This window comes from Lepus europaeus, chromosome 6 (genome assembly GCF_033115175.1).
Source record: "Lepus europaeus isolate LE1 chromosome 6, mLepTim1.pri, whole genome shotgun sequence".
Taxonomy (NCBI): Eukaryota; Metazoa; Chordata; class Mammalia; order Lagomorpha; family Leporidae; genus Lepus; species Lepus europaeus.
Genome location: NC_084832.1, coordinates 97,826,710 through 97,898,384, shown reverse-complemented (window position 1 = coordinate 97,898,384; position 71,675 = coordinate 97,826,710). Strand labels below are relative to the sequence as shown.

Here is a 71,675-nt window from a genome sequence, read left to right as displayed (position 1 = left end):
CCCCCACCTCACATTTCTTGCTGCTGTTTCTTATACTGTTTCATAAGCTCTTCTCCATCCATTCACTTCTTTTATAATATAACGGTGCCAGAGTCCCAACCCTATTCTCTCCGTCTCTTGTTAAATCCCCTTCCTGAGTAATATTACAGATTCCCATGGTATCACCTGCTTCCTACAAATAAATGACTTCCAAAGCTCAGACCTCTCTGTTGAAATGCAAACTAGCATGTTTCCCACTACACGTGTCCATTTGAGGTTCCCACAGTCACATAAAACCCAACAAGCCCAATCCCGGTACTCATCCTACACTGTCCACTTCTTTGAAAACCTTCATGATTGCTGGGCTTACCCAGAGTATTGGAATCATCCTTACTTATCTGGGGCCCTTATTTCTCATATCCTCTTTTACCATTCAGTGCAATCTCCTCTTATATAAGCTTTCTCCACTAACATAAGCTTTAGATCAGGCTCTGACGATTTCTCAATCGGATTAATGAATTAGCCTTCTAAGTCCTTTCTTTGCTTCCAGTTTTGTCTCATATAGCCATTTTCTACACCTCCATAAATCAGAGCATATTTCTATAAACCAAATTTAATTATGTGAATTTCTTGCTTAAAATTCTTCGGTGACTCTCTATACTGTGATACATTGCAAAAACATCCAGAATCGTCAGCCCTCCCTGTATCAACACTCCTTTGCAATATAACTTGACACCTTCTCCAAAGGGAAAATGCACTCTTCTTCTCTACCACTTGAATCCAAGCTGCCTTTGAGACCTCCTTTAACTATTAGAACGTGCAGAAGCAACTCTATACTATGTCCAAGCTGAGACTTCATGAGTTTTACTTCTGCTCTGTCTTGGAAGTCCACAAGTCACCATGTGAACAAACCCAAGTTAGCCTGATGAATGATAACAGAAATGTTGCCAAGTGACTCCTGTTGTCCCATCCATCATCGCCTGCTAGAGAGTCTGGCTTGCCTGCTGCTGGCACCCAACTACATTGGTTGGTAGAGCCAACCTCCCCACTGAGGACACTCTAAATTGCCAAGTCACAGAATCATTAGCTACATAAATAATTATGGTTTTAATTCACTGTTTTATGTTGGTTGATAATGCAGCAAAAGATAATTGATAAAGATGACCTTCAGAAGAAAAGATCTGAACTTTTGCTAATGGCACACAACACACTTCATGGACCTGAGCCTTGCTTATTTCTCCCAGCTACCACTTTATTTCTTAGTTCTCCAGTTAGCACCAATGGTCCAGTCATGCACTGACATTTCTCCAAATTTTTTCCATCCTCTCTCTTGCCTCTGTGTCATTCTTGGTACACACAGTTCTAGATGTCACTTTTCCCAGAAAGCTATGCTCAGCCTCCTGTGCGTACCTTTCACCTGCATGACCCTTACCATACAATGTCGTAACAATTGGTTATTTGTCTATACTCCCGATTTCTTGAGACCAGTGCCTGGGGCTCTATCTGGGCTATGTCTGGCACAGTATGTGGCGAACAGATGGTGGCCATTACTATTTGTGGGATGACCAAAGTAGTAAATGCAAAATCACCCCAAATATATACTTGATTTTAGATCTTTTTAAATTTTAAAAATTCTGAAAGCTGCAAATATGCAGGAACCCACCCATTGGCTAAACTGGCTTTAAGACCTCACACTATCTTAGGCAGGACAGAAATAAGAAAAATGTACATTTCTTGGAATGTTTCTTCCCTTATCTTTGTTGTATACCTGCTTATTCCAATATATAATCATCTGTATACTCAAAGAGGATTGCCCTTATAAATGCTACCAAGGGAACAGATTTGCGTTCACTTACACATTGTCTAGTATAGCGATAATGCGCCACGGATTCATTCTTAACACCAACATGCGTACACACAGGGACTCTCCAAATTCTATTGAAAATATAGATTTCATTCCTTTTTCGGAGTAACAAACTCCAAATAAAGAACAAAGATCTCTGTGGATGCCCATGAATTATGTCTCCCGAGAAAAAATTCTTTTTCAGAATTCTAGATAAAACCATTATTCAGTGCCAGTTTCTAATGAATACCTTCTCTTCACGAAGCTGTTATTACCTACTGATTCAGCTGGCATACTTACTAATAAAAGTGGTGAAGAATGTGATTGCCAACAGCAGGAACAGTATCAGCAATGAGATGAGGAGGAGCTTGGGAAAATCAAGCTTACTTTTGTGAGGGGTGGTCCTCTGTTTGGGAGCTGAAAGAGAAATAAATTAGTTTTGCAATTAACAGATTCTTTCCTTTTTTCCTTTTCCCCCTCCTCTTCCTCTTTTCCCTTTTCTTGGACGACACTCAGTTACCAAAAGGATGACATTTGAAATAATAATGAAATTTACATAGGAATAGGAAGGAAATAAAGTGTTCAATGTAGAGAAAGTTTAGAAGACACATAAAAGCACAAACTGTTGTCATTGAGATTAATGTTAATATTGTTGGTATATATCCTTTTATCAATGTTTATAGTATATTCACATACATGCACATTTTCCACACAATTGACACACCATAAGTACTGATATCTCACTTATTATTTTCTTGTACAGTATATCATGAACATTTTCATGCCATCATATTTTCTTCTGTAACATCCTTTATTGTGCTTCCATATTGTTTTTCATTATATATTTAAATAATCTTCCAGACTTTTTCCAGCTTTATTTTAAACAATGCTATAGCAGGTAAATCTTCATAACTACCCTTCAACACATCTTATCATTAGGATAAAATCAGTCTTTTTAGCTACCCATTTCATGGTTAGGAATCATTTTCTTAAAATTAAAATATGTTAGGGGCCGGTGCGGTGGGGCAGTGGGTTAATGCCCTGGCCTGAAGCCCCAGCATCCCATATGGGCGCCAGTTCTAGTCTCGGCTGCTCCTCTTCCAATTCAGCTCTCTCTATGGCCTGGGAAAGCAGTAGAAGACAGCCCAAGCCCTTAGGCCCCTGCACCCACATGGGAGACCCGGAGGAAGCTCCTGGCTCCTGGCTTCAGATCAGTGCAGCTGTTGCGGCCATCTGGGGAGTGAACCAGCGGATGGAAGACCTTTCTCTCTGTCTCCACCTCTCTCTGTAACTCTTTCAAATAAATAGACTAAATCTTTAAAAAAATTAAAATATATTGTCCTTGGCATTATATGATGTACATATATGATATTGATCCTTGGTATTATATGATTTTATTTTTAGGAAAATACACATACACATTGATGGGTATTTAAATGTGGCAGGATATATACTGAAATGCAAATAATGCTTTTCTCTAGGTGGTAAGATTAAGCATACTTTGAATTTTTATGTACCTCTGGTCAACTATTTCTATAGTGTAGAGAAATAAGCATAGTATAAGGCTTTATATAAAGTTTTTCAGAGGGAAAGTAATTTTCTAAATGTTCTCCACTCCCCCACAGAGGAGTTCTAGAGAACGTAAGCAACCCTGACTCCACGACCCCCATAGCTTCTTGCACTATCATCCATGCACTTTTTTCTCTTACATGCTATTGAGATATCACACACACCATACAAATTACCTTTCATCTACTCCCAAACTTACCTGAGCTGCCTCAAAGATACACCATACAATAGATTTTCTGATTTCAGAAAGCCTTCCCTGGAAATTTAAAGAACTTTTTGTAAAACTATCTTGCCTTTCTTTTGCAATCGTCTTTCTTTTGTTGCACTTCAGCCTCTGCTAACAAATTCACCCTCATCACTCTCCACCCAAAGTCTTCATCCTTAACTGATTGAGACATAGGTCCTGGAGCTGGCGTTGTCCCATAGTGGGTGGAGCCACCACCTGCACCTCCCCATAGGGCAGCCTCCACTCCTGTCCCAGATGCTCCCCTTCCAACCCAGCTCCCTGCTGGTGGCCTGGGAAAAGCAGTAGAAAATGGCCAGAAGTGCTTGGGCCCCTGCCACCCACAAGGGAGACCTGGATGGGGCTCCTGGCTCCTGGCTTCATCCTGGCCCAGCCCTGGCCATTGTGGCTATCTGGGGAGTAAAGAAGGAGATAGAATATATATATATATATATTATATATTATATATTATATATTTTATATTATAATATATTCATCTCTCTCTGCAACTTTGAGATGAATATCTATATCTCAATGAATATATATGAATATATATTAATACATATCTCAAGGAATATATATATCAATGAATATATATATTGAGATGAATATATATATATTCATCTCTCTATATTCATCTCTCTCTCTCTCTGCAATTTTGATTTCTGAATAAACAAATAAATAAAAAGGAAATAGATCTTATGGGGTAGGTGTTGTGTCACAGGAAGTTAAGCCACTGCTTGCAATGCTATCATCCTGTATTGAAGTGCCTGCTTCAAATCCCAGCTACTCCACTTTCAATCAAGCTTCCTGCTAACACATCCCTGGAGGCAGCAGGTGATGGTTCAAGTGTCTGGACCCCTGCCACCCATGTGGGAGGCCCAGATGGAATTCCTAGTTCCTGAATTTGTTCTGGCTCAGCCCCTGGTTGTTGTGGGTGTTTGGAGAGTGAACCAGCAGATGGAAGAGACCTCTCTCTTTCTCTCTCTCTCACTCCCTCCCTCCCTCCCTCTCTTCCTTTCAAGAAGATGAAAATAAATAAATACTTTTGGGGAGAAAAAAAAGGAAATAAATAGACACCCGTTAATTCATCAGTAGTCCCTTGCATCTGGGCTGGTGGTTTCAGAAACTGTCCCCAGTCTTCTGACTCCCAGCTCATTGAACCTCAGAAAACCCAGTAAAACTTCTCAGCACCAAAGCACTCTCTGTAGCTAAGGACTGTCACTGGTTTCTCACATCTCAGCAGAGCTGGGGCTACAGACAGCATTGTGGAGTTTTTTCTTGCTCACTGTATAACTACCTAGCCCCTTAATGCCTTTCTACACACAGCCCAATCTTCCAAGACTCCCATGTGCCACAGAGAGCAAGCAACTAACCTGCACCTGGTTTCTAAGCCTTCCCTTCATTCTTTGCCTCATAATTAACTCCAGACATTTAAAAAATGGTTTTTACCTGCAAGAGAGCCAGGGTGGATGCCTGAGGCCGTAGGTCCTTTGTTGAATCTCACTTCAGCATAAGTGATTTCTGAAGTCATATTGAGAAGAGATATTCTGCTTTCTTCAAAAAATATCTCAGGCCTTCCTTAAAATATCTTCTAAATGAGAACCAAAGTGTTGGTAAATGGTCGACTTCCTAGCACTCAGCTAGGTGAGAACAGAGGCACCATAGTAGCGAGTGACCCTGAGAAGTTGCAGGAGAACCAAACCCACAGTGTGGAGTCATTCAGTCCACACAGCCACTCAGCTCAATCCTCAGCACAATGTGAACTCACTAAGCACAGCTATGCAAATGCAATAGAGGTGGGAACTCAAAGGCCGAGAGAAAGAAATAGGAAGAAAAGGAAAAGAGGAACCCAGCATTTAGGGAAGTCTTTGCTGTACTTTGTGCTTTGAACTTGGCAGCAGAAGTGAAATCTGTGTGTGTCCACATACAAATATATTTGCTTATGGACCAACCCACCTAAGCAAAAACTTGATCCTAGCATGTTCACCCCATCATTTTTGGCTGATAGGACAATTTCTTGGTTCCACATCCTAAGAGGATTATTTTTGCAAAACTCACATTTTAGATTTATACTTTCAAAATCTCTCTTCCCTAACATAGCAGGGAAGGCAAAGTTTAAATTTTATGCCTTCGGAAGCTGCTCCTCTGTGCTCTTTGTTTTCTGCTGTGGGATCCTAAGTAACTCCATTGTGAGCCTCTGTCTGGTCATCTCCAGAACTCGAAAAATAACTCTTGATTAGCAATCGAGGGAAGAGCCCATTCTTTTTTTTTTTTTTTAATATTTCATTTATTTATTTGAGAGGCAGAGTCACAGACAGAGAAGGAGAGACAGAGAGAGAGCTTCCATCTGCTGGTTCACTCCCTCAAAAGGCCACAACAGCCAGACCTAGACCAATCCAAAGCCAGGAACCAGGAGCTTCTTCCAAGTCTCCTACAAGGGTACAGGGGCCCAAGCACTCTGGCCATCCTCTGCTGCTTTTCCAGGCCATAAGCAGAGAGCTGGGTCAGAAGCGGAGAGTAGCAAGGATACAAACCGGCACCCATATGGGAAGCCACCATTGCAGACAGAGTCTTAGCCCACCACACCCCGAGGTCATTCTTTATTCCTCACTTTTGTACCTCATCAATATTCAAACCACCTCAACAAAAGACAATATAGCTACATATGACTTTTTTTTTAAGATTTATTTTTTTTTTACTTGAGAGTCAGAGTTAGAGAGAGAGAGAGAGAGAGAGAGAGAGAGAGAGAGAGAGGTCTTCCATCTGATGGTTCACTTCCCAGTTGGCTGCAACAACCGGAGCTGTGCCAATCCGAAACCAGGAGCCAGGAGCGTCTTCTGGGTCTCCCACGTGGGTGCAGGGGTCCAAGGACTTGGGCCATCTTCCACTGCTATCCCAGGCTATAGCAGAGAGCTGGATCGGAAGTGGAGCAGCTGGGACTAGAACCAGTGCCCAACATATGATTTTTTAAAATGTATTTATTTTTATCTATTTGACACAGAGACAAAAAACAGAGAGAGGCTTTCCATTGGCTCATTCATATTTGGGGAGTGAACCTGTGGATAGAAGATTTTCTCTCTCTCTCTCTCTCTCTCTCTCTCTGCCTCTGCCTCTCTAACTCTGCCTTTCAAATAAACAAATCTTTAAAAAATTAGTTCATAGAACATGGAATTAAAAGATCAGTTTATTTTTAAAAAAAAAAAGAGCAAATAATGTTCCTATTTGAGTTATCAATAGTAAAAAAAAAAGATTGCCATAGTGATTAACACATTTGTGCCTACTGCGTTCTGGCTACCATATCCTGCTGTCATTATCTCAGTTAATATTCAAAAACATCCTGAAAAACATGCACTTCTATGAGGAAACAGCGTGTGATAAATTAACTAATTGACCAAGGTCATATATCTAATGACTTTAACTCAGGTCTACCTAATTCTAAATTTGTTTGTATTCCACAAGGTTAACTTCCAAAGAGTAGCTCCCCAAGCAGACATTGGATAATTGACTTTGAAGGATATTACTGAAATAGATGTTTTCTTCAAGTTTGCCATTAAATCTCTTTCAAGTCTGAATTTTGTGATTACTTGGAATCTATAAGAATAGTAAGTGTCTTTGTACAAAAAAAAAATATATATGGGGTTTATGTAGTGGCAGGTGATAAATGGAGAGATGAGATGAGGGTCTCCAGTCCCCCTGTTGCTGAATACTATTTTTACACATATTCCATGCAGCTAAATATAGGTTATATCAACCTATCCATAGTTTAGACACCCATCCTACGAAGGATACCTTCCGTTCCCACTATGAACAATCCAGACTGACCATCCAGATGAAGCACACCTTCAGACAAAAGCCAAGCTAAGTTTGCTGTAACTTTTATTTTGTAGATTGAAGTAACAATTGAATATTTTTCCCATAAATGTAAATACCAGAGGTTTGAGAATAACTAAATGAACTTTTAACTACCTTTAACTTTTCATTAGAGACAAGGTCCTGTGCACACAATGCCTTTATTTTAATACATCATGTTTCCAATCAAATAAAAATGTGATAAATATATTATTAATTTTCAGCACATTATGTCTAAGCTCCTGAACATGGTTAGTATGAGTCACATTAATTGCATTCTACATTTCTTATGCCACCTTTAAATAACTTTTGGTTATTCTTCAAAACTTATTCATCTGATTAGGTTAATAGTAAGTCACTAAGAGTGACATGAAGAGGCTTACAAGTCAATGCAGATGCCTCGGGGCTGGTGCTGTGGTGCCATAGGTTAATCCTCACCTGCAGCACCAGCATTCCTTATGAGCACTGGTTCTAGTCCCTGCTGCTCCTTTTCCAACTCAGCTCTCTGCTATGGCCTGGGAAAGCAGTAGAAGATGGCCTGGATACTTGGACCCCTGCACCCACATGGGAGACTGGGAAGAAGCTCCTGGCTCCTGGCTTCAGATCAGCGCAGCTCTGGCCATTGCAACTGTTTGGGGAGTGACCCAATGGAAGGAAGACTTCTTTCTCACTGTCTGTAACTTTACCTCTCAAACAAATAAATAAAAATATTTTAAAAAATAAAAAGTAAAGAACTGGGGCCAGCACTATGGCATAGTGGGTAAAGCCACTACCTGCAGTGCCAGCATCCCATATGGGCGCTGGTTCAAGTCCCGGCTGTTCCATTTCCCTTCCAGCTCTATGCTTTGGCCTGGGAAAGCAGTAGAAGATGGCCCAAGTCCTTGGGCCCCTGCGCCCATGCAGAAGACCCAGAAGATGCTCCTGGCTCCTGACTTTGGATTGGCATAGCTCCGGTTGTTGCAGCCAACTGGAGAGTGAACCAGAGGATGGAAGACCTCTTTCTCTCTCTTTCCCTCTCTCTCTCTCTCTGTGTGTGTGTGTGTATGTGTCTCTGCCTCTCCTCTCTCTGTGTAACTCTGACTTTCAAGTAAATAAATAAATCTAAACAAAGAAATAAAAGAACTAATTTCAATTCTTTTCAAGCTATTCAAAAAACAATTGAAAGGGAGGGAATCCTCCCAAACTCCTTCTTTGAAGCCTGTGTCACCTTAATTCCTAAACCTGAAAAAGATACAACAGAGAAAGAGAACTATAGACTAATATCCCTGATGAACATAGATACAAAAATCCTTGACAAAATAGTAGCTAATCAAATCCAGCAACATATCAGAAAGATCATTCACTGAGACCAAGCGGGATCTGCACCTGATATGCAGGGATGGTTCAACATTCACAAATTAATAAATGTAATACATCGCATTAACAAACTGAAGAACAAAAACCATATGGTTATCTCAATAATGCAGAGAAAGCATTTATAAAATAAAACATCCTTTCATGATGAAAACCTTAAGCAAATTGGGTTTGCTCAACATAATCAAGGCCATTTATGACAAACACACAACCAGCATCCTATTGAATGGAGAAAATCTGGAAGCAATTCCCCTAAGATTTAGAACCAGACAAGGATGCTCACCCTCACCATTGCTATTTAATATAATCCTGGAAGTTTTAGCAAAAGACACTAGACAAGAAAAAGAAATTGAAGGGATACAAATTGGAAAGGAAGAAGTCAAACTATCCCTATTTGCAAATGACATGATTCCATACATAGAGGATCCAAAAGACTCCACTGAGAGATTATTGGAATTCATGAAAGAGTTTGGTAAATTGGCAGGATATAGAATCAACATGGAAAAATCAATAGCCATTGTATATACAGACAATACCATGGCTGAGAAAAAAACTTAAAAAGACTTATTTTATTTAATTTAAAGATAGAGTTACAGAGAGAGGTAGAGACAGGAAGAGAGGTCTTCCATCTGCTGGTTCACTCTGCAGATGGCTGCAATGGCCAGAGCTGCACTGATCTGAAGCCAGGAGCCAGGAGCTTCTTCCAGGTCTCCCACGTGGATGCAGGGCCCCAAGGACTTGAGCCAGCTTCTAATGCTTTCCCAGGCCATAGCAAAGATCTGGATTGGAAGAGGGGCAGCCAAGACTAGAACTGGTGCCCATATGGGATGCTGGCATTTCAGGCCAGGGCTTTAACCCGCTGTGCCACAGCACCAGCCCTGAAAGAACGTTTATGATCAATTCCATTCACAATAGCTCCAAAAAGAATTATATGTCTTGAAATAAATTTAACCAAGGATGTCAAAAATCTTTACAATGACAATTAAAAACACTAAAGAAAGAATAAAAGACATTTAAAAATAGAAAAATCTTCCATGTTCATGGGTTGGAAGAATAAATGTCATCAAAATGTCCATACTACTGAAAGTAATTTACAGATTCAATGAGATCTCAATTAAAATACCAAGGACATTCTTCTCAGATCTGGAAAAAATGATGTTAAAATTCATATGGAAAACACAAAAGACCCCAAATAGCTAAAGCAATCTTATAAACAAAAACAAAACCGGGGGCATCACAATACCTGATTTCAAGACATACTATGGGGCAGCTGTAATCAAAACAGCCTGGTACTGATAAAAAAAAAAAACAGATGGATAGACCAATAGAACATATAGAAACTCCAGAAATCAATCAACACATCTACAACCAACTAATCTTTGATGAAGGAGCTAAAATGAATCCCTGGGACAAGGACAGTCTCTTCAACAAATTCTGCTGGGAAAACTTTATCTCCTCATGCAGAAGTGTGAAACTAGACCCCTACATTACACCTTACACAAAATTCACTCAAAATGGATCAAAGACCTAAATCTATGACCCGATCACAGCAAATTACTAGAGAACATTGGGGAAACTCTGCAAGACATTGGCATTAGCAAAGGTTTCTTGTAAAAGACCCCAGAAGCACAATTAATCAAAGCCAAAATTGACAAATGGGATTACATCAAGCTGAGAAGCTTCTGCACTGCAAAAGAAACATTCAGCAAAGTGAAGAGGCAACTGACCAAATGGGAGGAAATATTTGTAAACTATACAACTGATAAAGAACTAGTATCCAGAATCTGTAAAGAGCTTAAGAAACTCAACAACAACAAAACAAAGAATCCAGTTAAGAAATGGACAAAGGATTTGAACAGGCATTTTTCAAGAGAGGAAATTCAGATGACGAACAGAGACATGAAAAAATGCTCAGATCACTAGTCATTACAGAAATGCAAATCAAAAGCACAATGAGGTTTCAACTCATTCCAGTTAGAATGATTATTATACAGAAATCAATAAACAACAAATCCTGGTGAGGATGTGGGGGAAAATGTAGCCTAATCCATTGTTTGTGGGAATGTAAACTGGTGCAGCCACTGTAGATGACAGTATGGAGATACCTCAGAAATCTGAATACAAACCTATCATATGATACAGCCATCCCACTCCTGGGAACTTACCCAAACCAAAAGAAATCAGCATATGAATGTGTTATCTCTACCCCTATGTTCATTGCAGCATAATAACTAAGATATAAATCAACCCACATGTCCATCAACTGTTGACTAAATAAAGAAATTGTGGTAGATATACACTATGGAATACTATTTAGCTGTAAAAAAATGAAATCTAGTCTTTTGCAACAAAAGGCATGCAACTAGAAACCATTATACTTAGTGAAATGAGCCAGTCACAAAAGTAGTTACCATATGTTTTCCCTGGTCTGCGCTAATAGAGTACCTAAAATATAATGTATTGGAGAGAAATGAACACTTGAAGATTCCATGATTGTTTACATTGTCTCTTTTGTTGAGGAACAGTGTTTTTTGATTCATACTATTTGTTGAACTCTTACTTAGTATAGAGTTAACTTTATAATCATTAAGTAAACTGAAAGTAGATCTTTGTAAAAATTAAGAGTGGGAATAGGAGTAGGAAGAAAAAGGAAGGTTGGAGTGTGGGCGAGAGGGAAGGTAGGGTAGGAAATATCACTATGTTCCTAAATCTGCATATATGAAATACATGAAACTTGTAGAACTTAAATATATAATAGTAATAGAGAAAATAACCTTAAAAATAAATAAATAAATAAATAAGATTTTCTATGTGTATAAACACTAAAACAAAAAAGGTTAACAAAATATTAATTGAAGAGAAAAATAGTGTTTATAATCTATATCACCAAAAGTATTCAGTTGAGAAAAATAAGTATTTAAGTGTTTAAATAAAACGATTGCCATCCTCTTGGGAGACCCATGTGGAGTTCCAGGCTCCTGGCTTCAACCTGACCCAATCCTGGCCACTACAGCCTTCCGGGGAGTGAACCAGCAGACAGGTCTCTGTCTCTTTATCACTCCCTTTCGCTCTGTAACTCTGCCTTATAATAAATAAAAATAAATCTTGAAAAAGAACAGTAAATAGTATGAGAGACCTAATCTGAGTGATGGAAGTAGTCTTTAACAGATAGCTATGCAACTTGGGACTGAACTGGTAAAGAGAGAATCTCTCTCTCTCTTTCTTTCTCTCTCTCTCTCTCTCTCTCTCTCTCTCTCCCTCCCTCCTTCTCTCTCTCTCTCTCTGAAACTTTGTCTTTCGAATAAACTAAGTCTTAAAAAAAGAAATATCACACTGTATCATAAATATGTAAAATTACAGTTAATTTAAGATTTTTAAAGAATAAAGACTTAACTAAAGGGAAAAACATCTCATTTTCATGAATTAGATTTAATATTGCTAAAATGGCAATACTCCCCAAAGCTATGGATTCAATGTAATCATATTCAAATTGCAATGGCCAAGACAGCACTGTGGAACAAGTGGTTAAGCCACTGACTGTGCTAACCAACATTCCGTTAAGAGCTCTGGTTCGAGTCCTGGCTGCTCCACTTCCAATTCATCTCCCTGCTAATGTGCCTGGGAAAGCATTGCAAAATTGCCCAAGTTCTTGGGCCCCTGCCACCTATGTAGGAGACCTGAAGTTGTAGGCTCCTGGCTTCCACCTGGCCCAGACTTTACTATTGTGGCCATTTGGGAAGTGAACCAGCAGATGGAAGATCTCTCTCTCTCCTTCTCTCTGTCTCTGTCTCTCTCTCCTCTCTCTCTCTCTTTTTCTCTGTAACTCTTTCAAACAAATAAATCATTTTAAAAATAAAAAAATAAAACTTCAATGGACTTTTTAATAGAAATTGAAAAGCCAATACTTAAACACAAATGGAATTACAAAGGCCCAAATAGCCAAAAGAATTTTGAAAATAAAAGCAAAGTTCAAGAACTTAATGCCAATTTTAAAACTTATTACAGGGGCCGGCGCTGTGGCACAGCAGGTTACACCCTGGCCTGAAGCGCTGGCATCCCATATACATACTGGTTCTAGTCCTGGCTGCTCCTTTTCCAATCCAGCTCTCTGCTATGGCCTAGGAAAGCAGTAGAAGATGGCCCAAGACCTTGGGCCCCTGCACCCTCGTGGGAGACCTGGAAGAAGCTTCTGTCTCCTGGCTTCAGATTGACGTAGCTCCGGCCATTGTGGCCAATTGGGAAGTGAACTATCGAATGGAAGACCTCTCTCTCTGTCTCTACCTCTCTCTGTAACTCTGTCTTTCAAATAAATAAAATAAATCTTCAAAAAAATAAAACTTATTACAAAGCTACAGTAATCCAAACTCTGATTAGCATAAGGATAGACATCGGTCAATGGAATAAAATTTATAATTCAGAGTATAACAAAATACATATAGCTATTTGATTTTTTAAAATGTTTACTTATTAATTTTCTGCTACTTGGACTATACAGCCTGAGAGAGATATCTTCCATCTGCTAGTTCATTCCCAAATGCCTTCAACAGACAGGCTTGGACTGGACCAAACTCAGGAGCCTGGGACTCCACTCAGATTTCCCGTGCAGGGTCTGATGCTGTGGCATAGTGGGTAAAGCTGCCACCTACAGTGCCAACATCCCATGTGGGCGCCGGTTTGAGTCCCAGCTGCTCCATTTCCAATCCAGCTCTCTGCTATGGCCTGGAAAAACAGTGGAAGTTTGTCCAAGTTTTTGGGCCCCTGCACCTGCGTGGGAGACCTGGAGGAAGCCCCAGGCTCCTGCTTAGGATCAGCCCAGCTCCGGCATTGCAGCCAATTGGGGAGTGAACCAGCAGGTGGAAGACCTCTCTGCCTGTCCTTCTCTCTGTGTAACTCTGATTTTCAAATAAATAAATAAAATCTTAAAAAACTATATTTCCCATGTTGGGGGCAGGGGCCCCCACTTAAGCCATCATCTGCCATTTTCCAGGCTGCATTGGTAGAATGCTGGAATGGAAGCAGAGTAGCTGGAACTTGAGCCAGCACTCTGGTAAGGGATGCAGGTGTCCTCAGGAGCAGCCTAACCTGCTGCACCATAGCCTGCACCCCTGACTGTTTAATTGTTGACAAGAATGCCAAGACTATTGGAAGCGGAAAGAATGGCATCTTCAACAAATGTTGCTGGGGTAACAGGATGACTGCATGCTTCACACGACATAAAAAGGGAATCAATGACATAAATTTAAGAGTTAAAACCATAAGACTATTAAGAGGAGACATAGGAGCAAGTCTTCACAAGCTTGGATTTGGCAATGAATGCTCAGAAATGGCATGCATTAGCAACAAGAGAAAAATAGGTGAATTGGACCTAATCAAATTAAGTTTTAATGCACCAAAAAGAAGTCTCAAGAAAATGAGAAGATAATACACAGATCATATTTACAAATCATATATCTAGCAAAGACTTGGCACACACAACATAAACATAGAATTACCATACGACCCGGTAATGTCACTCATAGATATATCCAAGGGAAATGAAAGCATAAAGTCCTCACAGAAACCTGTACAAAAATGTTTACAGCAGCGTTATTCATAATAACCAACAGTAGAAACACTTGCATCAATGAATGAATGGATAAGCCAACTGTGGTGTGTATATATATATATATATATATATATATATAGTGTATATGTGTATGTATACACAATACAGTCACCAATACATGCTAAAACATGGATGTACCTCAAAACTTCATGCCAAGAAAAAGAATCCAGATACAAAAAGTCACATATCATATGATTTCCTTTATAGGAAGTATCTGCACTGAGCAAATCCATAGGGAAATTAGTGATTGCCAGGGGTGGGGGTGGGAGTATGGGGAAGGATTACTTAATGGTTACAGAATGTTGTTCTGGTACAATGACAAAGTTTTGAAACTAAAGAGAAGTAATAGTTGCACAACATTGTGAATGTAGTAAATGCTACTTACTCTGCATTTTAAAGGTTAATTTTATGTTATGTGAATTTTATCTTAAAAAGTATAACTATGCTTAATAAAAATGTGTTCAAATACATTGTTAAGTAAAGAAATAAAATTGTAGGCAATGTTTATGGCTACATACAAATACATACTTGTACATATGGTCTAATTTGTATAGAAGAAAAATTACATTTATAAATATCCTTGTACATGCATAAAAACTGTGGTAAGATACACATCAGTTTGAGATGCGACTGCTTTGAACAGCCCTCGTCTTGACTGCTGAAGAACAGTTTTTTTTTCCTTTTTTTATACTATTTGTTAAACTTTTTACCTAATATTGAGTTAATCTTATTTGTATAAAGTGCATTGAAAATAGATTTTAGTAAAAAATGAGAATGGGAATAGGAGAGGGAGGAAGAAGAAAGGTGGGAGTGTAGGTGGGAGGGCAGGTACAGTGGGAAGAATCACTATGTTCCTAAAGTTGTAATTATGAAACGCTTGAAGTTTGTATCCCTTAAGTAAAAGGTTTCTGGGGGCGACATATTGTCAACTGGAAGTAAAATAAATTTAGAATTTAAATTTAAAAATGAAAATATTAAAAAATATATACACATTGGCGGCCGGCGCTGTGGCACAGGGGTTAAATCCCTGGCCTGAAGCATCAGCGTCCCATATGGCTGCTGGTTCTAGTCCCAGCTACTCCTCTTCTGATCCAGCTCTCTCTATGACCTGGGAAAGCAGTAGAAGGTGGCCCAAGTCCTTGAGCCCCTGCACCCACGTGGGAGACCCGGAAGAAGCTCCTGGCTCCTGGCTTCAGATCGGTGCAGCTCCAGCTGTTGCGGCCATCTGCGGAGTAAACCAGCAGATGGAAGACCTCTCTCTCTGTCTCTACCTCTCTCTGTAACTGTCTTTCAAATAAATAAAATAAATCTTTAAATATATATATATATTTACACACATGAAACTGAGAATATGGCTATCTCCAGGCTTATTGAAATATGAATAGAATAAACAGAGCATTTTAATTTTTATATTAAATTTCTTACTGCTTAATAGTTTGCAAGTATTTCATTGTAATAGAAAAATATAGCAAGTCAAATTTTCTTTTATTAGAAACCAATCATAAATGGGAATATTTTAATCAAATTATAGTTGTTTGTAGACAAAAACAGGTTTATTCTTCCAAGATAACTTAATGTTAGAAAGATTTGAGGACAGACATTTGACACAGCAGTTAGGGTGCTGCTTGAGGGAACTGCGTCCCGCATCAGAGGGCCTGCCTTGAGCCCTGGCTCTTTGAGCTCTGATCGAGCTTCCTGCGAATGCATGCTCGGGAGGCGGCAGAGGATGGCTCCAGCACTTGGATCCTGCTACACCGGTGGGAAGTCGCGGTGGAATCTGTGGCTCCTGGCTTTGGCCTCGTCCATGCCCAGCTGTTGCAGACATTTGAAGAGTCAATCAGTGGATAGATCTCTCTCTCTCTCCCTCTCTCTCTCTCTCTCTCTCTCTTCCCCTACCTCCCACCCCACCATCCTGCTTTCCAAATAAATAAAAATAGATAAATTTTTAAAAATTTAAACAAAAGGTTTGCATAAATAAGTTTATGAACAAGAAGGGGTAAATCCATGAAATTTTTTAAGTGGAGCTAGGTGGAGAGACGCCAGCACCAGCAGTTAATTTGACTGCTATCATTAACAGCTTTATTTAAGAGACACAAAAGAAAGGGGAAAAGAGGAAAGTGCGCTGCGCATCATTTTGCAGTTAGCTGTTATGGCTATTATTTTTATAACGTTAAAAACAATCTTGCAAAATAGGTATTATTCCTCATTTTGCAGTGGAGGAAACCAAAAATAGAGAAAATTCACCTGACATGTATTTCTAGCTCTAGATGTAATGTTCTTTTTCCTTGTGTAAATCTAGAGGCGTATTCACTTCCCTCCAGATGGACAGTCACAAGTTGCCAACTTCCCATGACCTGAATGAGTCAGGACTTGGTTGCCAAAAACTTTGGAAAAATAACAACTGACAAGCATGTCTCAAGAGAATGTGCAAAAACAGAAATAAAATGCATCTTATTTTCACCAGAAGTGAAGCTAAGACCTCCTTTGTGTGATCAAAGCTAATTAATTCAACTGGAATAATATTTTATTCATAGTAAAGGCTGGAGAAAATGACCTTTTGGGTCCAGCATGGTTACACAGCCAGTAAAGTTGCCACCTGCAGCACCAGCATCCCATATGGGCACCTGTTCGTGTCCCAGCGGCTCCACTTCCAACCCAGCTCCCTACTAATGGTGTGGGAAAAGCAGCAGAGGACGGCATGGGAGATCTTGCAGAAGCTTCTGGCTCCTCGATTTGACCTGGCCAAGCCCTGGCTGTTGTGGCTGTCTGGGGAGTGAGCCAGTGCATGGAAGATCTCTCTTTCTCTGAGTCTCTCCTTCTCTCTGTAACTCTGACTTTGAAATAAATAAATAGCAGAGCCCAAGTTGGGGTCACTGCTGCTCTTCTTTCAGTCCAGCTCCCTGCTAATCTGCCTGGGAAGCAATAGAAAACAGAGACTGCCTGGGCCCCTGCCACTCCTGTGAGGGATCCAGATGGGAGTTCTGGTTCCTGGCTTCTGCCTGAACCATGTCTGTGTGTTGCAGCCATGTGGGGAGTGAACCCACTGACGGAAGCTCTCTCTCTTTCCCTTTCTCTCCCTCTCTCTAATTCTGCCTTTCAAATAAATAAATATTTTTAAAGGAAAGAAATAAAAAGAATAAAATTCAAAGGTAATCTGCTAATACATTTAGAAAATCAGTAAGATTTTGGAAATAGAAAACTCTGTGAGTTGGACTGGTTCCGCGGTGCAGCTGTTTAGGCTGCTGCCAGCGATCCCATATCAGAGCGCTGGATCAAGTCCCAGCTGCTCTACTTCCTATCCAGCACCCTCCTAATGTGCTTGGGAGGGCAGAGGAAGATGGTCCAAGTACTTGGGCCCCTGCCGCCAATGTGGGAGAGCCAGATGAGCTCCTGGCTCCTGACTTTGGCCTGACTAGGCTCCGATCATCACAGCCATTTGGGAAGTGAATCAGCAGATGGAAGATCTGTTTGTCTCCTTCTCTCCTTCTCTCTGTCACTCTGCCTTTCAAAAAAAATTAATCTTTAAAAAAAGAACCCTGTAGATAAAATAGTGTTGTTGCTACAAAAATTTTAGTTGTGAAAGTAAGAAAATGGGGGGCTGGCACTGTGGCTCAGTGGGTTAACACCCTGGCCTGCAGTGCTGGCATCCCATATGGGCGCCGATTCGAGACTTGGCTGCTCTACTTCCAATCCAGCTCTCTGCTATGGCCTGGGAAAGCAGTAGAAGATATGGCCTAAGTCTTTGGGCCCCTGTACCCACATGGGAGACCTGGAAGAAGCTCCTGGCTCCTGGCTTCGGATCAGCCCAGCTCTGGCCATTGTGGCCAATTGGGGAGTAAACCATTGGATGGAAGACGTCTCTCTCTCTCTCTCTCTCTCTCTGCCTCTCCTCTCTCTGTGTAACTCTGCCTTTCAAATAAATAAATAAATCTTTTAAAAAAAATAAAAAGTAAGAATATGTAATCATAGTCTATCATTTCTTTGACCAATTCTCATATATATGTAATCATATAAACATTTATATAAATATTATTTAAATAGATTTGTTTAAATAAAAATAGTACTAAAATAATAATGTTAGGTGAGAAGCAGGAAAGTGGGGATTGTGAAAGAGAACCAAATGTTTATCCTCCATAAAAACGCCAATAATGTCTAAAGTTAATGAGAAAAAAAGATAAACATCATTTTAAAATAATGCAAGAAGATAAATACAAGAAAACTAAAAAATGCTTGCCTTTGGGTACTAAGGGATGTGACAAGAGAGGGAACAGAAATTGCTATTTTCCATTATAAGTCTTCCAGTATTATCTGATTTTTTTAATTGCTTAAATTACTTTGGTGAACTTTTAAAAGCAACAGTTTAAGAAAATAATGAGGCCGGCGCCATGGCTTAACAGGCTAATCCTCCGCCTTGCGGCACCGGCACACTGGGTTCTAGTCCCGGTTGGGGCGCCGGATTCTATCCCGGTTGCTCCTCTTCCAGGCCAGCTCTCTGCTATGGCCCGGGAAGGCAGTGGAGGATGGCCCAAGTCTTTGGGCCCTGCACCCGCATGGGAGACCAGGAGAAGCACCTGGCTCCTGGCTTCGGATCAGCGCGGTGCACCGGCCGCAACAGCCATTTGGGGGGTGAACCAACAGCAAAAAGGAAGACCTTTCTCTCTGTCTCTCTCTCTCTCACTATCCACTCTGTCTGTCAAAAAAAAAAAAAAAAGAAAAAAAAAAAGAAAATAATGAGCAAAACAGATTTACAGACTTTGTATAGTCAAAAAAAAAAAGTGATGGTGAGGGACAGGATGGTGGATGCTGGGCTTTAGCCCCTTCATGGGCAAAACTGACTACACCTTCAAAAGAATAGATAATCATCTCTTTGTCTTAGAGTAAGAAAAATAATTGGGGGGCCGGCGCTGTGGCATAGCGGGTAAAGCCGCCACTGCAGTGCCGGCATCCCATATGGACGCCGGTTTGAGTCCCGGCTGCTCCACTTCTGATCCAGCTCTCTGCTGTGCCTGGGAAAGCAGTAGAAGATAGTCTAAGTCCTTGGGCCTCTGCATCCATGTGGGAGACCTGGAAGAAGCTCCTAGCTCCTGACTATGGATCAGCACAGCTCTGGCCATTGTGGCCATCTGGGGAGTGAACCAGCAAATGGAAGACCTTTCATTCTCTCTGTCTCTCTGCCTCTCCTTCTCCCTCTGTGTAACACTCTGCCTTTCAAATAAATAAAATAAATCTTTAAAAAGAAAAAGAATTGAAAGCATCTCAAGTCATTCTCTAAGGTTAAAATAATTCTAATAATCAAATCAGACAACCAAAAATCAAAATCAACATGTAAAATATCAAATAAAATACATAGCATAGTAAGAGAAATACGTCACAGCATGCCAAATTATCATCTTTCTGGCATCGAAGTCTTCTCGTATCTGAAAAATGATCCAACTTCACGAAACAAAGCTCTTCAATGGCTGGCACTGTGCAGTGCACTCAGCCATTGTTTGGGACACCTGCATCCCACATCAGAGGGCAGGATCAAGTCTCAGCCGCTCCACTTCCTTTTTTTTTTTATTTTAAGATTTATTTATTTATTTGAAAGGCAGAGTTAGAGACAGGCAGAGTCAGAGAGAGAGAGAAAGTCTTCCATCCTCTGGTTCACTCCCTAGATGGCTGCAATGGCCGGAGCTGGGCTGATCTGAAGCCAAGAGCCAGGAGCTTCTTCTAGGTCTTCCACACAGGTAGAGGGGCCCAAGGACTTAGGCCATCTTCTACTGCTTTCCCAGGCCACAGCAGAGAGCTGGATCGGAAGTGGAGCAGCTGGGACTCAAACCTGCGTCCATATGGGATGCTGGCACTGCAGATGGCAGCTTTACCTGCTATGCCACAGCACCAGCACCAGCCACTCCACTTCTACTCCAGCTGCTTGCTAATGCACCTGGGAAGGAAGCAGATGATGGCCAAGTACTTGAATCCCTGCCGCCTATGTAGGAGACCTGGGTGGAGTTGGAGTTCCTGGCTTCTGTCTTCAGCCTGGCCTGACCCAAACTGCTACAGCCACTAGGAAGTGAACCAGCAGATGAAAAACCTCTCTCCTTCTGTAGCTGTCTCTGTCTTTATCTGCCTTTTAAATAAAGTGAAGATAAATACTTTAGTGACTGTTGATTTTTTTTAAGGATATACTTAATAGGCTGGCACTGCGGCTCACTTGGCTAATCCTCTGCCTGCGGCGCCGGCACCCCAGGTTCTAGTCCCGGTTGGGGCGCCGGATTCTGTCCCGGTTGCCCCTCTTCCAGTCCAGCTCTCTGCTGTGGCCCGGGAAGGCAGTGGAGGATGGCCCAAGTGCTTGGGCCCTGCACCCGCATGGGAGACCAGGAGGAAGCACCTGGCTCCTGGCTTCGGATCAGCACAGCGCACTGGCCGTAGCAGCCATCTGGGGGGGTGAACCAACGGCAAAGGAAGACCTTTCTCTCTGTGTCTCTCACTGTTTAACTCTGCCTGTCCAAAAAAACAAAAAAACAAAAAACAAAACAAAACAAAAAACTGATACCTGCTCTACCAAGTTTATTGAGTAGCTGTTCACAACAGTTGACATAGAATCAACCAAGGTCCTCATCACCAGATGAATGGATAAAGAAAAGGTGGTACAGATATACAATAGAACTCTATTGAGTCGTTCAAAAAGAATGAAATCCTGTCATCTGTAGCAAGCTAACTAGAATGTTAACAGGGCCCGGCCTGGCACTCTGGCATAGTGGGTAAAACCCCCTGTGGCTCCAGCATGCCATATGGGTACCAGCTCTCTCTAAATGTGCCTGAGGAAGAAGCAGAGGATGGCCCAAATGTTTGGGTCCTGCACCCACATGAGAGACCTCAAAGAAACTCTTGGCTTTTGGCTTCAGATCAGCCCAGCTCTGGCTGTTGCAGCCATCTGGAGAGTGAACCAGCAGATGGAAGACCTCTCTGTGTCTGTAACTCTGTCTCTCAAATAAATAAATCTTTAAAAACAAATTAAAACTTTTGAAATTAAAAGTTAAAAAAGGATAAACATAAGTATATATAAGAACTTCAAAACATTGTTAACCTTTAGAGCATAACTGAGTTACATATGTTATAATTTTTATTTTGCTAAAGAATGTATACATAGGCATAAACACACATACACAGATACTTGAAAAGGTGTCTCCAAGAATGAACACAGGGTCAGCACTGTGACATAATGGATAAACCGCTGCCTGCAGTGCCAGCATCCTGTATGGCCACTGGTTCTAGTCCCAACTGCTCCACTTCCAATCCAGCTCTCTGCTATGGCCTGGGAAAACAGTAGAAGATGGCCCAAATGCTCGGGCTCCTGCACCCAGGTGGGAGACTCGGAAGAAGTTACTGGTACCTGGTGTCGGATTGGCCCAGTTCTGGCCGTTGAGGCCGTTGAGGAGTAAACCAGCAGATAGAAGACTCTCTCTCTCTCTCCTTCTGCCTTTCTGTTAACTTTGCCTTTCAAATAAATAAATAAATCTTAAAAAAAAAAAAAAAGAAGAAGAAGAATGGGTACAAAACTTCTGACAAGGGCCAGCATGGTGGCGCAGCAGGTTAAGCCATTGCCTGAAATGCTGGCATTCCATACAGGTATGAGTTTAAGTTCTAGTTGCTACACTTCCTATCCAGCTCCCTGCTAATGCATCTGGGAAAGCCGCGGAAGATGGCCCAAGTCCTTGGGCCCATGCATACATGTGGGAGACCCGGAAGATGCTCCTGGCTCCTGGCTTCAGCCTGGCCCCAACACTGGCCATTGCAGTCATTTGGGTAGTGAACCAGCAGATGGAATCTCTCTCTTTCTCTCTCTGTGCCTCTGAGTTTCAATAAAATAAAATAAATCTTTAAAAGAAGAAAGAAAGTGGTCCAAGTACTTGGGCCCCGGCCATCCATGTGGAGGATCCTGCTTTTCAGATAAATGAATGAATCATAAAAAAAAAAACCTCCTGATAGTGGCTGACTTTGCAGAAAGGAGTGAGGAAGAAAAGAGCAAGCAAGGGGGCACTTTCACACTTTGCTCTACATATGGTTGTATCATGGGGATTGCCTATAATGTATTAATGTGTTGTTTTTGGACTTGTGAATTTAAAATTTTGAGCTTTCTTCCATACCTAACAACAAATTTTAGTTCACCACAATTTCCTTATATTGCTAAAAAGTTCTAGTGGATAAGTTAATTTATGATATGAATGTATTCTACAAGTGAAAAAATAAAATCCAAACATTATTCTCTTTTTTAAGATTTATTTATTCATTTATTTCAAAGAGTGAGAGAGAAAGAGAGAGAGAGAGATCTTTCACCTGCTGGTTCACTCCCCAGATGACCACAATGGCCAGGATTGAGCCAGGCCAACGCCAGGAGCTTCACCCTGGATGGCAGGGAAACAAACATTTGGACCACCTTCAGCTGCTTTTCCTAGAGCATTAGCAGGGAGCTGGATCAGAAGAGAAGCGACTGGGTGGGACAGGAACCGGTGCCCCTATGGGATTCTGGCATTGGAGGGGGCAACTTACCCATACACCACAACACCAACCCCTATACTATCTCTATATTATCTTTTTTTAATTTTTTTTTATTTTTAACAGGCAGAGTGGACAGTGAGAGAGAGAGACAGAGAGAAAGGTCTTCCTTTTTGCCGTTGGTTCACCCTCCAATGGCCGCTGCAGCTGGCGCACTGCGGCCAGCGCACTGTACTGATCCGAAGCCAGGATCCAGGTGCTTCTCCTGGTCTCCCATGCGGGTGCAGGGCCCAAGCACTTGGGCCATCCTCCACTGCCTTCCCGGGCCATAGCAGAGAGCTGGCCTGGAAGAGGAGCAACCGGGACAGAATCCGGTGCCCCGACCGGGACTAGAACCCAGTGTGCCGGCGCTGTAAGGTGGAGGATTAGCCTACTGAGCTGCAGCGCCGGCCCCTATATTATCTTAAATATAAAGTTTATCACAATTATCTGCCTGTATAAACTTGAACTACACTCACTTTTAGGTAATCCCAGTCTTTCTGTGTTTCCTTTTTCCCTTTCATTCTTTATTAAATCTTTATCATATGCTTAACACTGTATTAGGAGGTAGGGGCCGGGAGGAGGAAGGGACATGATTCCTACTTCAGAAATTTAAAGTTAGGGCCAGCATCATAGTGCAGCAGGTTAAGCCTCAGCCTGGGATGCCAGCATCCCATAGGAGCACAGGTTCAAGTCCCGGCTATTCCACTTTTGTCCAGCTCCCCGCTAATACAAGGGGAAAGCAACGGATGATGGCTCAAGTGCTGGGTCCCTGCCAACCACGTGAGAGTCCCAGATGGAGTTCCAGGCTTCTGGCCCTTGCAGCCACTGGGGGAGTGAACCAGTGGATAGAAGATCTCTCTCCCTCTCTCTCCATAAGTCTACCCTTTAAATAAATAAATACATAAATTGAAAGAAGAAAGAGAGAGAAGAGAGAGAAACTTAATGTCTAGGAGCAGGCTTTGTGTCGAGTGGTTAAAGCATCAGTTAGGATGCCCAGGCCCCATATCAGAGTACTTGGTTTAATAATGCAGACCCCAGCTCAAGCGGTTGTGTTCCCGCCACCCACACAGGAGATCTGGAATGAGTCCCTGGCTCCTGGCCTCAGACACAGCAGGGGGCTGTTACATGCCTTTGGGGAGTGAACTGTGGGTGAGATCTCTCCCACTCTCGTTCTCCGCATTTGAAATAAACATCATCTAAGAGATTATTTCGAGCACTGGGAAGACCGAATGGTTGAAATTATGACTGATCAAATAGTGGCAAACACAGGGGCTTTGCTTTTGTAACTGTGACAATCGTGACTCTGTGGAAAAGGCTGTCATTTAGGAGTCCCGTACTATGAATGGCCACAATTGTGGGGGCAGGAAAACCCTGTCGAAGCAAGAGATGGCCACTGCTTCACCCAGCCGGAGGCCAAGTGGTTCTAGAACTTTGGTGGTGGCCATGGGAGTGGTTCTTGTGGCCATGGAGACTTTGTGTATGTGGGAAACTTCAGCGGTCACTGTGGCTCTGTTGTTGTGCCTTTGATGGCAGTGGGGATGCTTACAAAGGGATTTGGCAATGACCACAGCCTGGTCTCCCACGCAGGTGCAAGGGCCCAGGGACTTGGGCCATCCTCCACTGCTTTCCATAGCAGAGAGCTGGATTGGAAGTGGAGCAGCCAGGACTCGATAATGACTTTGGCAGTTACAATAGTCAATCTTCAAGCTTTGGACCCACAAAGAGAGGAAACTTTGGATGCAGAAACTCTGGTTCCTGTGGTGCTGAGGCCAATTTTTTGCCACGGTGGCCATGTCCGTTCCAGCAGCAGCAGCGGTAGCTGTTGGCAGTGGCAGAAGGTTTTAATTACCGCCAGGAAACAGAGCTGAGCAGACAAAAAAGCCAAAGAAGTGACAGTGAGGCTGCAAGCTACAGCAGGTGTGTGAACTTGGACAAGCACGGCGGGGCAGGGCCTGCGTGCTGCAAAGAAGGTGATGCTTTGGACAACACCCACGTGCATGGGCCCAAACCTTGGAGACTGTATTTGCGACCAATTGTGTAAGCGGTTAGCTCGATGTCTGTTATACAGAAAACACAGCATTCCAGTAAAGGATCTTAAAGGAGATTATTATTTTGCACCCATGCTGTTGATTGCTAAGTGTAATAGACTGAACAGGATACTGAATCAATCTGTTTTAGAGAGACAGAGAATCCATACCAGCTAGCTAAGCCAGTGCCTAGCAAATCATTGGTGCTCAAACAAAAAATACAGCATGAGGAAGCAGTTGATGCTAAGTTGTCTAACTGTAGATAAAAGAGCTTGAGCAGGATCACGAAGACAGAGCAAGGAGCTAAGTCCCCTCTCACCGTAGATTCCGTCCAGCCATGCAGCCCAGCTCTCCCCAGCCTGTTTCCCTGTCATCCTTTTCTCTCCATTTCCACATCAGGTGGCTCCTCCTGCCTGCCCCAGTCCTGGGCAGCTGCCTCACTTCTAGTGCAGCATAAAGGAATTCCTATCATCGCTGTAACATTTGTCACCCAACACATTTGTCACCCGTTACACACCCTGGTAGGGAGAGCTGGAATAGCAGCTGAGCCCAGTGTTGTGGCACAGTGGGTTAAGCCACCACTTGTGATGCTGCCATCCTATATGAGCACTGGTTTGAATCTCAGCTGCTCCACTTCCGGTCCAGCTCCTGCTAATGTGCCCCGACAGGCTCCTGGCTTCGGCCTGGCCCAGCACAGCAGATGGGAGGCTTTCTCTCTCTGTCTCTGCCTCTGCCTCTCTGTAACTCTGCCTTTTTCAAACAAATAAATAGATATTTTGTAAAAATACTATATCCTGCTCTAAGCTTTCTGATTTGTAAGCTGCTTGATAGTCACACACGGCTATGAAACGCGAAGTTTACACAATTTGTCCAATGTCTAACACTCAGCGTGGGACAGAGTCTAATTCTGTTCCAAGGCAGTCTGTCTGCTCCCGAAGGCGCGTTCCTGACCGCTGCACACTGATCACCTATTTGGGCGATGCCGGTGGAAGAGGAGTTTTCATAACATTAATAGGTAGATTTCCCATTCAGATATTCACGTAAACATTAAAATCTGAAAAAAAAATAACATTCTGTAATGCATTTTTCCCTTCCCTAGAAACTGTGGATGACGTAGAGGTTTAGACGACGTTAATAAAATGCGCCATTCAGTCTTCATTTCTTTTTTTTTTTTTTTCGAACCCCAAGTCTTCATTTCTTTTTTCTACATGCTGCCTGTCACTAGAAGTCTGAGCAGCTGTCCCTACAATCGCGCTGAAGAGGCTGGGGAAGCACGCCCTCTAGTGGCCCCTTACTAAATTGGCAGCTGGAAGCAGCAGCCACGCTAAGGGCTTCATTGTGCTGGTTTAAGTGCCGGGCAGAGCAAATCATAACAAAGAGAATATTGAAGAGCAAACAAAAAAAATCCGGAATGGGTCTCGGTGCTTCGCTTTGCTTAACTGGGAAGATGATATTGTCATTAGATTGATGGTGCTGAGGGGCCGGCGCTGTGGCATAGCAGGTGAAGCCGCAGTGCCGGCATCCCGTAAGGGCCCCTGTTGAAGTCCCAGCTGCTCCGCTTCGGATCCAGTTTAGCCACTACGCCACAGGCCGGCCCCTATACCCATCTCTCATGTCTTCCACAGGGGGACTTCAGTAAAAACCCTAGCAAAAACTTTAAATAAATGCCGTACTGTTAGCTTGCTGTGAAATCCATCACAAGCTTATGCATCCCCTGGCTTAAGGACTCACCAATAAATAAAACACTTCCTTTTTTCCCTTCTCAGTAGAGTATGTGATCGATGGGGGGCCTTTGGCTAAGAACCCCCTCATCACACGTCATATGTATTTCCTTTATGTACAGTTAAGAGGCAATAAAATAAACGTTTTTAAAGCCCACTCCCCCCCAAAAAAAAAAAAAAAACTACACCAAAACATGAGCAAAGTGCCATGTAACCTTAGCCATTTATAATTAAAATGAAACAGTAAGCTACCAACTCCACCTCGACTGTGCTACACAACACCCAGTGCTCCTTCCTGGGCCACAGGGCCCATGCAACAGAGGAAGGTGGGTCTGCACCGCTGCTTGCCTGGTCCTCTCATACCGACCGGCGGTGGAGCACAGAAACAGGATGGTTTCTACCACAGCTCTGGCAAGCACATAAGGAATATTTAAGTCGTGTAGCTAGAGGCCGTCCAACTAAGACTGTGTAAAAGATGTGCAAGCCTACTTATCCCGGTCTCTCTTCACTGAAATCAAGGAAGTATCAACAAGTACTTAATGAGCATCGACAATCTAGAAAGTCCATGGGAAGTACTACAGGAGTTAAAAACGAACACATGGCCCTTGCATTCAAAGAATTTACGAACTCATAAGGAAGAGAATTTCAGCAGCAACCCAAACAAAAAGAGAGATCATCTTTCAGGACAGGCAAATGTTTCATGAAGTAGAAGTTGAGTTAGCCTTATGCAACGGGAAGGCTCTCCACAGGCAGGCAGGCAAAGAGGGGAAGGTGTTGTAGGCAGAGGGAATAGGAGCAAGCACCCAGTACTCAAGCACCCAGTACTCAAGCACCCAGTACTCAAGGTATCTGAAGGACGACCAGAACTCTGGTGTCCTGGAGCCGACTGTGAGTGAAAGGGCAGAAATTAGGATGCAATCACATATGTTTTAAAGATTTATTTGTTTATATATGTATAAATCAGAGGGGAGCAGAAAGAGGAGGAAGGAGGTCTCCCATCCACTGGTTCACTTTCCAGATGGCTGCAACTGCCAAGGGCTGGGCCAGGCTGAAGCAAGGAGCCAGACATTTCTTCCAGGTCTCCCACACAGGTGCAGGGGACAAACACTTGGGCCATCTTCCACTGCCTTACCAGATGCATAAGCAAGGAGCCAAATCGGAAGTGCAGCAACCAGGACTCGAACCAGCACTCATATGGCACACCGGCGGAGCCGACGGCAGCTTAACTCACTGAGCCACTGTGCCAGCCCCGATGCAATCAGGCTTTGTGTTTATTCTGAAAGTATAGAAGAATTATTAAAGGGAATAAGTAGGGGAGTAAGGAATATGAGAGGTGCCTTGTGTCAGAACATTATCTGGTGGCACCGTGTAAGCTGAATTGGAACTAAGAGAGCTAGAGGCAAGCTGACTCCCAGAAGGGTATTAGAATGAGGACTTTGCCGGCGCCGTGGCTTAACAGGCTAATCCTCCGCCTTGCGGCGTCGGCACACCGGGTTCTAGTCCTGGTCGGGGCACCGATCCTGTCCTGGTTGCCCCTCTTCCAGGCCAGCTCTCTGCTGTGGCCAGGGAGTGCAGTGGAGGATGGCCCAAGTGCTTGGGCCCTGCACCCCATGGGAGACCAGGAGAAGCATCTGGCTCCTGCCATCGGAACAGCGCGGTGCGCCGGCCGCAGCGCGCCTACCGCGGCGGCCATTGGAGGGTGAACCAACGGCAAAAAGGAAGACCTTTCTCTCTGTCTCTCTCTCACTATCCACTCTGCCTGTCAAAAAAATAAAATTAAAAAAAAAAAAAAAGAATGAGGACTTGGGGAGTCACGCAGGTTCACATTAGAGCAGCAAAGGGAGACCCAACTATGGCTGAGGGGGCTGAGCTGGAAAAGCCAGTGTCCACATCTTCCCCTAGATAAATCCCGAGGTTTAAGGTGCACGTCTATCAGTGGAGCACCTCCGAATCACAGGGTGACAATGAAGGGACACAGTTCCGGGAGTCGCCCGGTCCCTACTGCCTTGGCTCCTTTTCTGCTACTGTAAAGAACGATCATTTGGCTCAGAGTTCTGGAAGCTGGGTAATCCAAGACCATGGGCCCGGCACCTGGTGAGGGCCTTCGTGCCGTGTCACTCTGGGCTGAGTGAGAGTGAGACAGCAAGAGAGGCCCAAATTCACTCTCGGAACAAGTGCACCGCCACGCTATCTACCCCACTCCTGCAGTGACATCAGTCCATTCGTGAGCCCAGCCCTCGTGATCTTCCCAGCACTCTTGTACTGGGGTTAAGTTTCCCACACAGGAATTGTGGGACACGTCCCAGCCATGGCACCCTGCCTGGAAGGGTAAAGGGGAGGGGAATTTCAGAACATCTAGAGAACGCAGCCTGTTTCCTAAAACACTTACATGTATAAACAGAATATATGTACATACAGATATATGTATGTATGTGACTGTATATGAGAGCACTTTAAAAATGTGTGAAGGAGCCAGTGCTGTGGCACAGCAGGTAAAGCCACCACCTGCAGTGCCGGCATCCCATGTGGGTGCTGGTTCGAGACTCGGCTGCTCCACTTCTGATCCGGCTCTCTGCTGTGGCCTGGGAAAGCAGTAGAAGACCCTGCACCCACGTGGGAAGACCCAGAGGAAGCTCCTGGCTCCTGGCTCCTGGCTTCGGATTGGCCCAGCTCCGGCCATTGCAGCCATTTGGGGAGTGAACCATCAGATGGAAGACTTTCTCTCTCTGCCTCTGCCTCTCTGTAGCTCTGCATTTCAAATAAATAAATCTTAAATAAATAATTTTTAAAATGTGTGAAAATGTTTATTACTTTAAAAACTATTCATGGACTTCAAATTTTTTGCAACAAAATAAACTTATTTTGTAATTCCATTTCCCACAAACTTTTTTTAGGTAGCCTCATGTGTTTGTGTTTGTGTTTGTGTGTGTATTCTCGTTTCCAGGCTGTACTGAGGCATGATTGACAATAAATTGCATATATTTAGGGAATATGATGTGATGTTTTGATATAGGTATACACAAGCTAATTATACAGACAAGCTAATTAACATATCTGTCATCTCGTGTAATCATCATTTGTGTGTGTGTGTGGTCAGATTTGACAGCTCTCTTGGCAAATTTTAAGAATATAGTACATTTTTTAATGAGACAGTTTATTTCTTTTCTTAAAAAAAAATGTATTTATTTACTTGAAAGTCAGAGCTACGGGAGAGGCAGAGAGAGAAAGAGGTCTTCCATCTGCTGGCTCACTCCCCAGATGGCCTCAACAGCCGGAGCTGTGCCGATCCAAAGCCAGGATCCAGGAGCTTCTTCCGGGTCTCCCACGTGGGTGCAGGAGCCCAAGGACTTGGGCCATCTTCTACTGCTTTCCCAGGCCATAGCGGAGTTGGATCAAAAGTGGAGCAGCAGGGACTCAAACTGGATCCCATATAAGATGCCAGCACTGCAGATGGCCACTTTACCCACTATGCCACAGTGCTGGCCCCGAATATAATACATTATTATCAACTATAGGCATCGTGCCGTACCTTAGTCCCCAGCACTTGTAGCTGAAGGTTTGCACCCTTTCCCCATTATTTCCATTTTTCTTCACCTCCCATTCTATTCTCTGTTTCTGTGAGTTTGACTTGTAACTAGATTACACATGTAAGTGATCTTACCTAATTTTTGTTTTTCTATGTCTTGCTCATTTCATTTAATATAAGGTTTTCAAGGTGCATCCATGTTGTTGCGAAGGGCGCAATTTGCTTCTTTTCAAGGCTGAATAGTATTCCATTGTACGTACACATTTTCTGGATCTACCTGTCAACAAGCACTTGTTTGAGTATCTCGGAGCTATTGAGAAGATTGTTACAATAAACACGAGGGCAGGTAATGCTTTGAAATGGTGATTTGATCTCCTTTTGATATAAAATGAAATATAAAAGGGACTGTTATATCTAAAACCACAGAAAATTGAATTAAAAGGTTTTTTGGTGCAATTGTTATTCAATCCATGCATTGTGTGTTCATAATATGTGCTTTTCATGAACACTTCTAAGCCCCATCACATACGCAGGGGGAGATTGCTGGGTCATAAGGTAGTTCTAGCTGAATTGTCTGAGGATCTCCGTTCAGTTATGCATGGTGGCTGTACCAATCTAGTTTCCTAACAGCGTGTAAGAGCTCCTTTTCTCCACATCCTTGCCAACATTGTGATCATTTCAGTTTCTGGCATTCGCTGTTCTAACAGGCGTGAGGAGGTACCTCATGTGGTTTTGATTTGCATTTCCCTGGTGATTAGTGATATTGAGCATCATTTTATATACCCATTGGCCATTTAGAAAAATGTCTACTCAGGTTGTTTCATATCATTAAAATAAAGAGATGATCAAAGTATGATGTCATGACTCACGTGCATTATTTCCATGGAATGAGGGGTTTTTTGTTTGTTTTTTTCCTGTTTGACAGTGCTTCAAGTGGAGAATCGAAAGAACCAATCTCAGAAACACACCTGCTAGGAGAGATAATTGACCACATAGTAAGAATCAATTTTCTTTAGAATCTGATTATGAAAGTGTAGGTGCTCGGTTGGGATGGAAGTGGGCCTCTGTGGACATAAAGTATAATCAAAAGTCAAGGCATAATTTGGGGGTGACCAATGGAGGAAGACCTTTCTCTCTGTCTCTGTCTCTCTGTCTCTCTGTCTAACTCTATCTGTCAAATAAATAAAAACTCAAGGCATAAGGGCTAGCACTGTGACACAGTGGGTTAAGCCACCTGTAATGCCAGCAACCCATATAAGTATGGGTTCAAGTCCCGGCTGCTCCACCTCCAATCCAGCTCCCTGCTAAAGTGCCTGGGAAAGCAGTGGAAGATGGCCCAAGTGCTTGGGCTCCTGCACCCACGTGGGAAACCTGCATGGAAGTCCATGCTCCTGGATTTGGCTTGGCCCAGCCCTGACTGTTGTGGCCATCTGGGAGGTGAACCAACAAATGGAAGATCTCCACTCACCCTCTCTCTTCACTCCGCCTTTTAACTAAATAAATAAATCTTTGAAAACAAAAAAGCAGCATAGTCTTCTAAGAGGTGCTCAGGGAAGGTACTCTGACTGACCCTGGAGATCCATGACAACAGGCCAGGTCCCTCACGGCTAGTCCATTGTGCTGAGATTTCAGAGAATAGTGTGGAGGCACACAGAGAGGCAGCCATGCCATAGCTTAAACTCAGTCTGGCTGTGAAAACCTTGCATTTTGGACCCAGCATCGTGGCTCACTTGGCTAATCCTCTGCCTGCGGTGCCAGCATCCCATATGGTCACCGGGTTCTAGTCCCGGTTGCTCCTCTTCCAGTCCAGCTCTCTGCTGTAGCCCGGGAGGGCAACGGAGGATGGCCCAGGTGCTTGGGCCTTGCTCCCGCATGGGAGACCAGGAGGAAGCACCTGGCTCCCGGCTTTGCATCGGCGCGGCGCCAGCCATTTGGGGGGTGAACCAACGGAAGGAAGACCATTCTCTCTCTCTCTGTAACTCTATCTGTCAAATAAACAAATAAAAAATTAAAAAAGAAAAAAGAAAGAAAACCTTGAGTTTCTGTGTGTTTTGGAGTCCACTACCTGAGGCTGTAAATCCCATCTGTGGTCTGATAAGGTGATGTAACATTCCCATGGGGAGAGGAATTATCCTCCACGTTCTTATCCCTGCAAAAAGAGCTGTCACTTGTGTAACAAACTACGTGTTTGGGATCATTTCAAAGCTATGTAACACAGGTTTTGCACCTATTTTTAAATCAGGTTTTTGGTGTGTTTTGTTTTTTGAGTTGTATAAGGTTTTTCCTTAATGTATTTTGGATATTAACTCTTAGGCTATATGGTTTGCAAATACTTTCTCTGGTTCCAAAGGTCGCCTTTTCATTTTGTTGTTTCCAATACTGTGCAGAAACTTTTGTTTGCTGTATTCCATTTGTTTATTTATTTATTTTTCCTCTGCTTTTGGTGTCAAATCCAAAACATCAAGACTATACCGGTGGGGCTGGTGCTATGGCAAAGCGAGTAAAGCCGCTGCCTGCAGCACCAGCATCCCATATGGGGGCCAGTTCGAGTCCCGGCTGCTCCACTTCCAATCAGCTCTCTGCTATGGCCTGGGAAAGCAGTAGAAGATGGCCCAAATGCTTGGGCCTCGCACCCACGTGGGAAACCCGAAACAGCTTCCAGGCTCCTGGCTTAGGATTGGCAGCAGCTCCAGCTGTTGTGGCCCTTTGGGGGAGTGAACCAGTGGATGGAAGATCTCTCTCTCTCGCTCGCTGCCTCTACGTAACTCTTTTAAATAAATAAATTTATTTTTATTTTTATTTTTTTATTTGACAGAGTTATAAAGAGTGAGAGACAGAGAGAAAGGTCCTCCCTCCGTTGGTTCACCCCCCAAATTGCCGCTACGGCCGGAGATATGCTGATCCAAAGCCAGGAGCCAGGTGCTTCTTCCTGGTATCCCATGCAGGCACAGGGGCCCAAGCACCCGGGCCAACCTCCACTGCCCTCCGGGGCCACAGCAGAGAGCTGGACTGGAAGAGGAACAACCAGGACTAGAACCCAGTGCCCATATAAGATGCTGGCGCTGCAGGCGGAGGATTAACCAAGTGAGCCACAGCGCCAGCCCCTAAATAAATAAATCTTTAAAAGAAAAAAATAAATAAATAAGACTACACCAGTGGCTAGTTTTCCCCTATGGTTTTTAGCTTTTGTTTTTTCGTTTTTGTTTTGAGTCTTAAATGAAAATGAATTTTTGTGCATGGTGTAAGAGAGTCTAATTTCATTTGTTTTGCATATATATATATATATATATATATATATATAGTGAGAGAGAATTTTTTCCAACATCTTTTCCTGGAGTCTGTAACTTCCCCATTGTGTATTCTTGGTGCCTCTGTCAAATACTAGTTGCTTAATTGACTGTATGTGCACGGGTTTGTTTCTGACTCTGTTCTGTTCCATTGGTCTGTCTGTTTACGTCAGTATCATCCTGTATACTGTAGTTTTGGCATACAGTTTGAAATCACAGGTGATGCCTTCAGGTTTGTTCTTTTGCTCAAGATTGTTTTATTTGGAGGCTTTGTGATTTCATACAGATTTTTTTTTTTTTTTTTTGACAGGTAGAGTGGACAGTGAGAGAGACAGAGAGAAAGGTCTTCCTTTGCCGTTGGTTCACCCTCCAATGGCCCCCGCGGCCGGCGCACTGTGGCCGGTGCACCATGCTGATCCGAAGGCAGGTACCAGGTGCTTCTCCTGGTCTCCCATGCGGGTACAGGGCCCAAGCACTTGGGCCATCCTCCACTGCACTCCCTGGCCACAGCAGAGAGCTGGCCTGGAAGAGGGGCAACCGGGACAGAATCCGGTGCCCCGACCGGGACTAGAACCTGGTGTGCTGGTGCCGCTAGGCGGAGGATTAGCCTGTTGAACCACGGCACCGGCCCTTCATACAGATTTTTAAACTTTGTCTACTTCTATGGAAAACATCATAGGGATTGCATTGAAGCTGTAGATTGCAAGACCCAAGCACTTGGGTCATCTTCTACTGCTTTCCCAGGCCAAAAGCAAAGGGCTGGATCAGAAGAGGAGCAGGAAGGACACGAATTGGTGCCCATATGGGATGCCAGAGCCACAGGGGAAGACTTAGGCCACTACTCCACAGCACCAGCCCCAATGAAAATCTAAAAAAAAAAAAACCTTTCTTCTCAACGTAGGCATTTATTGCTAAACTCTCTTAGAACTCCTTTGAATGCACATATGTTGGGTTTCTATTTTTAAGATATTTTAAAAATTTCTTCTTTGATCCTTTCTTTGACCCACTGGTTGTTCAGAAACATTTAACGTCCAAATAGCTGCAAATTTCCCTATCTTCCTATTAAATTTCTAGATTCATACCATCTTGGCTAGAAGACACTTGATACTATAAGGGTGCTCTGTTGTTGGTTCAGAACCATGCACTGGGACCAGCATTGTGGCGTAGTGGGTAAAGCTCCTGTGATTCCAGCATCCCAAGGGGTACCAGTTTGTGTTCCAGCTGCTCCACTTCCAATGCAGGTCCCTGCTAATGTGCCTGGGAAAAACAGCAGAAGATGGCCCAAATACGTGGGCCCCAGCTACCCAAGTGGGAGAACTGGAAGAAGCTCCTGGCTCCTGGCTCCAGCCTGGCCCAGTCCCGGCTGTTGAGGCCATATGGAGTGAACAAGCAAATGGAAGATCTCTGTCTGTCTCTCCTTCTCTCTCTGCAACTCTGCCTTTCAAAAAATTAACAAATAATTTTTAAAAATATTTTTATTTATTTGAGAGGTAAAGTTACAGACAGAGAGAGGGAGAGACAGAAAGGTCTTCCATCTGCTGACTCACTCCAAATGGCTGTAACGGCCAGAGCTGGGTCAATCCGAAACCAAGAGCCAGGAGTTTCTTCTGGGTCTCCCATGTGGGTACACAGGCCCAAACACTTGGGCTATCTTCTACTGCTTTCCCAGGCCACAAGCAGAGAGCTGGATAGGAAGAACAGCTGGGACACAAGCCAGCGCTCATTTGGGATGCTGGTGCCACAACTGGAGGCTTAGCCTACTATGCCACAGCTCCTGCCTCTAATAAATAAATCTTTAAGAAACAAAAAACAAAGAAAAAACTATATGCCACCGAGATCTAGTCTGAACTTCTTAAAAGCCATATTATTTGAATAAAACTAACAGAGAAGTGTCTTTTTGTTACCTATTGGCCCATTTATATCGAGTCAATTACATTTAAAAACTAGTTTAATAGAAAAAGTAAAAAATAAGAGACCCCATGTTTCTCCATGTTTTAATTATCATTATTGCACCAATACAGCATATGCTTTATATACATATATTTTAAACTTCATTTTCCATTTTTCAGCAATTCAAATACATAATATATTATCATCTTGAGAATACAAAGAACACACATGGAAGAAGACTGAGAAAATAGGTTCCCAACAGTCAGTCACTAGTGATTCTACAGACTTTCCTTGTAGTGTTTTCCATCGGCATTTGAAATGTTCTGCCATGGCTCTGCAGGAACAGAGCTGCCTGGAAGGGGAGGCAATGAATGAAATGGACCCAAAGTTAGAAAAAGGTAAGCAGGAAATCCAGGAGAGAGTACTATTTAGAAACTAAATATCAGGACTCTCCTAGAGTGTACATATCTAAACAGGTGCTAATGGAAGAAATTATATCCTCCCATTTCATCCTCAAAACTGCCCATTAACAAACAAACAAAAGAATACCCATTCATCTGAGGAGGGGAACTCTCTTCACAGCATTGTAAAAGGAATGGCAGGGCAGAACGAAAGGAAAGTAGAGGACAGAAATTTGATTTTTAAGATACCCTGGGTAGTGGGTATCAAAGCCTTGGGCAAACTTGTCACAGGCAAAACTGTGACTCTTCAACTCTCTTCATAAATGACAGCATGTGTAATAGCAGCTTCTTATTAAAAAGATAAATGGATTGTTTATTCTAGGGGGCCAAATACCCAGGCAGCAAGGCAATGTGGGTACTGAATGGGAGTTAACTGCTTTCCGCCTCTCTGCTCCACAGATAAGGTTAAAGACGCGGTCAAACAATGGGGCAAATACAGATTAATGCTGTGCTTCAAATGCAGCAACCAGAGGGCTGCAGGACAAACACTTCTGCAGACTCTAGCTTGGAAAGCACGACCCCTGGAGCCTCCTTCGTCTCAGAAACACCGAGTGGTCAAAGATGCCGGGCTATTCAACAGACACAGAGCGAAGGTGCCACCAGCACAGCCCTCTTATCACAGGAAGAGACATGTAAACACACAGGAGGGTGACGGAGCCACACCCAGAACTGGACCTTCACTGGACAGGAGAAGCCTGAGGGAGGCTGTATTTACAGCAGAGGAAACACATCTTTCTCCAAACCCAACACTGTCAAAATTTTGAATTTGGAAACATTGAGGTCAGCCTGTCCATTTTCAGTCTTGGGTAGGTGGAGAAGGGAAGTTTTAAGGTTTTTGTCTCTCCTGAAATTGCTAAATAGGGCTTCACAAAGAGGCACGCAGGGTCATGAGATGATTTTTTGAAGTAAGTTAAAGAATTTGAAGGATACAGAAGAAATGCCCAGATGTTAAAAGTCATTCCCCGTCAAACACAGATTGCTTTCTGAGCCCTGCATAGTCAGCCGTGAGTATGACCACATCGGTCTTCCCCCCGACCCTTGGTAGTGAGCAGGACATAACACACACTCTCCTGGCTGCACAGCCAGTGACAACACAGGGGAGTGACAGCAACTGGCTTCAATGCAATGGAGAAGCTACAAAAAAGATTGTCCAGTAATTTGGTTCCAGGGACGGGAGGGGTTCCTAACTTCCCTCACAGACTGATTGGTGCCCTCAAGGTCGTTTTTATTCTTCAAGTCTGTTCTTCATGTTTTGCCAATGCTATTCAAAACTGGACCCAGTTGGATGGCTGCGGTGCCTGGTTTGGAACAGAGCTGCAAGACAGGAGAACAGACAGAAAGATAGCTATTCCATTCATAACTTAACAGTCTCCAAGAAACAGCTGCCCGAACTCCTGAAGCCGTATTTCACAGAAATAATACTTACCAGGGCCTGAAGGATTCCACTCACACCTCACCCTAAACTTTCTTGCCCCACCATCCCTAGCATTCCCATATGTATTTCCTTCTCAACACCTTCTGCGAGAGACCTCTATGACCTGCAAACCCCCAGCTTTCCCAGATCCAAGTGTCATTTTACTATGTCTATCTTCCTTAACCCGACTGAGAGCAGGCTGGACTCACAATGCCATTACCTGGATGCAGTGCTAAAGTCTCCCCACAAGTCATTGCTTGCAGAAATTGGTGCTGATGCTGGTGTTGTAACAGGGGCAGGAGAATCCAAATCTAAAAGGATATCTGAATACAGAAGGAGAAATGATAAAAACCCCGGAAATGCAAATGTATGTTCACACAAAAACCTGCACACAGATATCATAGAAACCTTACTCAGAATAGCCAAACCCCTGGCAACAACTCAGATGTCCCCCCGCCAATGGGTGATGGTTAACTACACTGTGGTATGCCCTATCAGGGAATACTACTCAGCAATCAAAAGGAACAAACCAGTAATATATACTACAACCTGGATGAAACTCAAGGGAACCATGGTGAGTGAAAAAAACAATTCTAAAAGGTGATGATTCCATTGATCTAACACTCCTGAATGACAAAATTATACAGATGGAGGACAGACTGGTGATTGCTAAGGGGCAGCGACAGGGGAAGACAGGCTAGATGGTGATGGTGTTGCTACAAAAGAGTAACACTGGGAATCGTGCAGTGACAGAACTGTGCTTTAGCCTGACTCAAGACGACGGATCCCTAGGCGACGTGATAAAACTACAAACGCATGCACACCAACGAGAACACAAAACTGGCCAAGTGTGACTAAGACTGGAAGATGCTATCAATGTCATTTCCTGATTGTGATACTCAACTACAGTTCCTCAAGATGCAACCACTGAAAGAAACTGGGCAAAGGGCACACAGGATTTTTTGTATTGCTTCTTCCAACTGCATGTGAGTCTACAATTATTTCCAAGTAAATATGACTTTAAAAAATTAAAAATAGGCCGGCGCCGTGGCTCACTAGGCTAATCCTCCGCCTTGCGGCGCCAGCACACCGGGTTCTAGTCCCGGTCGTGGCACCGATCCTGTCCCAGTTGCCCCTCTTCCAGGCCAGCTCTCTGCTGTGGCCAGGGAGTACAGTGGAGGATGGCCCAAGTCCTTGGGCCCTGCACCCCATGGGAGACCAGGAGAAGCACCTGGCTCCTGCCATCGGATCAGCGCGGTGCGCCGGCCGCAGCGCACTACCGCGGCGGCCATTGGAGGGTGAACCAATGGCAAAAGGAAGACCTTTCTCTCTGTCTCTCTCTCACTATCCACTCTGCCTGTCAAAAAAAAAAAAAAAATTAAAAATAGGGGCTGGTGTTGTGGCACAGCAGGTTAAGCTGCCACTTGCAATGCTGGCATCTCTATCAGAGGGTTGTTTCAAGTCTCAGCTGCTCCGTGCCTGGGAAAGCCATGGATAATGGGCCAAGTACTTAAGTCCCTGCCAAGCAGGAGACCCAGAAGCAGTTCCTGCCTCCAGGGTTTGGCGTGGCCTGGGGAGTGAACCAGAGGCTGGAAGAATTCTCTCTTTGTCTGTATCTCTCTCTCCGTGTCCCTCCATCTTTCAAATATATAAATAAATCTTTTAAAAAAAATTCTAGAAAGAGAAGGCTTACCCTTAGTAATCAATTTGACAAATGATCTGCATTGTTTAATACATTAAGTTAAAACTTGCAGATTCTAACATCTGGTTCTCTAACCGTAGGAAAACTCCTTTGATTTCTGTTCTCATTTGTCAAATGAGAGAAAGGAGGGAAAATGTAAATGTAGGCACAAACCTAAATGTCTTCTCCTTTTCTACTAATCAACCTTACGAAGAAATGGAACAGATCAGGATATTCTTCCTGAATAGCTATTATGTTCAAAACACCACGCCGGGTGTTGTCACATCATTTAACTGTCACAACCCCAGGGTGTTTTTTTGTTTTTTGTTTTTTAATTTTTGACAGGCAGAGTGGACAGTGAGAGAGAGAGACAGAGAGAAAGGTCTTCCTTTGCCGTTGGTTCACCCTCCAATGGCCGCTGCAGCTGGTGCGCTGCAGCTGGCGCACCACACTGATCCGAAGGCAGGAGCCAGGTGCTTCTCCTGGTCTCCCATGCGGGTGCAGGGCCCAAGCACTTGGGCCATCCTCCACTGCCTTCCCGGGCCATAGCAGAGAGCTGGCCTGGAAGAGAGGCAACCGGGACAGAATCCAGCACCCCGACCGGGACTAGAACCCAGTGTGCTAGCGCTGCAAGGCGGAGGATTAGCCTGTTGAGCCACGGCACCGGCCCCACGGCGCCGGTTTTATATCTCCATTTTGCAGAGAAGGAAATTGAGACTCACAGAATTTAAGTAGTATTTACCAACCGCATTCAGATATAAACTAGCAGAGTCATGATCAAAATCACTATCCAACTGACTCATAAGCCTACTAGTACTTAAGCATGGACACTGAAGAAAATGAAGTTTTTAATAACCATGTATTGCTGCCAAAGAACCTACTGGATACCATGACTCTCAGCTCACCCAAAAACTTTGGTCCCACGCCAGAGGCTGCTAGAGTCACCTTGTCAGTAAGTAGAAGAGCCACTTCTTAGCAAAAACACCAACACTCCTAGGCAAACAAGTGTTACCCAACTAAAACCTAAGATAGGATTTCTCAGCAGCAGAAGCACTGGATTTACCTGCATCACTCCCTCCATGGCTCGACTTTGGAATGGGGGGCGGGGTGACATGATTGCTGATGGCAACTGAGGAAGGTGGGGGAAGAGTAACTTTGCTGCCAGGTGGGGGCGGGAGCAGGCTTAGCCCTCCAGTTCCTGCAGTCCTGGGCTTAGAAGTACCTCCTTTCTTGGTTGTAATATTCTACAAAGGGGGGGAAAAGAGAAAGGAGATGTCACAGGCTGACGAAAGCACAGGAAAACCAAGTTTTTTAAAAATGTACTCACCCCGATACTCAACTTGATGGTCTGTCCTTCCTTAAAGCCCAGGTCCAACTTGGGACGAGCGTCCATTTCCTGAGACTCTCGGGAAATCTCAGATTCCTGTTTCACCCACCTTTGGGAAGAGATGTTATCTTAGTTAGGGGTTCCCTGGAAGCAGGGTTGGACAGACAAATTAGGGTGTATTTAGTTTATGTGAAACAGAATTCTAGAAAGTAGAGGGCAGGACCATAAAGAATAGGAAAGGAAAGGGGAAAAAAAGCCAAGAAAGAAGGCAACTGGGGTTCCCTAAGGAAGAATACAAGATGCGAATTTGATTTGACTCTTCCTAAAAGGAGGGCACTTAAACACCAGTCCCCGTGCCCCGCAGCTGAGTGCTGTCTTCGGGGGTGTTACAGTTCCCTAGTCCTTCCAGGTTACACCTGTGAGATAACTGAGTGACCTTTCACAACTTCAGACTCCTGAAGCAAAAAAGCAGAGGGACGTCTGCCCTTGAGCTAGGAAACTGAAGATGTGCGTGGTGCCGCCCACCACAGCTGCACCGGAATCACTGGGCTGCACAGAGTGTCACTGCATAAGGTAACAAAAGTGGCACAAAACCCCAAACCTCGAAGGTGACCCTGCTGTCACTGCACACCTCCCTCTACCTCCCAAAAGCAAGGGCGAATTCCTCAGAGGCATAAGCAAAAGCATCTCAAACCACTGCACAAAGGATACAAAACATATTCCAGGCCACAAAGAATAGGAAACATAGAATAGTTACACAGATAATTTCAGGAAACAGAAGGGAAGGGGACTGATACTCAAAATGAGCTGGTTTAGCAAATACAGAAACAGGCAGTGAAAGAGCTAGCGCCCATTCTACCGAGAAGCAGCACCCCATAACCTCTTGGCCTGGTTGCTGAGGACGAGCGTCACTCACTTGAAGTGGTCCTGCAAGGAGACATTAAAGTCAAAGGCATCCCCCCGATCTGTGAAGCCGATGCCAATGAAAGCGCTCCGCCCTGTGAGAAAGAGCAATGCTCAGAACCGGGAGTGTCCTCTCCCACAAAGTCTGCCCAACAGAAACACAAGTTACCCTAACTGGATAAAGTCTGTGAACGGGAAACATTTCCTCCTAGACCAGAGGTTAGTAAACTGCATACACACAGCTAAATCCTGCCAAGGCTTGTTTTTGTAAATAAAGTTTTACTGGGACATAGCCACACTGACTTGTTTCTATATTGTCTAGGTCTGCTTTCCCTCTGCTTCTGCATTGCAACAGCAGAACTGACTAGTTGCAAGAGACTAGTCAGTTTTGTTTGATCCACAAAACCCAAAATAGTTATTATCTCTCTGTTGGCCAACCTGTGCTAGACACCATGAAGAAAAGATTGGGAATCACTGCACTGGACGTAAGCCATTTCAGGACAATCCCCAAAAAACAGCACAAAATATAAATGGATAAAAGGTGCGAATTCTTTTGTTAGATATGCATTTTTACTTCACTCTACCTAGTAGCTACCAAATGTCTTGAATAATAATACAAATAATGTGTTAAGTCTTCTCCTTTAACAACTGAAGTAACGTTGACAAAAAGGGAGGAAAAACTTAGCAAATCCAAGTCAGAGAAATGCGACTGGGGCACACTTTCACTGAAGTGTACTAATTACTTCCCTAACCTCATCCCATTCAAACTGCCCGATGCCTTACCAGTACCATCCTGGATCCGGATTACAAAGTAGCGGCTGGAATCTGCCACTGTCTCCACAGCAATGCCGGGATATTGTTCTATTGGTGCCTGGGCAAACAGCTCCCCTGACAGGTAAGAGAAACACTTCTTTGAGCAAAGAAGGCAAAAATCTAGAATTCCAATTAATAAATATTTCCATCCCAGGTCCCAACTTGAAGGTATTTATAAAAGCACAACAGAGGCCAGCACTGAGGCATAGCAGGTAAAGCCACTGCCTGCAGCACCAGCAGCCCACCTGGGTGCCAGTTCCAGTCCTGGCTGCTCCACTTCTGATCCAGCACCCCGCTAACGAGCCTAGGAAAGCAGCGGAGGATGGCCCAAGTGTGTGGGCCTCTGCACCCACGTGAGAGAACCAGAAGAAGCTCCAGGCTTCAGACCAGCCAAGCTCCAGCTATTGCAACCCTGAGCCAGTGGATGGAAGACCACTTTCTCTCTCTCTCTCAGACCTCTCTCTCTCTTTCTCTCTCCTTCTCTAACTCTACCTTTCAAACAAATAAATTTAAAAAAACAAAAACAAAAACAAAAAAGTACAACCAGCATCCTTAATATGTTAGAGAGTCACCTGCACAGATTACCTGAAACTTTATCTTCAAGTTTGATATAGGCAATCTTCCCTTTCGAAGTGATTCGGAGGCGACCAGTCCAATCAGGTTGGTCTAATTTCCAGTCAGATGCCCTGGGACAGGAAAATAGAAAGCCACAGGCCTCAGGTTCATGTCTTTAACACAGTGTAGCCTCCCAGACTAACTCAGCCTATTTCTATTTCCCTGTCATGGATTGTCCATCCTTTCAAAATAACCAGTAATATCATCTCATGTTCTCCTCCTGTTACAGAGTCCCAAGTAAGTAACAGATGATGTTAACTATTAACTATTAAGGATTACAAAAAACATCACTGAGTACAAGTGAAAATACAAACATAAGTAAAAGCTAAAATTCTTCACAATCTCGTGAATTTCATACTGCAGATAATATTCTATATAATAGTGCTTTATTGATCAGGTAACAGCAAAGTCTACTAAATAAAATATCCTGGGTAACAGAAGCCTTCCCAAATCACTAAACATACTATCTTTCACAGTCGAGTGCTGGTTAAGCTACATACACTACTGTGGGGCCAGGGATGGGGGGTGCAAGGGCAAACAAAAGTTCAGCCTCATAAGGCTTCCATTCTGATAAAAGACAGAAAATTAAAAAATATGTTACAAAACAGAATTCATCCCTTAAAAGGTGAAAGGCACTAAGAAGAAAACATATGGCCGGCGCCGCGGCTCAATAGGCTAATCCTCCGCCTGCGGCACCAGCACTCCAAGTTCTAGTCCCGATCAGAGCACCAGATTCTGTCACTCCTCTTCCAGTCCAGCTCTCTGCTGTGGCCCGGGAGTACAGTGGAGGATGGCCCAAGTCCTTGGGCCCTGCACCCGCATGGGAGACCAGGAGAGGCACCTGGCTCCTGGCTTCGGATCAGCGTGGTACGCTGGCCGCAGTGCGCCGGCCACAGTGGCCATTGTGGGGTGAACCAATGAAAAAGGAAGACCTTTCTCTCTGTCTCTCTCTCTCACTGTCCACTCTGCCTGTCAAAATAAATAAATAAGGCCAGTGCCGTGGCTCAACAGGCTAATCCCCCGCCTAGCGGCGCCGGCACACCGGGTTCTAGTCCCGGTCGGGACGCCGGATTCTGTCCCGGTTGCCCCTCTTCCAGGCCAGCTCTCTGCTATGGCCCGGGAGTGCAGTGGAGGATGGCCCAAGTGCTTGGGCCCTGCACCCGCATGGGAGACCAGGAGAAGCACCTGGCTCCTGCCTTTGGATCAGCATGGTGTGTCGGCCGCAGCGCGCCAGCCACGGTGGCCATTGGAGGGTGAACCAACGGCAAAGGAAGACCTTTCTCTCTGTCTCTCTCTCTCTCTCACTGTCCACTCTGCCTGTCAAAAATAAAAATAAAAATAAAATTATTAAAATAAATAAATAAATGTAGAGGCAGATGGGGTGGGAGGGCAGTGAGAGGAAGCAGGTTATAACATTCAAGTGCATAGTCGGGCCACACTGGGAAGGCTCAACATGAGTGAAAATGGAGTAACTCATATAAGAGCCAGTGTGGGAAAAGTACTGTGTGCAGAGGGATCAGCAAGTGACGAGGTGCTGAGGTGACAGCATGCCTGGCATGTCTGAGGGACAGCCAAGAAACCACTGTGGTCAGAACCTAAGGGATGAGGTGGGAGACACAGCAAAGGGCTGGATCAGGCTAGGCCTGGGAAACCATCCCAAGAACTTCAGCTTTTACTCTGAGTGGAAGGGGCATCATCATAGACTTTAAGCAGATGTATAACACGGTTTCTCTCATTTATTCATTTATATACGTGTGTGTGTGTATATATATATATATAACATAAATAAATAAAAGTATATATAACAGTAAATAATAAAAGTATAAATAATAAATATAAAAGTATATATAAATATAAAATATAAATATAAAAGTATAATAGTAATAATAAAAGTATATATACATAAATAAAAGTATATATTTTATACATATTATATATATGTATAATTTTATTTATGTTTTTATTTGAGAGGAAAGAAGATAGAGACCGAAGGGGTGGGGAGGCAGAACAGTGAGTGAGAGAGAAAGTGTGTACTCCCATCCACTGGTTCACTCTCCAAATGCCCACAACTGCTGAGGCTAGGCCATGGCCAAAGCTGGAAGCCAAGAGCTCAATCCAGGTCTACCACATGCATTGCAAAACCCAATTACTGGGGCCAATTCTGTGGCGCAGTAGGTTAACCATCTGCCTGCTGCACTGGCATCCCATATGGGTGCCAGTTCAAGTCCCGGTTGTTCCATTTCCAGTTCAGCTCCCTGCTGATGGCCTGGGAAGGCAGTAGAGGATGGCCCAAGAGCTTGGGGCCCTGCATCTGTGTGAGAAACCCAGAGGAAGTTTCTGGTTCCTGAATTCAGATCAGCCCAGCTCCAGCCATTGTGGCTGTTTGGGGAGTGAACCAGCAGATGGAAGACCTCTCTGTCTCTCCCTCTGTCTATAACTCTGCCTTTCAAGTAAATCTTTAAAAACAACAACAAATACAAAAAAACAATTACTTGAGTCCTCACCACTGCCTCCCAGGGTCATGGTGAAGAATTCAGGAAAGAGATGTGGCCTGCATTAGCAGGAAGTTGGAAACAGAAGCCAAGCATCAAACCCAGATACTCTGATACAGGGATGAGGGCATCAAGTCTTTAACACTAGGCTAAACTCCCGCCCCTCCCTTATATTTTAAAAAGATTACTTTGTGTCCTGTGTGTAGAAGAAATGTAGGGCTATGAGGACTGAAGTAGGGGGACTCCTTAGCAATCTACCTGAGTCATGATGGTAGCTTAGAAGAAACAGTAGCAGAGGGGCTAGATTCCCGATCATCTTTTTCTCTTCTTTCTTTCTTTTTTTTTTTTTAAGATTTATTTATCTATTTGAAAGGCAGAGTTACAGAGACAGGGAGAGACAGAGAGTCCATCTGCTTGCTCACTACCCAGATGGCTGCAAGAGCCAGGGCTGGGCAAGGCTGATGCCAGAAACCAAGAGCTTCATCCACATCTCCCATGTGGGTGGTAGGGGCCCAAACACTTGGGTCACCTCCCACTGCTTTTTCCAGGCCATCATCAGGGAGCTGGATTGGAAATGGAGTAGTAAGGACACAAACTGGCACCTATATGGGATGCCAGCATTGCAGGCAGCAGCTTTACCTGTTATGCCACAATGCCAGCCCCTGATTATCTTTTTTTCAAATATTTATTTATACATTTATTTATGTATGTATTTGAAAGGCAGAACAAGAAGGACGGAGGGAAAGACAGAGAGAGAAATCTTCTATCTGCTGGGTTCACTCCCAAAGACGTCCACAACAGCCAGGGCTGGGCAGGCTTAAGCCAGGAGTCAGGAATTCCATCCTGGTCTCCCACAGGGGTGGCAGAGGCCCAGGTTGCTAGTCCATCTTACACTACCTTCCCAGGAGCATCAACAGGATGCCAGATTGGAAGCAGAGTATCTGGGACACGAACCAGCACTCCAATTTAGGATGCTAGCATCCCAAGTGACAGCTTATGCCATTGTGCTACAACACCGGCACCAGCTGAATTGTCTTTAAGGTAAAGGCAGCTGGATTGTCCAATGGATTGGGTATGAAGAAAGAGAGAAAGAGAAATCAAGGGGCCGGCGCCATGGCTCAACAGGCTAATCCTCCGCCTAGCAGCACCTGCACACGGGGTTCTAGTCCCGGTTGGGACGCCGGATTCTGTCCTGGTTGCCCCTCTTCCAGGCCAGCTCTCTGCTGTGGCCTGGGAGTGCAGTGGAGGATGGCCCAAGTGCTTGGGCCCTGCACCCCATGGGAGACCAGGAGAAGCACCTGGCTCCTGCCTTTGGATCAGCGCAGTGCGCCGGCCGCAGCGCGCCGGCCGCGGTGGCCATTGGGGGGTGAACCAACAGCAAAGGAAGACCTCTCTCTCTGTCTCTGTCTCTCTCTCTCTCTCACTGTCCACTTTTTTTTTTTTGCCTGTCAAAAATAAAAATTAAAATAAATAAAAAGAGAAATCAAGGATGACTCCAAGGTTTTTAGCCCAAGCAAAAGAGTTGCCAATAAGGCTATAGGTGGCACATCTGGGAAGAACGATCAGTTCAGTGTTAGATTTGCTTAGTTTGAGAAGTCTAACATATTTTAAAGAAAGACATGGAGTAGGTAACCGAATACATGAGAATAGAAATAAGAAAAGATATCTAGGCTGGAAATCTAAGCATCCATGAAAATATTAGAAAACACTGAATATTTAGCATTTAGGTTATATATGAACCTGAATGAAATCTAAGATTTTACTTATGACCAATTTTATCAACTATAGCACGTGGATTTGTTTTGCCAGGACAGAACAGGGAGGACATGGTAATAGTTATTAGTATAGTAATTCATACCTTAGGAACCTAAAGAATAACATTCACAGGCTAGAAAGGTAACAAGAAGGTGTATCTAAACAAGGATGAGTTCAACAAGATGGTAAGTTAAAAGCTGAAAGAAGGAAAGTAAAAATTAAAAGTAGTAGGGGCCAGCACTGTGGTATAGCAGGTAAAGTCACCGCCTACAGTGCGGGCATCCCAAATGGCACTTTCCATCCAGCTCTTTCAGCTCTCTGCTATGGCTTGGGAAAGCAGTAGAAGATGGTCCAAGTCCTTGGCTTGCACCAAGTACAGGCCAAGCACCTGGCTCCTGGCTTCAGATCAGCACAGCTCCAGCCATTGTGGCCAACTGGGGAGTTAACCAGCAGAATGGAAGTCCTCGCTCCTTCTCTCTACCTCTCCTTCTCTGTGTAACTCTTTCAAAGAAATAAATAAATATTTGTTAAAAAAATTAAAAGTAGCACAGGCAGTAGGCTCAGTGGCACAGCAAATACAGCTACTGCTTGGGATACCCACCGCCTCCCTTATCAGATGGAGGGCTGGTTTGAGCCCTGGCTACTCTGCTTCTGATCCAGCTTCCTGCTAATGCATCCTGGGAGGCAGCAGATGATGGATCAAGCACTTGGGGCCCTGCTACCCACGTGAGAGATCTGGCTGGAGTTCCAAAAAGATCTGTAAGATAAATCCTTACATTCCCTTTGTTCTTGATGCCCTGCCCTCACAGACCTTCAAGTACCTATGTCTGATCCAGAATGGACAGCTCTGAAGGTCCCATCTGTCAGCTTGTTTTAATGAATTGTTACTTATGCTAGTCATACCCCAAGTTGGACTTAAGTACAAAAGGGCTAAGAGAATATTAGGAACAGCCTACTGCATATGTTTCTTAAGACAGGTTCCTTATCTTTTTTATCTTGTGGATCTAAAGCTCAGTATTTAGCAAATTTACAGGAAGCAACCATTTCATTCATGGTAGCTATTTCCCTTAGCCTTGAGTCTTACCTCCTTCCCAGTATGAAACCTAGGTAAAGAACTGGCTTTGCTGGTTTTCTGACAATACGCCAAACTGACCTCACCATTTTCCATTTACCTAGCAATAAAGCTTTTTTTATGTAAGTCATTACTATAATGCATAATAGGATTCCACTTGCACATTATTAAGTCCTTACAGCAGCCATATGAAACAGATATGAAAAGCTATTGTCTCTCTCTCTCTAGTGAGGAAAAAGACAATAACACAGTTATCATACTTCAAGTCTAATATTATTTTCCTTATATTAGAACACTCTATAGAGTTTAATATTGATTTAGCTAGGCCTTCAAGGGTGGGGAGCCTTTTTCTGCCAAGGGTCATTTGAATATTTAAAACATCATTCATGGACCTTATAAAAGTAGCAACTTAAAAATTATCCCACTATGGACTTATTGAATTTTGAGTCCCACCTCCAGTTGCCTTGGCAATGTGAGACCAGATGATTTTGCAGGCCTTACACAGACCATGGGATGGACAGTCCCCACTCCCAAAAGTAGTGATGAGTAAAAAGCTGTTTTATAGATTACAAAACCATTTTCTACTCATTTTTTAGTTTTTCATCAATTGAAATTTTCCTTCTCAGAAGTCTGGGCAGTGAAAGTCTGGAAACAACAGTGTACATTCGGTAATCAAAGTCATTTATTCTCTCTGAGCTTCTTAGTCACTCAAAGGAAAGGTTCTCCTCTCCTTGCTAAAATGCCTGAGTTGTCCTTTAATGGCAGCCTTGGGAATAAATCATGCTCATCATGTAGGCAACAAGAAAGATTGTGCTGACAAAAACAAAAGTAACATTTATCAAGCATCTGTTCTGTGCCTGGCGCTATGCCCATTCTTTTAAAAAATTCAGCAAGAGGGGCCAGCTCTGTGGCGTAGTGGCTTAAGCCTGCAGCTTATATCCCATATGGGCACCAGTTCGAGACTCGGCCGCTCCACTTCTGATCCAGTTCTCTGCTATGGCCTGAGAAAGCAGTAGAAGATGGCCCAAGTGCTTGGGCCCCTGCACCCACGTGGGAGACTGAAAGAAGCTCCTGACTCCTGGCTTCAGATCGGCGCAGCTCCGGCTGTTGTGGCGCCAATTGGGGAGTGAACCAGCAGATGGAAGACTTCTCTCTCTGCCTCTCCTCTCTGTATAACTCTGACTTTCAAAGAAATAAATAAATCTTTTAAAAAAATTCAGCAAGAGCCTCTTGCAGGGTGAATTTTATATTCGTTTTTACAGACGAGGAAACTAAGGTTCTAAAGAGTGAAGTGATTTCCCAAAGGTAAACCAGCAAATAAATAAATAGTTACACATTTTCCACATTCAAACCTGGTTGTGCTCTCCTCATTCACTGTGCTGAAAAAGGGACTGATGGAAAAAATGCCTCTTGGAGAATAAGAAATGCCAATAAATATGGAAAACACAGAGGCACCGGCGCCCTGGCGCACTACATTAATCCTCCGCCTGCGGCGCTGGCATCCCATACGGGCGCTGGTTCTAGTCCTGGCTGCTCCTCTTCCAGTCCAGCTCTCTGCTATGGCCTGGGAAAGCAGTAAAAGATGGCCCAAGTCCTTGGGCCCCTGCACCCACATGGGAGACCAGGAAGAAGCTCCTGGCTCCTGGTTTCAGATCAGTGCAGCTCCAGCTGTTGCGGCCATGTGGGGAGTGAACCAGCAGAAGGAGGACCTTTCTCTCTCTCTCACACTGTCTGTAACTCTACCTGTCAAATAAACAAATAAAATCTTAAAACATGCACACACACAGAAAGGCAACTTAGGGAAAAAGTAAGAGGACAATAAAGAAATCACTTTGCTGTCTCAGCAGTTAACTGACACAAGGATAAAGGTTAGATCCAAGTAAGAAAGGAAGGTAGAGAACACAGATGGGTGAGAGGGAGAAGGTGTTTTTAAATGCTTAGAGTAGAAGGAAAAGAAAAGAACCCACTTCAACATGTATCATATTCTTTAGGAAGTCTTAACTCCTAAACTTGGAGATTATGAGCTATTTCACCTTATTTAGCAGTCTAGTCAACGCTAATGTATGTGATTAGGTTTATCCATAAAAATGTGCTGATTCCTTCCTTCAGTCAACATTTAGAGCATCCACTGTGTGCCAGACAGTAGACACTATGCTGGGCTGAGGAACACAAAGTTTGAAAACAAAACAAAACAAAACAAAACAAAATGCCTGAAGTGGTAGGAATTTGGCCTGGGGAAAAGATGCCAGTTGGCCACTGGTATCCTACAGTAAGAGTACCTGGGTTTGAAACCAGGCTCTGGCCACTGATCCCAGCTTCCTGCTCATGCAGACCCTGGAAGGCCGCAGTGATGGCTCAACTAGTTGGGCTCCTGTCACCCGCAGAGGAGACCTGGACTAAGTTCCTGGCTTCAGCCTTTGCCCACACCTAGTCATTGTGGAAATTTGTGGAGAGTTCTCCCCTGCTCTCTCTCTCTGCCTCCCAAATAAATACATAATTTTCAAGCTGTTCATGGGCTAGACCAAATAAAGAGGATATTAGACAATCTATTATAAGACAGAATGGAGAACACTGTGAAAGCAAAGCACAGGATGTTACAGAAGCAAATCCAAATGGAAGCAGTACTTCCCAAAGAAGGTGATGTCGAAGGAGAGTCATCCTTACAGAGTACTTGTGACTAGCAGCAAAAACCATGCTGTCACTCCGGGCTCTGAATGACAGCTTCTTGAAAGTAGTACTACACCTCTGCCAAAAGGTACAATGCAACAGAGGAGCCAACACGGACTCCAGTGCCTACACACACAACTCAACTGTCTTTGACTTATGAATGAATTCTCTGCAAAAGAAGCTAAACAGTGGGCATAAGGAAAGGATAAGTTTTCAGCCAAAGTAATGACAAATGCCAAGAGGAAAACCATGATGACGACGTGTCCCAGAGAGAGGAATGAGAACACAATCTTATCTGTATAACTGCTCTAGTGTTTCCTGCATGCTTTCACATCCATTACATGATTTCACTCTCCAAAAACCCCTGTGAGGCGCCTAGGACATTCACTTCTAATCTACGGATGAAAAAAATGAGGCGTGGAGAGGTTGGGAGATTTAAGAGGTCAGAGTTCAGACTTGTATTTTCCAACACGTATCCAGTTAATTCTTTCAACTATTTAATGTGCTACAGCATTCTCAGACTCTAACAGTCACTGGATTCCACGGTTGGTTGTCAGGCCCGAACAGCAATGCTACAGTAACTCTCGAGGGAAAAGCTACAGGCAGGATTAAGAGAGAAGGGAGGGAAGGAAGAGAGCAAATACAATAAAATCGTCAAGAAAATGTAACACGAACACACGGTGGACAACCACTGGAAAACCTAAGACCATAACCTTTGCCCACAGCCAAAACAGCTGAAAGGGAAAAACAAACAGCGGATGAGGATACCCAGCGGGGAGACTGGCAACAGCACCAAGGATAAACCAGCAACATGACGATCGCCCACCCACAGGCGTGCACAGCCCAGGGTCCTGGAAACGAGTGTGTGTGATGAGGATCAGGGGCTGAAGGGCGCAGGGCACAGCCAACAGAAGGTGGCGGCGGAGCAGGCACGCAAGGATGTGGGTGACGGGGAGCAGATGGACGCCCCAGAGGGGTCCGGGGGAGGAGAGGCGGATGATGCAGGATGGCAATTAAAAACCAAAACAAAAAACGCTGGCAACAGGGAGGATGCCAGTCCAGCGTGGAGGTGCAGCAGGTCAGGGAGACGACATCCCAGGTGGGAGGGCCAGCAAGGAGAAACCCCAGAGGCGGCGGTGGCAGGGCAGGCAGCCTACCGCCCGAGACTCTCGCGCCCAACGGGGGACGCAGGCGGGCAGCGCCTCGGGGCCGGTACCTGTAACCGCGGTTGGAGGCTCGGGGTGGAATCCGGTAGACGCTGACGTCGGGCTTCACACACAGCACGGACTCGTACTCCAACTCGGTCGCCATCTTGGCTCCGCACTCCGCGCCGCCGGAGGCGGGGCGTAGGGCAGGGGGCGGGACGTTTGGGCGGGGAGCTGGGATGGAGCATGACTTCCGCTGACGTCACTTCCGGGCGGACTCGGTTTCGGTTCTGAGATTAACCTGTTCGGTGGCGCTGCTCCGGGAAGCCATATTGAAACCTAGGAAACGGTGAGGCTGCGGGGCTCACCATTTTGGGAAGTGGCAAAGATGCTCTCTTCGTGCGTGACTAACTAACGTTAGGGGAATCTGGATCCCGGAAAAGTACGGAGGGAAAGCGCCATCTTGCTCTCGGCAGGTGCCCGAGGTGCTCCGGGAGAGCCTGGAGTGCCTTGAAACCTGGCGGGTTTGTGCCAAGAGTCGCTTCGGAAGCGTAGTTTTTTGGCAGAAAAGTAGTATCCGCCGGTCTATAATCCCAGTCTGCGTACCTGCAGGAAATGTGTGATCCAGTCATAGACACGATGGGTTTTAACCCACCTGAGTCCAGATGTTTAAAATACCCCGAGCTGACTTATCTGATAACAAAATCGCCTTCTCTCAGACTTCACAGAAGAGAAACTCTCAGACTATTTCACAGTAATTTCAGCGTGTGTTCCGATTATCGCTAAATGGAATCAACCCAATTCCTCACAAATCTGAGAAGCGAAATTAACGTCCCCTCGTGGCTCTCAGTTCTAGCATAACGATAAATCCTAAGAAAACAACAGTGCAACTTAAAAATGACGTAATTAGTACAGCACGTGGCAAAACCCGACATAGGAACTCAAGTCTATATGACCACAACAGCAGCAGTCACTTCGTTATATTGAGTGAGTGAAAGAAAATCTGCCTGTTTTTGTCTCCCTAGAAAATCCCTGGCAGGGATGTGAAGAGCAGCTGTCCAGGATCACTGTGACAGAAATGCATGTTGACATATCTTTCAAAGGGGAAATGAACCGAATTGACCAAAATACTCATTATACGTAACCTTCAATTTAGGAATTCCACTCAGTATTTTAAATAAAGTCTTGGGTCCGGCGCTGCGGCTCACGAGGCTAATCCTCCGCCTGCAGCGCCGGCACTCCGGGTTCTAGTCCCGGTTGGGGCCAGTCCAGCTCTCTGCTGTGGCCCGGGAGTGCAGTGGAGGATGGCCCAAGTGCTTGGGCCCTGCACCTGCATGGGAGACCAGGAGGAGGCACCTGGCTCCTGGCTTTGGATCGGCGCAGCGGCCATTTGAGGGGTGAACCTTGGGGGGTGAACCAACGGAAGGAAGACCTTTCTCTCTGTCTCTGTCTCTCACTGGCTAACTGCCTGTCAAAAAAAAAAATCAATAAATAAATAAAAGTAAAGTTTTCATGCATAAAAAATATGGATGATATTATGTTTATTCCAAAATTGTGAAAAAATGGAAACCTGGAGTATCCTCAAAAAGTAGTAATGTATCTATCATTATGAAATGCTTTGTATTGGTCATTAAGGCCAATGAAAAACTAAAGGTTATCAGAAAACAGGTAACTTCAAAAAACAGAACATTATCAATTTATGTCAACACACACACAAATTATACGTGTGCATGTGAAAACAGTCTGAAAAGATAGGGCTGGCCAGAGAAACTATTTTCCACTCCCCATACTTCTCCACCTGCTAAGATTTTAGAGACTAATGTGTTCATTGAATATGTGGAAAAAAGAGATAAGTGGCACGTTCCTAGCTTCCTTTTTGACCCTATGATCTCATCTAAAACCTGGGTCTTGTGACTATACCACATAGTGGCCTTTTCCCCTGTCTTCTGTGTCAACATCATTGTGGACAATGACAAAGAAACCAAGCACTCGCTTTGTGGAGGAAAGGTACAGTGTGTTTACGCATGCGGCCTTGACTAGACTCTCAAGAGTCAAGCCCCATCCTCTGTCTTTCCCTACTTTTATACCCTAAATTTAGCAAGACAGTGAAGAGGCGGTTTCAGGGAGCACATGGCTATCTTAGGCCCGCAGGGATTAACAAGTCACAACTGCAGGGTAAGGTAGTTTTACATACAGGAATGAGTAAAGTATAACTTAGAGACAGTTTCAGGAGGCAACAACTATGTGACTAGGCCTTCATGGCAGGTGGGGAACCGGTTTCTAACTCAGTACTGGTTTGCTTAGCCCCAGCTGGCCCTTTGATAACAAGCCCAGAGGGAGTATGCAGCATTCCCCGGAATGGCCAGCGGGAAGGGGTCCTTGACAACATCACTGACAGTAGTTGGACTCTGGATTCGGGCGTATCTCCTTGCTGGTCTGTACTCCTCTCCAAAATCCTGCTATCCTCTTAGAGGCTTCATATAGTTAACATAGTTAAATCGAAATATACTGATTTTTAACACTCTTTCACCTTACCCTCACAGAACATCTTTTTAATCCTGAACTCTAATATCTAGCTGTCACAAGCACTTATCCTAAATTCTCTAATCATTGAAGTCACATTACTGCTCGTGATTCAGTATATGCATCTGCAAATCCGATCTCCTTATTTCTGCCTGTGTAAACTGCTATCTTGCCAGCATCATTAAACTCCCTTTTCTCTGTTTTTCTGTAATACTCCATAGACTTCAGTCATATACTCCTATGTTCCAACTATTCACTATCTTTATTCCCTTAATAGCAAATGACACAATTACAAAGACATGTCCATAAGAGTTGGTGGTTTTGAGTTTCACCTTTGCTCTCAACTTGGATTTGTTACTTTTTATTCCAATTCTCTTCCATGGTTATTCCAAACACTGCTTCTGTTTTCAAGTTATTCCAACACTCCTCCAAAGTTATTCCAAACCCGGCTTCTAAGCCATCTCTTTCTTGATTGATAAACCATCACTATTTCACAAAGTGTGTGAACTCCCTCAATGCCAGCCTAGTCAGAGTCCTGTCTGCTTTTTACCCATGTTTGGTCCTGTCCACTTGTGTGTGTCCTGCATTCCGTACTCACCAACCTCTTGAGACACTTGACTTCATCCGTTATTTCTTTATTGTTTCTTAAAACTCTCATTTTTCCATTCACCCATGTCTCTCAGTATATAAGCATATTCAAGTTCCTTCCATTAAAAAAAAAAAAAAAAAAAAACCAAGATGACCAGACTACCTTACAAGATCATCAAGGAAATCCAGCATTTGCTTGCAGAACCAGTTCCTGGCATTAAAGCAGAACCAGATAAGAGCAACACCTGCTATTTTCACGTGGTCCTTACTGGTCCCTGGGATTCTCCCTTTGAGGGAGGGGCTTTTTTTTTTAAATGATTTGTTTATTTATTTGAAAGGCAGAGTTACAGAGAGGCAGAGAGAGAGAGAGAGAGAGAGAGAGAGAGAGAGGTCTTCCATCCACTGGTTCACTCCCCAGTTGGTTGCTCTGGTTCACTCCCCAATTGGTCACAACAGCCAGAGCTGCACAGATCCGAAGCCAGGAGCCAGGAGCTTCTTCCAGGTCTCCCATGTGGGTGCAGGGGCCCAAGGACTTGGCCATCTTCTGCTCTCCCAGGCCATAGCAGAGAGCAGGATTGGAAGTGGAACAGCCGGGACTTGAATCAGCATCCATATGGGATGCCAGCACTGCAGGTGGTGTCTTTACCCGCTATGCCACAGCACCGAACCCAAATTAAATGTATTTTTTAAACAGTGATTGATTGGGGCCGGCGCTGTGGTGTTGCAGATAAAGCCACCATCTGCAGTGCCGGCATGCCATATGAGTGACAGTTCGAGTCCTCGCTGCTCCACTTCCAATCCAGCTCTCTGCTATGACCTGAGAAAGCAGAAGATGGCCTGAGTCCTTGGGCCCCCTGTGCCCATGTGGGAGACCCAGAAGAAGCTCCTGGATCCTGGCTTCAGATTGGCGCAGCTCCGGTCATTGCAGCCAATTGGGGAATGAACCAGCAGATGGAAGACCTCTCTCTCTCTCTCTCTCTCTCTCTATCTCTCTCTCTCTCCATAACTCTGACTTTCAAATAAATAAGTAAATCTTTATAAAAATAAAAAGAGAAAGATCAAGCACTAAAACTGAATATGTTTTCTTTTCCTCCAAACTCAGCCTTCCCTTAGTACACCACCAAGCGCAAATGCAACAGAAAGGATTTCTTCTCCCTGCTATAGTTACTAATGTCTGCAGATGATTCACTAAGGAAATACTTGATGTCAGTGCAATGTCTTTAGTCACTGAGGAGTCTTAGAAGACACTTTTCACACTCTAGCTTGCCCAGAAAAACATTTTTTTCAAATGTGTATTTACTTATTTTAATTTATTTGAGAGAGCCAGGCAAAGAGAGATCTTTCATCCCTGGTTCACTCCCCAAATGCCCACAACAGCTGGGGCTGGGCCAGGCTGAAACTAGGAGCTTAGAACTCAATTCAATGGAGGCAGGGGTCAGTGCTGTGGTATAGCAGGTAAAGCCACTGCCTGCAGTGCCAGTATCCCATATGGACGCCGGTTCGAGACCCGACTGTTCCACTTCCAATCCAGCTCTCTGCTATGACCTGGGAAAGCAGAAGAAGATGGCCCAAGTCCTTGGGCCCCTGCACCCACGTGGGAGACCTGGAAGAAGACCCTGGTTACTGCCTTCGTGTCCGCACGGCTCCAGCCATTGCAGCCAGTTGGGAAATGAACCAGCAATGGAAGACCTTTCTCTCTCTCTCTCTCTCTGCCTCTCTGTGTAACTCTGACTTTCAAATAAATAAATCTTTTTAAAAATAACTCAATTCATGTCTCCCACATTGGTGGCAAGGGCCCCTGGGAGCTGGATATAAAGTGGAGCATCCAGGACTCAAAGCAATGTCTGTATGGTATGCTGGTGCTGCAGGCAGAGGCCTAACCAGCTATACCACAACACCACCCCCTATCCACAGAAATCTAATGAACTCTAAACCCACGTCCCTAACCAATATGCAATCCTACATCAGTTTGTTCCTTCTCTTACATCTTCATCTTTAAAGTGGTCAAATATATGAGAGTTATGGCAATTACAGTTAATCCTCATCATTTGTAGAGTCTAGATTTTCAAATTTACTTACTCAACAAAATTTACCTGTGACTTCAAAACCGATACTCGTAGGCTGTCCCAATCTTTCTCAGACACACACAGAGTAGCAAAAAATTTGAATCTCTGCACGTACATGCAGCTGAGGTCTAACAAGACAACACTATGTTTTCTTGTTTCAGCTCTCATGCTGTCAGCAAGTGTCTTTGTAGTTTTAGTGCCACATTTTCACATTTTGTGAGTTTTTGTTGATGATTTCACTATTTAAAATGGCCCTCAAGTGCGGAAGTGCCGTATAGTGTTCCTAGGCATGAAAAGGCTTTGATGCACCTTAGAGAGAGACTACGTGTGGTGGGTAAGCTTCATTCCTGCCTGAGTGATTGCACTATTGCTAGAAAGGTCAATGTTAATGAGTCAGCAACATATATAAATAAGGTGTCTTGAAACAGAAACACACAAAGAACAAGGGTATGTATTGATCATGTGATAAAAATGGGACTGGAGGCTCACGGGAACCTAACCTGTGTTTCTCTTAGGAGCAATAATTCAATATTGGCTAATTCAGAGTTCCCTATGACTTTATAAAACATAACTACACAGAATAATGGGAGAATCCACTGTATTAACACTCACAGGACAGCATCGTGGCTAAAAGCAAAATCTGTGAAGGCTGATTGTCTGATTCTAGTTCTGCTACTTGCATAGTCCTGTGAACTTGAGCCACTCATTGCCTCATTGCACTTCAGTGTCATTTTTGAAAATGAAGTAACTATTTCATCACTGGGCTGTTATGAGCTGAGTAACATATGGCCAACGAAATGCTTAGCAGAGGGCGTGGTAAGTAAACTCAAGATGTGTGAGTTATTCACGTTATTAACACTAACTTACATTTGACATAAGAATTACTATGAGATTTTAGATAGATATCAACATTGACACACTGATATTTTAGTATTTCAGAAGGTGTACAACAGAGCACACAATTTAACGAAAATATAATTGCTGTTCTAGCACCTTTTCTCCCTAAAGGCTAACAGATGTGCACAACGTAGCACTGACTTAGAATGGAAATGTGTGGGGGCTGGCACTGTGGCTCTGTTGGTTGATCCTCCGCCTGCGGCGCTGGCATCCCATATGGGCGCCGGGTTCTGGTCCCGGTTGCTCCTCTTCCGGTCCAGCTCTCTGTTGTGGCCTGGGAAGGCAGTGGAGGATGGCCCAAGTGCTTGGGCGCCTGCACCCGCGTGGGAGACCAGGAAGAAGCACCTGGCTCCTGGCTTCGGATCGGCATAGCTCCGGCCATAGCGGCCATTTTGGGGGTGAACCAACGGAAGGAAGGAAGACCTTTCTCTCTGTCTCTCTCCCTTACTGTCTAACTCTGTCAAATAAATAAAAAATAAATAAAAAAAGGAAATGTGTGTGTATCATCACCTTCTTCTGCCTTCATTCTATGGACATAAAATGGAAAAAGAAAAGACAGTGGAGAAAAATTTTTTTAAAGTAATGCACAAATTGGAGGCTGGCACTGTGGTATAGTGGGTAAAGCCTGGGGGAGCAGGCATTAAAAAAGGCATTTAATACAAGGACTTAATAACAAAGGAGTTGGAAAGATTAAACAAATAAAAATAAATACAATGGTGTTTTCTGTTTTCATATTAGTAACTGCAGGAGGCTGCTTCCCCTGAACTGGAAGAGAAATATGAAAAAGAACATAAACTAGCATTGGCAAGCTTGTAGTCGTCTTTGAGACTGGGACTCTTGCTGCCACTTGGCAAGACTAGGAACTCATCGGCCTGCTGCTGCTACTGCTAGCACCAGTAATCCTGCTGGAGCCACCGATGCCAGCACCTGCCGCTGCCACACCTTCCATCTCCAACAAGCTATCCCACACAAGCTGTCTGCTGCTGCTGCGGGAACAACAGGCTGAATGGCTCTTCTTTCTTTTTTTTTTTTTTTGTTTTTAATGCTTTTCATGTATTTTGCAATTATTGTCCTTTTACTTTTGAAAGACTTTTTCTGGGACAGATATTCGATGTGGCAGTTAAGACGCCACTTGGGATGCCCACATTCCATACCAGAATGCTTGAGTCTGAGTTCCAGCTTTGCTCCTGATTCCAACTTTCTGCCTGTGGGCACTCTGAGAGGCAGCAGGTGATGGTTCAAGTAGCTGGGTTCCTGCCACCCACTTGGAAGACTTGCATTGAGTTCCAAGCTCTTCACTTCAGCCTGGCCCAGCCCTGGCTACTGCTGGCATTTAGAGAATGAACCAGGAGATGGGATATCCCTATCTATCTACCTATCTACCTTTCTACCTATCTACCTATCTATCTATCTATCTCTATCTCTTCCCCTCCCTCTCATGTCTTTTAAATAAACTAAATAACTAATTTTTAAAATAAAATGGGTTTTTGATCTTTGTCACAAATCAAGATATAGAGGGTGGGAGGGAAGTTATGGGGGGGAGGGGGGAAGCCATTGTAATCCATAAGCTGTACTTTGGAAATTTATGTTCATTAAATAAAAGTTTTTAAAAAATCAAAATATAGAATCAAATGCAATGATTCCCCTTTCTCTTCACATTCCCACTACACATCAGCTTCTTCAGAAACCCACTGCAGAGTAGATCCAGAAAATGCAGCACCCAGGTTTCCAATAGAGAAGTAATACGGAAAGATGGACGTAGGCTTAATTATCAACACCTGAGTGCAGGGCAGGTGAAGAAATGAGAACAGTGTGAATACCTTCTGTACAGTTACAGAACCAGCAAGTGGCAGAGCCAGAATTCAAATTCAGTCTTTCTACTGACCTTCCATTAGTCCTCAGAACGTCCTTTCTACTCCAGGCGACTTCACATGTGGCATTCGCTCACGTTGGACTCACCTCCTCCTTCATAGGCACTCACATGCTCCCTGTGAAATACCCTCCTAGCTTCTCTCTCCGTGCTCAAAGGAGACGACTACAAAAGTTGGATATCTTAAAGATCATCCAACTCAATCCCCTTAATTTTAAACATAAAACACAACAATAGCAGCAAATGTCTAGGTCAAATAGTTACTGCTAAAAATAGAAGTCAAATCCATGTCTCCAAAGTCCTAGTCTACTGTTCTCTTCACCTCAAGAATTTCTTCTTCTAGGAAGTTTTTCCAGTTATTTTAGTCACCATCAGTCATGCCCTTTTGCTCACCAACCACAGAGTCTGTGTCACCCACAGCTTGGGGCATATTTAATTAATTAATTATTATTATTATTATTATGGACTATCTAATAATTGATATTATTATTTTTACTGAAGTCCTTAAGGATAATAGCTTTGTCATATATTTATTTTATTTTAATCAAGAGGAAAAGAGACAAACAAAACTCTCATCTACTGGTTCACTATCCAAATGCAGTAGGCGGAGCTGGACCAGATGGAAGCTGGGAGCCAAGAACTCAAGCCAGGTCTCCCACGTGAGTGGCAGGAACTCAATTACCTGAGCTATCACCTACTGCCTCCGGGGTGCTACCCTCTCAGCATCATCAGGAAGCTAGAGTTAAGAGCCAGAGCCAGGCCAGGCATCAAACCCAGGCAGCCCAATATGGGATAAGGGCATCTGATTCACCAGGCAAAACGTCCACCCCCATATGTTTACTTTTAATTCCCTCAGACAAAACAAACAGGGTCCGGCGCTGTGGCAGAGTGGGGAAAGCCACAGCCTGCAGTGCCAACATCCCATATGGGCACCGGTTCGAGACACAGCTGCTCTGCTTTAAATCCAGCTCTCTGCTATGGCCTGGGAAAGCAGTAGAAGATGGCCCAAGTGCTTGGGCCCCTGCATCTGTGTAGGAGACCCAGAAGAAGCTCCTGGCTCCTGGCTTCAGGATCGGCCCAGCTCTGGCAATTGTGGCCATTTGGAGAGTGAACCAGCAGATGGAAGATCTTTCTCTCTCTCTCTCTCTCTGTCTCTCTCTCTGCCTCTGCCTCTCTGTACCTCTACCTTTCAAATAAATAAATAAATCTTTAAAAAAAAAAGACTAGAAATTCTATGATTCTAAAAATTAGATTTTGGCCAGGGCCAGGCAACAAAGATAAGTAGGTATTCAGATTTTAGTTTTTACTTTAATCTTTCTATACTTAAACTTTTTTACCAGAAAATTAATTGCACTTAATATATGTTTTACATTCATATACATTCATTTACACATATGAATGAATGCACACAAACAGAAATGCTACCTTTCTTTCTTATTTTTAATTTGAGAGAAAGAAAGGAGAGAGTTCCCATCTACTGATTCACTACCTAAATATGCTTGTAACTCTTTGTGCTGAACTGGGCTCAGAAACCAGAAGCCAGGAATTCAATCTAGGTCTCCCCCGTGGGTGGCAGGGACCCAACTACTTGGGCCATCACCTACTGCCTCCCAGGATCTACATTAGCAGGAAATTAGAATCTCCAATTTTACTTCTATTCTTATACCAGAATCTCGCTGTATCATAATTTTTGTGTGTGTGATGGGTATATATTTCCAATCAATTGTGAACCTTCAGAGACTGGAATACAATTTAATTCATCCTGACTCGGGCATTGCACATTCTTTAACATAAATCAAGCATTTGAGAGATGTTCTCCAAATAAATAATAAATAAATGGGTTTGTGCAGGTCATTTCTCCTCAATCACTCCTTTCCTGAATATGCCTATCTTATAGGGTCTTTTCATTGCTGAGATAAAGCAAAACCTAAAAAGTGAACTTACATTCAGAAGTACTCACTCCCTAACTATACCCTGGATCCTGCCGAAAATATCTCGGAGCTATGCTCTCTGGTTCCGTTTTTCCACTTTCTTATCTAAGCTGTCTAGCAATGACTCAGAAACTCTTCCTGTGAAGTCAGGCTATTAGAAACAGAGATGAGAGGGGAAGAGGTCAGCAGCTCTCCTAATCGCAATTCACAGCTTCATCGAGCCGGAGAGTGAGGACCAGAGAGAACCTGGGGGACTCCAGCCTGGTGCTGAAGCCTTCTGCTGCTGTCTCGTCTTTCGGTAACAAAAGCCGTCCACCTAAGGACTGTGCCTCGCCCGCATCGCTGTTATCTTCCATTTCCTTCTGTTCCTCCTCTACCTTTTCTTTTGTCTTTTCCTCATATCTACCTTTCTCTCTCTACATATTCCATATTATATTTCTTTGCTTTTCATTCTATAATAATGAATTCTTATGTCCTTATTTCCCCCTTTAAATTAGCTGTTTCTCCATCTGACCTTTAATTTCAGCTTTCCCTATTGGCTTTGTTTTTTCAATTGACTCCTTGCCTTTTTATGTTTTTTTCTCATTTGCTTTTCTTCTTTTCGTCTGCTTTCTTTTACTCGTTCCTATTGCTCTTGACTTTGTCGTTTTGTCATCAGAATTTGGTTATGTATATGGTTTTCTTTCCTTATCGTAGTTGAATTTTAGATTCAGGATTTGATTTTTTTTTAATTACTGCTAGCCCATTCAGTGTTGAAAATATAAAATATAAAAATCCTCTGCTAATTTTAAACACAGTGGTATTTTTCAGCCAAAGAACTTGGATGAATGTAAAAAGTAACTTGGTTCTGAAGGACTTTTAAGCACTGACTCAAATGCATATACTTATAGTTTTAGTTCAAGATAATGATATAAGGCAAATTTAAAACATTTGTAACTAATGTGTATTATTTTAACTATGCATGTATTTCAATTATTTTTTGCACCAAAATAAATTTCTCTCTCTCCCTCTCCCTCTCCCTCTCCTTCTCCTTCTCCCTCTCTCTCCCCTTTCTAATTTATTGAAAAGACAGACAGGGGGAGGGAGGGCTCCCATCCCCTTGTTCTCTCCCTAAATTCCCAGAGGAGTGGGTCAAGAGCAGAGCCAGGAGCCAAGAATTCCATCCAGTTCTATGTGAGCAGTGGGAACCCATTACTTGAGATATCACTGTCCCCTCTCGGGGTCTGCATTACAAAGATCTGGAATCAGGAGCTGGAATTGGGTACAGAACCCAGATACTCCAATATGGAAAGCTGGTGTTCTAATTTCAGTATATGTGCTGCCGAAGCAAGCACGGAAAGCTGGTGTTCTAACTGGTGACTTAACCACTGGGCCAAACAGCTGCCCCTAAAACTATCATTTTTAAAAATTTTTATTTATTTATTTATTTATTTGAAAATCACAGTTACAGAGAGGGGGACAGATAGAGGGAGGGAGGGAAGGAGGGAGAGAGAGAGAGAGAAAGAGAGAGAGAGAGAGTCTTCTATCCGTTGGTTCACATCCCAAATGACTGCAACAGCCATGACTGGACCAGACCAAAGCCAAGAGTCAGGAGCTTCATCTGGTTCTGCCATGTAGGTAGCAGAGGTCCAAGCATTTGAGCCATCTTCCGCTGCTTTTCCCAGTCACATTAGCAGGTAGCTGGATCAGAAGTGGAACGGCTAGGACACAAACCAGAGTCCATATGGAATGCCGACATCACAGGATCAGCTTTACCTGCTATGCCACAAAGCTGGTCCTCTATGTTTTTAAAAATGATTATTTGTTTTATTTGAGAGAGCAAGAAAGAGCTAGAGACAGAGTAAGACAGAAAAAGAACTCCCATATGCTGATTTACTTCCCAAATACCTGCAATAGCTGTGGCTAGGCCAAGTCAAAACAGGAGCCAGGAACTCAATCTAGATCTCCCATTTGGGTGGCAGGTACCTAACTACCTAACCCATCACCTGCTGCTTCCTAGGGTGTACATTAACAGGAAGCTGGATCAGAAGCTGAGGAGACAGGACGAAACCCAGGCAATCCAGTATGGGATGCAAGCAATCCAAGTAGCATCTTAACTGCTGGGCCAAATGCCTGGCCCAATTTATCTTTTATTTAATTTTATTTTTTTAAGATTTATTTTATTTATTTGAAAGAGTTACACAGAGAGAGAAGGAGAGGCAGAGAGAGAGAGTGTGTCTTTCATCCACTGGTTCACTCCCCAGTTGGCCACAACAGCAGGAGCTGTGCTGATCTGAAACCAGGAGCCAGGAACTGCTTCCTCCAAGTCTTCCCACAGGGATGCAGGGTCCCTGACTTGGGCCATCTTCTACTGCTTTCCCAGGCCATAGCAGAGAGCTGGATCAGAAGTAGAGCAGCCAGGACTTGAACCGGCACCCACATGGGATGCTGGCACTGCAGGTGGCGGCTTTACCTACTGTGCCACAGCGCTGGCCCCAATTTTTTAATTCCATTTCTTTTAATTTTTAATTTCTTTTAATTCCATTTCTCCATGAACTTTTAGAAGTACCTTCTTAAGTGATATTTAAAATACAGCTCATGTCAGATAATTCAGTTTCTGTTATATTGGATTTTTGCCCTTTATAGCTCTTGTAACTTCAATTTGTGCAGTCCTTTCCCTTTTGTTAGCAATTCTAAAGGTTTTTCAGTTATTTGATTCTTTTCAGTTAAAAAAATATATTGGCCTTTGAATCTGGGATCTGGGAAATCCCCTGGTTGTGATTATGTGAAAGTCACCTAATCTACTGAGTTTCAGTGTCAAAAAGCTGCAAAATAAAAGTGGAAAGATGAAACAATGACTGCTAAGTTTCCTTTCAGAGAATTCTATGATGCTATCTGTCTTTTGCACAATATTTTATGTTGTAAGTGTGGAGGCAATGGGTCAGGGTAGCTGACAGGATTAACATGGAAGGAAGAGACCCTGCTAGGACTGGAGTGTTTGAGTAGATAGAACCACAGAAAGAGAAATGAGAATCGCTTCTGCTTTTTAATTTTGTTGACACGTTACTTTAACTTCTGCTAACAATATAAGGCCTTGTGACAACATTTGCTTAACTCAACAGAACTACTTCCAAGTCACAAAAATATTTTAGGCTTATACAAAACAAACGGAAAATGCCAATATAGCCAATAAAAATTGGAGCTTAAAAACCAAAAGGAACTTAAAAGGAACAGCATAGGTACCAGGAAGCAGTCCAGGTAAGAACTGAATGATTAAAAATTAGAATTTTAAATTTAATTGAAAAAGAAGAGAGATCAACCCCCAAGATAAGCATCCATCCATTCATGTAATCTCTTTTTAAAATGATTTATTTTGTTTTTATTTGAAAGACAGAGTTACAGAGAGATCTTCTATCCACTGATTCACTCCCCCAAATGGTCGCAATGGCCAGGGCTGGGCTGAACTGGCACCCATATGGGACGCCAGCACTGCAGGTGGCAGCTTTACCCGCTACACCACAGTGCTGGCCCCATTCATGTAATCTTTAACCGTCACGTCCTGTAAGGCACTCTGCTAAACCCTCTGGGATAACTGTCTATGAACAAGACTCATCTTTTTTAAAGATTGATTTATTTATTTAGTAGGCAGAGTTACAGACAGAGAGAGGTAGAGACAGGGAGGTCTTCCATCTGCTGGTTCACTCCCCAAATGCCCGTAATGGCCAGAGCTGAGCCAATCTGAAGCCAGGAGCCAGGAGCTTCTTCCAGATCTCTCCCTTGGGTGCAGAGGCCCAAGCACTAAGGCCATCTTCTACTACTTTTCCAGGCCATCAGCAGGGAGCTGGATAAGAAGTGGAGCAGCCAGGAATTGAACTGCTGCCCACATGGGATGCTGGCACTTCAGGTGGAGGCTTAACATATTATACCACAGCATCAGCCCTTAAGACTCATTTTCATAAACATCTGACTTAAGGCCAGAATGATAAATAAAAGAGCTACAATAATAATCATAAGACAAAATGTGCCATTGAAAATATTAAAAAAAAAGTTCAACCACACTCACATAACATTAAGAGGTGAAGAATTAATTTCTGATTAGAATTATAAGGCTATTTCAACAAAGATACAATATTGGAACTGGATCTTGAAGAATGGGTAGAATTTTAACAGGTCTATAAGAGGTTTAGGTGAAGGTAATAATTTCACATAAAAGTAAACAACATTAGCCCAGGAATAGAAAACAGCACTGTTTTGCAATACTAAGTTGTTCTGGAAACTGAAGTACCCTGATGGAATTGTTTAGAATTAAGGGAGAGTATTATCACAAGGGCCAAGAGAAGAGTAAGGGGTCAGTGTATGCAATAATATATAAGATGTTGTCGAGGATAAAAACAAAGAGATGTTTGGATTTGCTTTTTAGAGGCAACTCCAGCAGAATGATGAGAGCAGAAGCCAAATTACAAAGGATTATGAAGTAGATAGCCCCAAATCTAGTCAATATCCTTGAAGAAGAAAAACCATGTCAGGGACTGGTGCTGTGCTGAAGAGGGAGGGTAAGCCGCTGCTTGCAGAGCTGGCATCCTATAGCGGTTTGAGTCTTGGCTGCTCTGCTTCCAGTCCAGCTTCCTGCTAATGAGGCCACGAAGCAGCAGATGAAGTCCCAAATCCTTGAGCTCTTGCCACCAACATAGGAGACCCAGATGGAGTTCCAGGCTCCTGGCTCCAGCCTGGCCTAGCCCAGGTTGTTGTAGTCATTCGGGGAGTGAACCAGCAGATGGAAGATCCCTTACTATCCTACTCTCTGTGTGTTGCTCTGCATTTCATATAAATAATTTTTAAAAATAAGATAAAATTAAGAGATATAACACACTGAATCAAAGTATGGTCCAGATTGGATATCAGTGTGGGCAAACCTGCTATAAAAGATATTTTGGGGGACAACTGTAAAATAATCAGGTAAAGATTAGTTATTCCCTATGATACAATCTTACTGAATGAGAAAATCCAGTGAAAAATAGTCTTTGCCCTCAGAGAAATGAAAATACAAAATGCTAAAATTTTGCATGTTATTTTAAGGTGGTGATGAGGCTCCCTAAAGCCATTTCAGAACCTCAGGTTGGAGACCCGAGGTGTAGAAGCTTCTGTTTGTTTACTCACTTAGCTTATTTGTTTCTTTTCTTCTTTTAATTAATTTATTTGAAAGGCAGAGTTATAGTGAAAGAAGGAGAGACAAAGAGATATTCTGTCCACTGGTTCACTCCCCAAATGGTCACAACAGCTGGGGCTGGGCGAGGCCAAAGTCAGGAGCTTATAACTCCATCTGGGTCTCCCACATGAGTGGCAGGATCCAAAGCACTTGGGCCGTCCTCTGCTGCCTTCCCAGGAACACGAGCAGGGAACTGGATCAGAAGTGGAGCAGCAGGGATTCCAACCGGTACCCATATGGGATGCTGGTATTGCGGGCAGTAGCTTAACTTGCTGCGCCAAATCGCTGATTTCATGTTTATTTTCTTTTTAAAGATGTATGTATGTATGTATTTGAAAGATAAAGTGACAGCAGGAGGAAAGAGATCCCCCAAATGGCTGTAACAGCCAGGGTTGGGCCAGACCAAAGCCAGGACCCAAGAATCCATCCAGCTCTCCCATGTGAGTGGCAGGGACTCACATACTTGAGCCATCATCTGCTGCTTCCCAGCACATTAGCAGAGAGCTGGATCAGCAGTGGAACAGGCTACATTTGAACCGGTGGGCCCATATGGGACTTGGGGGTCCCAAGTAGCAGGCTAGCCAGTTGTACCACAACACTGGCCCTATTGTCTCTTTTTTAAAAAATTATTTACTTAATTTGAAATGTGAGGAGGAAGCACTCCCATCTGCTGGTTCACTCTGACAAATGCCCAGTGCTGGTGCTGGACCAGGACCAAAGCTGAGTCAGGAACGCATTCCACCTTTCCCACACGAGTGGCCAAAACCCAAATAGCTGAGCCATCACCACTGCCTCCCAGTAGCTTCATTAGCGAAAGCTGGAATCAGGAGCCAGAACATAGAACCCCGGTACTCCTATGTGGAATGCATGTGTCTTTTTTTTTTTTTTTTAAACAGGCAGAGTGGACAGTGAGAGAGAGACAGAGAGAAAGGTTTTCCTTTTGCCGTTGGTTCACCCTCCAATGGCCGCCGCGGTAGGCGCGCTGCGGCCGGCGCACCGCGCTGATCCGAAGCCAGGAGCCAGGTGCTTCTCCTGTCTCCCATGGGGTGCAGGGCCCAAGGACTTGGGCCATCCTCCACTGCACTCCCGGGCCATAGCAGAGAGCTGGCCTGGAAGAGGGGCAACCGGGACAGGATCGGTGCCCCGACCGGGACTAGAACCCGATGTGCCGGCGCCGCAAGGTGGAGGATTAGCCTAGTGAGCCGCGGCGCCGGCCGAGAATTATCCTATTGAGGCACGGCGCCAGCCGCGGGTGTCTTAACTACTGGGCTAAACCCCTGCTCTTGTTTAGTAGGGGCCATTGGATGAGGAAAAGAACCAATGAAAATATGGAAGATTGAAAATACAAGAAAAAGAGAAATTCACACTGATACATTATATGGACTTCTAAATAAGGTTATCTTTTTTATTTATTTATTTATTTATTTTTATTTGACAGGTAGAGTTATAGACAGTGAGAGAGACAGAGAGAAAGGTCTTCCTTCCGTTGGTTCACTCCCCAAATGGCTGCTATGGCTGGTGCTGCGCCAATCCAAAGCCAGGAGCCAGGTGCTTCCTCTTGGTCTCCCACGCGGGTGCAAGGCCAAGCACCTGGGCCATCCTCCACTGCCTTCCCGGGCCACAGCAGAGAGCTGGACTGGAAGAGGAGCAACTGAGACAAGAACCCAGCACCCATATGGGATGCCAGCGCCACAGGTGGAGGATTAACCTAGTGAGCCACGGCGCCAGCCCCCAAGGTTATCATTTTGATAGACATTTAAATCTATCCAAATAGATCTTATAAATTTTGATTGCATTTTCGTTTATTATTTTTCACATTATTTGAAATGGAGAGAGAAAGAGGAGACAGAGAAAGAGATCTTCCATCCTCTGGTTCACTTCTCAAATGCCCACAACATCCAAGACCAAGCCAGGTTGAGGTCAGGAGCTCAGAATTCAACCCAGATCTCCCACACAAGTGGCAGGGACCCAAGTACTTGAGCCATCACTTGCTGCCTCCCAAGGTAAACCCTGGCAGGAAACTGGATGAGAAAGAGAGAAGCCAGGACCTCTGACAGGAATCTCAAGGGACAATTTAACTGCTGTGTCAAATGCATGCTTCCCAAATTGTTTAACAGAGAATGTTTCTGTGTGTTCCAGTGTGAGGCCAAGAAATACAAACTAAAACAGTGTGCAGGCTCTCTGCCTTTGTGTTTCCCCATCATCCATGTGACAGTTAGACGTCTAGGAATACGCATTTTTTAAAAGCTATTGTTAGTGTTAACATTTCTTTTTATCTTCTTGCAGCAGATTAGCCATGGAATCTTTCTCCGCTGAGACCAATTCCACTGAATTATTCTCACAGCGTTTGGATAACCCCATCATGATTCTCTCCGCGGTCCTTTTCAGCCTCACTTTTTTATTAGGGCTGCCAGGAAATGGACTGGTGTTATGGGTGGCTGGCCTGAAGATGCAGCGGACGGTGAACATGGTTTGGTTTCTCCATCTTACAGTGGCAGACTTTCTCTGTTGCCTCTCCTTGCCCTTCACCCTGGCTTACTTGGTTCTCCGAGGATACTGGCCCTATGGCTGGTTCCTTTGCAAGCTCATCCCCTCTGTCGTTATCCTCAACATGTTTGCCAGCGTCTTCCTGCTCACAGCCATTAGCCTGGACCGCTGTCTCATGGTCTTCAAGCCAATCTGGTGCCAGAATCATCGCACTGTCAAGACAGCCTTGACTATCTGTGGGTGCATCTGGGTGATGGCCTTTATAATGTGCATTCCTGTGTTTGTGTACCGGGAAAAGTTCACCTTACATGGCCGTGAAATGTGTGGCTACAATTTTGATCTAGATTATTCAGACTTCCCCTTTGATCTCGATTTCCTGGAAAACAGGTCTTTTTACAACTCCATTGTTCAGCTGCCAGGAGACATGAATAATGGGTTAGATCCTTCCTCTATCCAAACAGATGAGCAACTGTGGACAGCAACCATGGACCTCCATTCTCAAACGTTTCAAGGACCTTCGAGAGACTCATTCCCCACAAGATTATCTCGTCAACCTCCACGTGATAATTTATTCAAGCCTACCAGCGTTGTTCCACCTGCAGTTCCCAGTGGGTTTCCCACTGAAGAGCACGGAACTAACCCACTCGATCATTCTGGTGCTTTCCTGCCTACTGACTTAGAACTTCTTCCTAGTACTTCTGGACACTCTTTATATGTACCTGATCTATCGCAAGATCTCCAGTATGATTATTTAGATCAATACACATATGTCAGTCAACCCCTGCTGGTAATAACCTTCACAAGGTTAGTGATCGGTTTCCTAATGCCCTTTGTCGTCATGGTGACCTGTTATACTTTCATTGCCTGCAGAATGAAGCGGGGTCGCTTTGCCAAGTCAGGGAGCAAAACGATTCGCTTGGCCATGGTGGTGGTGACTGTGTTTTTTGTCTGCTGGGCTCCATATCACGTGGTTAGAGTCCTGGTATTATTATTTTTTGATTCAACAACTCCCTTTGGGAAAGCACTGATAGCCTGGGACTATCTATCCATTGCTTTAGCATCTGCCAATAGTTGCTTCAATCCCTTCCTTTACGCCCTCTTGGGGAAAGATTTTAGGAAGAAAGCAAGGCAGTCCTTGCAGGGCATTCTGGAGGTGGCCTTCAGCGAGGAGCTCACACACTCCACCAGCTGTACCCGAAACAAGGCCTTTTCGGAAAAGAACAGCATCAACACAACTGTGTGAAAATCCGGAGCAGAGGTTCTGACCTAGTGAGAGACTCATTCCCCACAAGATTATCTCATCAACCTCCACGTGATAATTTATTTAAGCCTACCAGCATCGTTCCACCTGCAGGATGAGGGACATGGTGGACAGAAGAACGCAGAAACCTTCAGTCGAGTATGGTCTCCAAGTATGGTCCTGGACCACTGCCCTCAGCATCACCCGGAAACTTGTTAGAAATGCAAATTCGCAAGCCCTATCACAGACCTGTCCAATCAGAATCTCTGGGGGATGGGGCCTGGTAGGGGTTTTAACAGGCTTTCATGTTTCTGATTAACACATAATCTGAGAAGCATTTCTACCTCAAACTAAGCCATGTGAGATAAATGAAAATCAAATCTGTTTTTTAATATTTCCATCATTACATTTTTTTTCCTTAGTATCATTTAAACCCCCTTCTAGATTCAGTTTAAAACAGCAGGGGATGGTCCAAATGCTTGGGCCCTTGCTGTCTCTGTGGATAGAGTTCCTGCCTCCTGATTTCAGGCTGGTCCAGAGCTGGCTGTTGTGGCCATTTTCAGAATGATCCAGCAGATGGAAGATCTCTCTCTATGTCTCTGTCTCTGTCTCTGTCTCTATCACTCTGCCTTTCAAATAAATAAATCTTCTTAGAATACCGCCAAAAAATTTTAATTATTGAAGTATCTTTTGGGGACAGTGTCGTGGCACGGTAGGTTAATTCTCTGCTTGTGGCACTGGCATCCCATAGGGACGCTGGTTCTAGTCCTGGCTGCCCCTCTTCCGATCCAGCTCTCTGCTATGGCCTGGGAAAGCAGTAGAAGATGGCCCAGGTCCTTGGGCCCCTATATCCATGTGGGAGACCAGAAAGTAGCTCCTGGCTCCTGGCTTCGGATCAGCACAGCTCCAGCTGTTGTAGCCACTTGAGGAGTGAACCAATGGAAGGAAGACCTTTCTCTCTGTCTCTCCCTCTGTCTATAACTCTTCCTCTCAAATAAATAAATAAAATCTTTAAAAAAAAAAAGAAGAAGTATCTTTCATGCCAAAATTACCAGATGTATCTTTTGGGTTTTGAAATTAATCTTTACGTTTACCAAAGTAATATATGTGTGTAGTTTAAAAATAATTCAAGGCTGATAGTGAAATAT

General features: G+C 43.9%; 3 protein-coding genes across 4 annotated transcripts in view; 1 reads left to right on the top strand and 2 right to left on the bottom strand.

The window, feature by feature from the left end:
- LOC133762445 (C-type lectin domain family 4 member A-like) overlaps positions 1-5,148 on the bottom strand; it is an 18,915-nt gene extending 13,767 nt beyond the window's left edge. For both annotated transcript variants that reach the window (XM_062195434.1, XM_062195436.1), the window contains exons 1-2: positions 5,067-5,148; positions 2,123-2,239 (exon numbers count right to left, since the gene is read on the bottom strand). In XM_062195434.1, the coding sequence (XP_062051418.1) occupies positions 2,123-2,239; positions 5,067-5,148 (199 nt within the window). The remainder of the gene's footprint in view (positions 1-2,122; positions 2,240-5,066) is intronic.
- A 30,339-nt stretch (positions 5,149-35,487) lies between these two features.
- NECAP1 (NECAP endocytosis associated 1) lies at positions 35,488-51,933 on the bottom strand. The gene is made up of 8 exons (XM_062194665.1): positions 51,812-51,933; positions 42,580-42,680; positions 41,965-42,069; positions 41,195-41,276; positions 40,279-40,387; positions 40,015-40,195; positions 37,491-37,593; positions 35,488-37,170 (listed from the first exon to the last, which is right to left on the bottom strand). The coding sequence occupies exons 1-8, from the start codon at positions 51,904-51,906 to the stop codon at positions 37,122-37,124; spliced, it is 825 nt and encodes a 274-aa protein (XP_062050649.1). The 5' UTR covers positions 51,907-51,933; the 3' UTR covers positions 35,488-37,121.
- Positions 51,934-69,096: 17,163 nt separating this feature from the next.
- Positions 69,097-70,530, top strand: C3AR1 (complement C3a receptor 1). Its single transcript, XM_062195433.1, has one exon. The coding sequence runs from the start codon at positions 69,097-69,099 to the stop codon at positions 70,528-70,530; it is 1,434 nt and encodes a 477-aa protein (XP_062051417.1).
- Positions 70,531-71,675: the final 1,145 nt, after the last annotated feature.

Excerpts from the sequence above, each read along its gene's own strand:
- NECAP1 (XM_062194665.1), bottom strand. The coding sequence starts at position 51,906 with ATGGCGACCGAGTTGGAGTACGAGTCCGTGCTGTGTGTGAAGCCCGAC. Across the intron at positions 40,388-41,194 it reads TCCTTGCAGGACCACTTCAA|GTGGGTGAAACAGGAATCTG; the intron begins GTGAGTGACGCT and ends CTCTTCCCAAAG. Across the intron at positions 40,196-40,278 it reads CCATCAAGTTGAGTATCGGG|AATATTACAACCAAGAAAGG; the intron begins GTGAGTACATTT and ends CCCCCTTTGTAG.
- C3AR1 (XM_062195433.1), top strand. The coding sequence starts at position 69,097 with ATGGAATCTTTCTCCGCTGAGACCAATTCCACTGAATTATTCTCACAG.